Below are 72,089 nucleotides of genomic sequence, written 5' to 3'. Positions count from 1 at the left end.
TTCTGTAAGGTCGTCGGTTTCAAACCAGTCGGTACGGTTCCCCCTCCTTCCCAAACAGGGAAAATCCGAATATATCCGAAGTTAGAAGTCATCTAACGTGTCTCCACCAATGAAAGAAGGGTAAAAACAAGTGAAGACTCATTAGCACAGTTTGTTGTCATCGTTTTAAATGTTTTTATTATTTGCATAAATTACGACTTATTGTTAGACATTGGATAATTTGTAAAAAAGCTTATATAATGTGTTGTAGTAATGCTGTACCTACAGAATCGAATGAAACAATATTACAACATCACAATATAGTTTGTATGTGCTGGAGATTGTTGTTGCTGGAATGAATTATTGAAACTATCCTTGAGATCGTAGTTTCTTTTTTTATACATTGGTTCCGTATATTGATATTTATTCATGATTTGGTAATATATCTGTCATTAAGTAAGTTCCTTCTAATTGTTATCAACGGAAGGTTATGCCATTGGCACTGTAGCAGACGAAAATCACATACCATAGAACGTGAACGTAGGATTCAAAAGCATGTGTATATGTTACATTAGAGGAACAAGTAAGGAAATTGTTATAAAAATATGGAGCTGGGTGTAATTAAAAGAAAAAAAGACGAGGAAGTAAAGAAATTGTGATCGGGTGAAAACATATGTATAAGTTGCGCATTGCAAGTGAGAGAAATTGATAATATAGCGGCAAACCTCATACTTATTAAATATCTTCTTTTATCGTTAAGTGAATCTATGGCTGACGATAAAATGAATTATAGCTGCCTATTACAGATGAAAGAAACAGATACCCTTGCGGCAAACTTCATATTTAAATAAAAAGATCTTATTTCTATGTCGAGAGAAACGCCAAATGATGATTGAGAGAAATAATAGTTGCCTATTCAGCGTGAGATAAAGTGACAACATAGCGGAAAAACTCATATTTTTATCAAAATATCTTTTTATGTCAAAGGAGCAAATAAATGAAGATAGAGTGAAATAAATCCTATTACAAGCAAGGGAAAGTGGTAACATAAATGAGAGAAAATCATTATATGGTGGCAACCTCATGTTTATTAAACAATATTTTATATTTCTATCGAGGTAATTAATAAAGATTATGACACAGCGAATTATAGAGACGTATTCGGAGGGGCAGAAAAGATAACATCACAAAAAACTGCATTATTTACTCGGTGATGAGGTAAAAACAAAATAAAACGTACAATGCGCACCGGGGAGTTCATGAAACTCCCTAGTCGGTGGCCGTACCGACACCTTGTTGCTGTCGGCACAGCTACCGACGATCTCCCGACCTCAGGTCGGTGCCGCACCGATCGGCTTCGTACAGAATCGCACCACTGCTTGCCCGGAGTCGGTGTGACGTCGCACCCGAGGAATCGGTGCCGCACCGATCGGTATGGATTTACAGAATATGGCCCCAGAACGACGTCACATGGAGTTTTCCCGGCATTCATACTTAGCCGTCGCGTTTTCGCGCGCTTGAAAATTTTCACTTTTTATTTAATCGCGAAAAAAAGATATCGTCATTTGGAAATCTAGAAGCCTGAAATACGTACTCCAGGAGTAATAGTCTTTCGATTTAGGCAATAAAAAAATAATAGAAAACCACCCTATTTTCTTCGATTTGAGTTATATATTACCTCACTCTTATTACAACTATGATGAGGGGTTGGTACCGTGCAGTGTAAGGGTTTTGTAAAATAGACACATTGGATTGTCAATCTGTTAGGAAAAATTTAGTTGGAATTTTTTTTTTCTTGTTCGGGAAATGTAAATTTAGATTAGTGTAGAATAAGTGCTGACAAAAGATATCACTGGGATACATTTAGTAATACTATCAGGTATTGTACATGTTCCCCTTTGTTAGGTTGTCAAATAATGTTTTCTTTTTCTTACAATTAATTCCAACATTCCCCGTTAAAAAAAAATGGCAGTCTTAAAAAGCTTGGTACAGCACTGGGAACGATGCGTAAAAATTAAAAAAATATTGCAATTACCTACCTTTGATTTTGGTCATAGTAATAAATCCAATATTGGATGAGACCTCTATCGCGGACGTGGAAGAAGGAGGATTTGGCTGACTGGTTCGGCTCTGCGGGAGGGGCGATGTTGAAGTCAGGCTCTGACGGAGGGACGGTGTTATTAGTCTCTGGCGGTGCTCTTGGTGATAATTTTTGGAAACGAATTATCTGCATCTGGCGTGAAGGTGGACCATGGACAACCAATACATTTACGAGCGAAGAGTCAGAGGAGGAAGTGTCCAATGAAACGACGTCGCTGTCACTGTCTTCGAAAATTTTTATCGGGTTAATTGGTCTCCTGATATTGATTCTCTTCTTATTGTCCTTCCTTCTCTGGCCGGGCAGGGCCTTGCAGGACCCTAGGAAAGACAAAAAAAGACAATTAGCGTAGGAATGTGGACTTACGGGCAGACGAGCCGCCATGAATTTCAAAAAGACGCATTTCCCACAGCACGAATAGTATTTCATTTAATAGTAGTCGTAAGATTAAAGTCATGAAGTGATATGAATTTGTATCTTTCGGGGTACATCACGCGGAGATGACGATTTATTTTCCCTACCATGTCTTAAATTTTTTTCTTTATATTATCACAGTCAACTTTGTAAACCAACACTCATTAACTGAACTTTTCTTCCTTAAGTTTATATTCAGTTAGGTGAGTAGCCCTGAACGAGATAAAAAATACGCTCGCCCTGTGTCGATGCGGTTTTAACCTAATTAAAATAACCACTGCTAAAGGAGAATACTTTAGCAACCACTGAAAATGTATGAGTGGTCTCATAATGGTTCGTGAGCTTTTGCTACTTTCTATCGTAAAGTCTATCGGAGTCATCGGTAGTATCGAATTAGTACTTACAGCAACACCCCATGTTTAGCGCAGGAACCTTTGATATTCTGGTCTCCTCAACGTTTTTTCGCTGTCGCTATATATAGCTTATATTTTTATCGCTTGAATATATACGCGTCCAATCTCTTTCGGTCACTTTGTTCAAAGTATTAATTCCTTAGAGACGGTAGCCAAGAGTCGCCAATTGTTTATGCATTATTGGAAAAAAGATGTAATAGATCGATTTTCGATTGTTTGTCATCCTTTATAATGGAAGGGAATTGAATATGACTTGTTTGAATTTTATTTGTTTTTTTTTAATTTCCTATTTATAATTAGATTGATGAGTTTATCTGGGTGTAAATCGGGAAAACTCAGTTAATAAATGTGCCAGCAATATTCTCTCCAGATTTTCTAAATCTTCTTCTTTTTTGGCAAATGCCTGCATCAAAAACTAATTTCTGTATTAAATATTAAGATTTTATGGTTAACTCTGTGAAATGAGTCATATTCATGTCTTCTGGAGAATTTCATTGTTTCCTCCTCAAGTACTGACAATGAATTATAGGAATTATTCAGCCTTTTCGGTAGATTTTGAAGAAGGTCAACCTATTTAAGTCGTGACCTGTCGCATTGACTTCATTGCATATTGTACTCTCTATCACTTTTTGCTGTCAAATTAAATACCTTAATCTTCGCCCTTGACATCCTAACTTTCGCATGACAAACCAAGTTTATTAACGCCGTTCCAGTTCGTTATCAGATGAAGTTAATAGCAGCGATCGGTGAAAAGTTTTAGGAATTGGGGTTTAAAATCTCCTTTGGTTTATAGCGTAATTTTTTAAATAGGTTAACTTCTTTTATAATGTTTACATTTAGCTTTAAAAATTGTATTTGTTGAAAATCTTCCTGCTCTAATAAGTAATATCTATCGGTAAAACATACAGGTGATGCGGGCATAAATGCTTTCCGCAGGTTATCACGTAACGTTTTCTTTTATGAAAAAATAAAATTTATTAGCGTTTGAAAATATATGTGGCTCGAAATCTCCCTTTTCCTCTAGGACAAAAAGAAAGGGAATTTTTAATAGTGACCGCGATCAAGTGTGTTAATAACTTAGTGCTAGGCTATAGTACGTACTCATAGGTGTATACAAAAGCGTCGCAATACGCGTCTGCGATTAAGATAACACTCGTTAGCATTACATGCGATGTAATACTATCGAATGGTAAAGATTTTTTTGTCGGTGTCAAAATCAGAAAACCAGGTGCTTTCAATAAAATAACTGTTGATTAAAAATTGTTGTTATAAATTAGGTAATAATAGATATATATCCTTAACATACAGTATTTCTCCATACATGGTGAGCAGACTTGAAGATCTTAAACATTCAAACCATTTGTGAATGAATGCACGGGGATAAATTACATTTACTTCACATTCATTGCGATTTATTTTTTGGACATCAAAGAAAATTTCACCATAACGGCAATCTATCGCGTATGGATATAGCAATGTAGGCCATGAACAGCTGATATAGGACACATCTTAGGTCGACACATTTCATCCTTTGATTCATTGATTGCCATGAGCTCCTCATACTTACTTCTACACTATTTCATCCAACAGCTCAGATTCTCTTCCTTTTGTTATCATCAGTTTATTACTGAGTAAATGCTGGGGTCAGGGCTTGTTGATATCGAAATTCAGAAACGTTTAATAATTAAAATGATTTTTATTTTGGTTTATTTATACAGTCATGTTTTCAAGTTGTAAAATTCTGATGAATATATTTACTATGAAATTGACAAAATATTAATATTTGTTCCACCTGTAAGGCAACTTGGGACAACCACTTACAAATCCTTATCATAAATTGAAAAAGTAAATTTAGAGTGAACATTAAATGTCCATTACATACCTCAGGCTTCGCGTAGCGTCACATTAAAACTCAGTGGAAATATTGTAATGTCTAATTTTACTAACATTAAGACCTTTCACCATATCGTGTCTCATATGATACAAGATATAAAGGTGATGATTACATGTAAGACAGAGTCTTGTACAAGATGATGGATCTGTGAGCCGCAACGCGTCGAACGTCTTAAAATGTGCAAAATTGGTACCACCTTTTATTTTATAAAATTTGTATTCTTTTGCATATTTTTTTCGCATGTTGTTGTTCGCAAACCATTACGTTTTATATGTCCTGAAATAAGAAACTCAAAACCAAAAACTCCAACTATCATAAATTTGTCTCTACTTTTGCATCAAATTTTCAGCGTTGGACTGATTCTCAGGTAATATTTCCTTGCCTTATTAAATGGAGTGTAGAAAATTTCACAAAGTGGCTCAGTATCATGTCTTCCGACAAAATACTATCAGCGATATTATCTCTCAAATTTACCAATGTTCCAGTACCGCATTGCGGAAGGCTGTAGTGTCTCATTGTCAGCCACACAAATAGGATACATCCTAAAACGTGAATGGAAGAACTTCTAAATGAGCTTTTTTCACACAATTATAGAAACTATTGTGTACAGTGGCGTAGTCAGGAATTTCGTTTGGGGGGGGGGGGGGTCCAAAACCAGCTGGGAAATTTTTGAAAAACAGGATAGTAAGTATTGGGATTCAACTTATTCAAACACTTTTCATAATCGAAAAAACTTCAATAGTCAAAGTAATATTTTTTAAATTCATTATTTTTTAAATATTTGGATTTCTTTTATGAAGGAACATGATTGTGTTTTTATACTTCGGGGGGACGGAGGGTCCGAACCCTCCGGACCCCACCCCTGGCTACGCCACTGAATATGTATATTATTGTTTTCCTTAAGGAAATTTTAAAGATTAGTTGTGTAGCCCGCCTAACTTTGCTTTCAAAGACTGCTTACGTTCTTGTACGGAACTCAATACTCTTTAGCAGGTGAAAGTAGCTGAGGAGACACTTTCAGGATATGTTTTCCTCAGTTATAAATGCTAATTCCCAAGGAAGGGTAGACTAAGGATTTTTCTCTCCTTCCCTTACCCTTAATGGTGGGTAGAGGAAGTGTACACGGATGATAAGCGAAGGAGTTCCAAGGAAGGGTACACGAAGGATTTTTCTCTCCTTCCCTTACCCTTAATGGTGGGTAGAGGAAGGGTTGACGGATGGTAAGGGAAGGAGTTCCAAGGAAGGGTACACGAAGGATTTTTCTATCCTTCCCTTACCCTTAATGGTGGGTAGAGGAAGGGTACACGGAATGTAAGGGAAGGAGTTCCAAGGAAGGGTACACGAAGGATTTTTCTCTCCTTCCCTTACCCTTAATGGTGGGTAGGGCGTGGGTTGTGCAAGGGTAACTACCCACCATGAAGGATGCTACCCTTCCTGTACCCACCATGGTGGAGTTTATTTTTATCAGGGATCTCATCATGAAAAATTCATGAGTCTCGTCAGAAACTTATGTATGTTATCTGTGTGTATGAACCACCGTGAGTGAAAATATGCTTTTTTCTCTTACAATAGGTGCAATGAACCGTAATTTATCTGTGCCCGACTTTCATCATCTGAAATTATCTTATGGTCTAGTTTTAAATTTAAAAAATCGTTAAGGTATATAATGATCTCCTATCTATATAATATCTCCTACCTATATAATGATATCCTAATGATCTACTGGCCTAGTCATTAGATATGTATCTCATGCAGAAATGCCTAAAATTGGAAATGAAATAACTACGTAGTAATTTACATGGTATTTTCTTATTTATTAATTTTAATTGTGTGAGCTTCATTTCACAGCGAGTGAAATCAGAAAAGAGTCAGTGGCCTTGCGGGAGAAGATGGGGAAGATAATTCGTGCTGAATTAAAGGCGCCCAGATCGGAGGAATTTCCATTTCTTTACAGTTACCAAACTGTTATCTTGAAGATAGAATGACATAGTGGTTGAGGTGACATATAGGACTAAGGTGGATTTGTTTTTTATAAGTAGATGATGTGACAATGGGCATTCGTCGGAAAACTATTTAAGATGGTTATTGTGGCTTCTGCCAGTGCTATTTTATATAATTTTTGTTCAAAATAGAATACCAGTAATTGTTTCACCAAATTAGTTCATGGTAATAAGAGAAAATTTCAGGTATTATTTTGATTGACTAATGAAAATACAAAATAGTTGTATTTTATTTCTGTGTTTTTTTCTTTCGTGCCACCAAAATTCCTTGTGGTGATTACTTCATGCATGTTGAGTATGATCGGAGGTGTGATTTTAGAGATGTCGTGTTCTTTAGACAAATGTTTATGCCTAAGATTTGGCAGGATTAATAATTCAGTGTTTAAAAATGAAGAATTCACTCTTAATTAATAGATCCATTTGGGACATAGTGTGAACACATTTTACTCTGCCAGAAAGAAATTGTTTATCCAAGGAAAGTATATGGAATGCAACCAGGTTCAATCAAATACCTGATATCACCACTTAATGCTATCGACTTTCGAGACGCTTTTGTGCTGAAGACTAAATTCGCTTTGGATGCAAAGAGCCTTTTCTAGATCGTTATTTCAGATTTAAATCTTATTATTTAGTACTTCTAGTTCCTAATGAACAATTATGAATTATTTATAAATAGTTTTTTTCTGGAGAACGGCGAATTTATACTGTACGTGGATCAGACGCAATGATAACTAATAACTTCAGATTGAAAAATATTTTTGTTTCTGCGTGTCAGTATTTTCTCGGAACCCGCTGACTATTTTCTTATTGACTAAGTAAATTAGGTATCAATCATATTTTCACTACGGCGGCTGAACCACCGTCGCAGACAGCACAACGACTACTTGTGTTCTGCCATGCTCCGGCAGTAGCACTACAATGAGTGACGGCACACGCCTTAGAGAATGGGGAAAGAGTCAACCTCAAGGTATACCCTACGGCAGCGCCACGCACGGCTAATATTGGTCGGAACGACTCCCTGTGAACAGGCCCTCTCTCTATGTTGCTGTGTCCGGGGCCCCTGAAAACTCCCTCTCTCTCCTCTTGACTTTCGGACTGCAATGTTTGAAGTACATGAGACAGTGTACACTTATTCACAGCTGTACGTTGTAAAAATGTTTTCAGTAGGTAGTAAAGGGGAAAGCCAAGCAGACAGAAGAGGGAAGACGCCGCTCGTCAGGAGAGCAAGAAATCCCTATAGGACCCTGCCTTTTTTCTCTCACAGTCAGCCCGAGGCAAACGTCGTCTTTCCTCCCTTCGATGCTTGGGAGACTGACGGAGAGTTAGGAAGAGAGGACTGCGGGAAGGAAAGGGGACAGACGAGGGACAAGTAACGTCCTTGAAAGCTGAAAATCTCGCCTCTTGTTCGCCACTCCAGGGCCATCTATCAGCTCTTTGAGAATTAAGCCTGTCGATACGATTTCCGCCTATGCCGTGAGCCCTCTAGAATACTCTTACTCTATGGTATAAATCACATTAATCCATTCAGGATAAAAGTGCATTTCTTGATACTGTTATTTTATGAAACATAAAAAATTAGCCTGCAAGTTTGTCCCTTAAGGATATTAGAAAATAATTTATGACTGTGAATTAGGTCGTAATAAATAATTATTTGTAAAGCATAAGCTAGAAACTTTGATCATGCTTGGTGATTGTTGTGTTTGTTGTTCTCTCATTCAATGCTATCTGCAATCGAAAAGAGTGTTGTCTTGAGTGGCGTATTTTGACATAAAACTTCAGGTTTGAATGTTATACCACCATAAAAATTGCTGTTCTAGGCATCCTTTGAAATTAAAATTGTTAATTCCAACACAGAGAAGGTGAGGAAAAAGTCAGGAAATCTATAAGATAACTGCCAGTAGCCACCCTGAGTATCATTATTAACCATGATCACCTCAGATTACTGCAAAATCAGCTAACATACGTAAATGTTATTCCTTGTCATGCCAGGCATTTCATATTTATTTCTTCAGACCCATTCACAAGAACACAATGAGTTGGCTATGCTCTGAATTAATTAAATGGGCAGTTCTGCAGTCAATACAACAACCCAGACGGCACAGGAATTTTACGTATCTGAATACGAGGGTGGACCATAAAGATACAGGAAATCGCGCTTAAGAAGGTGCAAAAAAGTATTGTTTCTTTATTTCCTTTAATGACGAAAAAATATACAAGAGGACTGGCAAATTCATATGCATCGATAAAATTGTATCTCATCGATAAAACTGTATTCGGTTTTGGACTATTTTCTTTCGCGGGTGATGCCATTACTCCTAGGAAAAAGGCCCGATCAAAGCCTGAACAAGCTTTGGAGATCGCGATGTTTACGTGACGTCTCAACACATTTATGGATTTTTGTGGTTAATTTGGTGAATAATAGTGTCTGGTAATGGTGAAGTTTCCCTTATTTTTTAATTTCATTCACTGGGCTTCAGAAACGTGTTTGTGAGGAATTTTTTTTTGTTAAAAATGCCTTTCGTGCATGATAGTTTCTCTAGGTGGGTGTGGTATTGTCAGGGTGTAAAGGAAACTCCGGGACATGGTTCAAGTTTTAGCTTTCCAAAAGATCGGGAGTTGAAGAAGAAGTGCATTCGGGTGATAAGAAGAAAACATTTCACCCTTACGAAAAACAGTAAGGTGTGTACTCTTTCTCGCTGTAATTATTTGGATGTAATTTTAAGTTAGAAGTGACTTCGGGATGTTGATGCATAACTTCAGTACTGAAAATAGTGATTCAAAATTTTGTAGCAGCAATTCATTTGCAAATTCTTGCATTTTAGTTGTCTTTTTTGTATTAATTCATTCGTTAAACGTGTGGTTAAGGGAGAAAATAGAAATAAGCAGCCAAATTTATAGAATCGAATATTGTTTCATAGCTTGCCCAATGGTTTGTTATACGTCGGCTTTCATCATTTGAAATTATCTTATACTATAGTTTAAAATAAAAAATATACTGGTATACAATTATTTACTCTACTTAAGAGCCTAGTAATTTGATTTCTCATGCAGAAATACCAAAAATTGGAAATGATGTTGTTGGAATGTATTTTAGGTTGGCAATAACCTCAGTGGGATAATTTTGTAAAGTAGGGTTGGTAGCACTATTCTAGTGTGTGTTTTGTTTTACAATGTATAAATGTATATGAGTGCGTGTTTTCTAACTAAGTAAGTACATTAGTGAGTTGTTCTCTATAAGTGTTCCCTACCTTTATACAATAACTGTGATAATTAACAATAATACGACAGATGTGACCTAGTAAAATACATGGTATTTTTATTAATTATTAGTTTCAGGTGTGAGAGCTTCACATCACACCTTGTGATATCAGAAAATAATCTGTGGTCTTGGACTAGAAGACGGGGAGAAAATTCTAGTTGAATTGAAGGCGCCCAGATTGGAGGAAGGTGCCATTGCTTCGCTGTAATCTGTCGTCAAGAAGAAAGACGTCGTGGCAGTAGGGAAATATAGATCTAAAGTGGATGTGGATTTGTTTTGTGCAAATGGATGCTGTGATAGTGAACGTTCATCGGAGGAGGCATTGAAGATAGTTATTATGTATCGGCCAGTCCTCTTTTAAATAATTTTCATTTCGAAGAGAATAAGAGTAGGTAATTGTTTCGCCAAATTAGATGTGGGTTAGAAGAGAAAATTGGAAATATTATTGTGATTGACTAAAGAAAATAAATAATATCTGTAATGTATTTCTGTGGTTTTTTTCTTTCCTGCCTAGTAAAAGGGCCAAGGGTATATAAGGGCCATGGTAGGTAGTTATCCATTGTGCTGCGTTCGATACATTTTTCGATCGTGCCAGTTACGGTATATCTAATTTTCGACTTAAACGATTGAGATTAGCCTAAGCGCTGTGTTCCTGCGCGCTTCTTATCCTTTCGAACGCGCATCATAGCGGACATTCACATGCTACGTACGCGCTTCGTCGACAGGCCGTGAACGGAAATTATCCACAACGAAAAGCGACGAAGCGGCATAGTATCCCCGTAGTCAATGGATACTATGCACATACGAATTAGATACGGAGGTTTCTGTTTCGTCTGGGTGCACTTCCTCCAGCAAATGTACCTAACGTTCCATTTGCCAATCCAGCTTGGTGGGGTAACACTTGGACACATTATGGAGATAAGATATTACCTTCAAGTGTACTTTCAACGTGAAATGTAGAAATAAATAAAGTACAATTACTTTTTGTGTCATGCAAGTGCCACCTACTCACTAGCAACTTAAAAGGGGTAACATCACCTACTTTTATAACTGTTCAGGAATGCAATCACAATTACAGCACTTTACAGAACAGAATATGCACTGACCTCATCAAATAGGTTGATTCAGAAAAAGAATAAGGTAAAACTCAATTCAAGTAATGTTGTGAAATTTGTGTTGGATTTTCTTCACATATTATAACAAACTGATGAATAAAGGATTTGCTCACCAAAGAAAAAAATAAATGCCATCATTCTGAATTCCAGATTTACACTCAGAAAATTTGAAATGAACTTGTAGCCCATGATGGTTCACTTGTAATTTTATGACGTATAGGGTTGCTAATCCTCACCATCATGACTAACAAAGCAAGAGACTCTTATTTTAAAGATGTATACCTTCAGATACTCATGTGCTAAATCAGAAGAAAAATTGAAGAAAAGAGCATTTATGCAACAATAATGCATGAAATAACATGCTTAGTAAAATATTTTGTGAATATGCACTTGTTATCCACAGAATTTATCAGTCTTAATACAAAATTTTATCATCTGTGTTGTACTTTATTTCACTACGTTTAGCATTGAAGTTAAAGACACCATGCAATGGTATCTGAAATCAGGATATTAAAAGGCAAAATCTATTCTTGCAGAGAGCAAATTTTCTCTGTTGATATCTAAATTATGGAAAACACCCAAATTAAGAAAAGTTTATGATATGATCCCCTTCTGGGCCAGGTACACTCGTCCTTCTGATTTAGGACCCAACTCAACGGGGCCTGGCCACTTATTACTCGACTGTCGAACCCTTTCTCAGCGGGAGTCGGTGGTCAATTGTGTTACCAGTGTTTTTACAAATAATTATTGATTATGATTTCCAAGAATTTACATTCAGATAAAAATAACTTACATTGTTTGAAGCACTGTGGAATTTTAAATGGATTTATAGTGTTGATAATACCTAAGTTAGGACTTTTTTATTTTTACTTAAGGTTATATGTCACAATTTGCCCAACCTAAATGTTGCACGGAGCCAGTCTACAAGTGGGTAAATTTTGAAAAGTCGATCTCGTTGATCTGGGAGAGCATTGTCTGAGAAATGAAGCATTCGAAGTATCATTAAATACCTATCTCTGCTCATGCAATCACCAAATATAGGAGTTTTTGCCAGCATGTCCCTGGACCAGTATTCGTTCAGAGAAAGTTTCTTGGTTTGTGGCATCAGTAAATTAATTGCAAGAAAGGTATATATTTCTTCAATAGTTGTGTCTTTCCAATTTTTCAAGTGCGACACTACGATCTCTGGAGAATGCTCTATTGCATACTTAAAAACGATTGGTTTCTTCAGATATCACAGCAATCAACTCATTGGAGAAAAAAAATTCGAAAAGCAATCCAATTTAGGAATTCTCAGATAAAATCGGAAGATGTGGCATCAAACTCATGAATTATTGGAGAAATATCGCCGGAAAATCAATTCATACCTTTGGATAAAATCATTCTCCTTTTTGCGACAATACTTTCTCCTTCATCTGATGAATCTTCTAATGATGCACTCGATGGTTCCTCCTTACTCGATGACGCTACAGTCGAAGTCTCTGGCTCAGATTCTGATGCATCCTCTTCTGAATCGGGATAGAAATCTTCATCCTCGCTATCACTTTTGGTGAGCAACTCCAAAATGAAGTCCTCAAGTACAGACTTTTTTGACATAACTTGTCTAAAACAGATGCAATTAGTGCAGAAAAATGACCACAAGGGCACTACACAGGGAAACAAGAATGAGAATCATAAAATGCCTTTCTCCGAAGTAAAATTTTGGAGTACTGAGAGAACACTGCTTGCTTGGGAGACAAAGTGAAGTGGGAGTGAAATTAGAAAGGAGGGAATGCATTTTTTGTGAAAAAGTTTTCTCAGAAGTTGAGGAGGTATTCAGCAATAAAGGGAAAAGGGCAGGGAAAAAGGAATGCAAGCCTGAAAACCATTAAATGAACTAGGTAACTCCATTGTATATTAAGGAACGCTTTTCGAAGAATCCTAGTGGGCCACCAAAAAATTGGTCGAAAATGTCATTAGTACTCAACACCTGGACTGTATGAATGCACGAGCGACATCATTGTGGGAGTGGAAGGTTTGGTTTTTCAGAGTAGGTTACCCAAGACAACATCAGGCAGCTGAGCAATTGTTCCACCCAGAATGAGTAGCTAACAATAGGGCATACAACGTAGGTATGGAATTGGCTATACAAGTTACATTATCTTATAATACCGGCATATTAGTAATTACTTAGGGGAAAATGATTAAATCAGAAAATATAGAGTATGTAATGTAGGCAGGTATTCGGATTGTAACGTTCATGAACGATAATGACTACAAAATATATGTAGATATATTGCAAAATGTACATTCTCGGCTTCTCACTGAAGAAAGTGTAGAACAAACATTGTTATAAAAAATTGATGTAAATGAATTATAAACTCTACTTTAGTTGTTTTTTTTCATGTACGCACTTAAGCTTTGTCAGCATAGATAACCAAGGTAACACAAAATGAGCTACACTGTATGTAAAGCATAAATATTATTATTTTGGATGGTAGCCTCAAACAGGTTATCCTTCGCGGCTACCTAAAATTACTCAATTTTGTTATTGTCATGTAATTTGTGTGTGGAGTAATAAAATTATTTATTATTATTATTATTATTAAAAACGACAGCATTTCCCCATTACATATTTTTCATCCCATATGAAGGGACAAGGTATTAAGGCATTCACATGAGAAGTTCGTTAAAAATTGCACTAAAATTTCATTTAAAATTTGCCTACGCATGGAACAAAACGAAGAATTCATTCCAATGAATAAAAAATTTGAGTTTGCAAAAAATTATAATTTGCAAAAACCATTGCCATTTCAACCTTTTCACCACGAATTCCTGCTGTGGGTAGGTTCAAAAATGAGTGGTAGGGTCAGGCTTAATAGCCTAAGGGGTGGCACAAGGGTCTCGCTAAGCTGGGTCTTGGGCCGGGCCTATATACCATCGACCATTGCTACATCTACGGTCGCTTCCCATCCCCCGCGACAGCTCTATCCGACGTCTGGTCGCCTGCGTTGAAAAGTTCGCGACAGCTATGCCTGACACCAGGTGTTCTATGTATGAAAATGCCCGTCGGCTCCACCCGACGTCCGGTGCGAAAGGGTTAAGCCCAACTCTCCCACTCATTTGGTATCATCCTCACCACAGGAATCCGTTTCGAAGTGGTTATATTGACAATAGTGTATTCAATTATACAATTTGTTGCAAACTACAATTTTTTATACGATGAAATAAATTCCTCATTTTGTTCTGTGAATAAGCAATTTTCAACAAAATATTAGCATTAAAAATAACGGCCTTTTTACCTTTTATTTACCATTTTTTTGTTGTTAGCACTAGAAATCTGTTTAAAATTCCACAATGCTTAAAAAATGCCAGTGATTCTTATAGAAAAGTGAATAGGGTAGTTTCCTTCATCAAAGAAAATGAAAGGCATTGATTGCGATTCGTTACCCACCATTAGTGTATTCATTATATACAAATTATTTGGTTATAGAAATACCGGTTTAGACGAATGGCAATGGTCAATTTTATCCTCATTTGAGGAAGGCCAGATAGGCGCCCATGCGATGCCACTCCTCGGGACGTCACAGGGACCTAGTTTCTGTACGAGTTGATAGGACTTTTACATCGTCTGAGATTACCAATGCATGCGTGAGCACAGAGCTCAGGGAAACATGTCTTAATAATTACCTATTAAAACTGCCTAAGGTCGGAAAGTTTTCTTTGTTTGATAATGTATCAAACAAAGATGTATCAATAATCCTTATTTAAGCCATGCGCTACCTGCTAGCAGGGTACTCTGCTACCTGCTAGCATCATGCGTCGTATCAGCGCTCAAAGCCTCGCCCCAAGGTCACCTCACATGCAAAGCGGGAACCAGAACGACGCCACATGGAGTTTTCCCAGCATTCATACTTAGCCGTCGCGTTTTCGCGCGCTTGAAATTTTCAGTTTTCATTTAATCGCGAAAAAAAGATGTCGTCATTTAAAAGTCTAAAAGTGTGAAATGCGTACTTCAGGAGTAATAATTATTCGATTTAGGCAATAAAGAAATAAAGGGAAACCACCCTATTAATGAAAATAAATTGGAATATTTGGTTGAAAAATACACTGGTAATGCAATAATAGTTGACAGTAGATTCGTGTTATGATAGGGTCAGAGGCCGGGTAGACCAGTGGCCGGGTAATGGGACGGGCTGAGCTGAGTCCTAAATCCTAGAGATGATAATACCAGGGTAACTCCACCTCAAAAAAAGAGCTGCGTACAGAGACGTTTAAAAAATTCTCATGCTACTCGTAGCACGGAAACTCTTTCCAACTGTGAGAGCTGGTAGGAAAGAGTTAGACACCCAGCATTCATGCCTGCATGATGCACAATGACCACACAGATGTCTTAACATGCTGACATAATGAACTGGGGAAGCTGATGGTCAATCATAAAAGCGTAGATCGGAGGTAAAATAAGTGTGTTTAGGATTTTTTTGGGTGGGGGATGAGAGTGCCCAATTCCCATATAATTCTAATCTCTCATACATATATGAAGCAAATGTGCTAAGGAATCCATATGTAATAAATGTTTTAAGAATAAATGTTCCTGTCTCTTTCTGCAATTCAACTTGCCATGATAAATGAAAAAAATTAACCCTTTCGAGATGGCGGAGTTTTCGTCTTAGCATGACTGCTGTAGTGAGCCCCAAAAGACTCTTCTGTCTCGTGATACGAAGCATTTTTGGAGGACATTCATAGAGAAAGGACTCCTGAATAACCACACACTTTCAGCTCCAACCTTTTTCTTCAAGATCACCTCACGGATTAAATGGACTTACCATTCTTCTTACCAACCTTACTAGGCATTCTTTCCTCCAACTCGGTTCTAGAAATCCTCTCCCCTCTCCATACAAACCTATTTTCCTCTGAATCTACAGATATCATTCAGTTCTCTCCCGACGAACTAATGAGACGAATTCTTCTCGGGTTCCCAACCGGGCCAGAACTTGTGCTGCCGACGTTTCAATGGCTAACTCCGCCATCATCCTCAGGGCCGCATTGCTCAGTTTAATAATAAACGTAGAATAAAATATTACAAACATTAACAAAATAAATTATAACAAAAATATATACAATTAAACAGCTCCACGAATACATGTATTTTTATTTTTTATTATTATATATTCGCGCCTTTCCCTTGGGCTACAACCTTGTCGCGGTGGAAAGGCTTGCGCGCTCCTATGACCCCTTGAGCTGCACTGGCGGGATTAATTCAAAATTATTCCCGGTAGGGCCACCCATGCCAGATAGGTCGAAGGGTAGGAGCCAGACGAAAGGTAGTCCACGTGATGGTGTCACGTGAAAAACACTGTTGGAATGGAAGTGGGAAACCCTACCAACTATCTCTTCCCTGAACACATGGAGTACAACCAAATGAGCCTCGGAATCTCATCGCCCGGGACCCGTCCGCAAAGGGCGGGTGTCGGGCACGGCAGCGAGGTCGGCAAGGTCCTCGGGGTCGTCAACATGCGAAATCCTTGCAGAGACTTATCATCATCAACATCAATGGCAGCAGCAATGAAGAAAGAAGAAAAGAAGACCAAGAAGATGGAGAAGAAGAAGTCTGCTATAAATGTGGGGACGTGGAATGTGAGGACTATGATGAGGGCGGGAAAGTTAGAAAATATCAAAAAGGAAATGGATAAAGGGAGGATAGATATCTTAGGATTATGCGAGGTGAGGTGGAGGGATGGGGGGGACTATTGGAGTGATGGGTATAGGGTTATATATAGTGGAGGGGAAGAAAGCCAGCGAGGGGTAGCTTTAGTATTAAACGGGAAGATGGGTAAGCGTGTGGTAGGTATAGACCAGGTAAGCGATAGGATTCTGGTGGTAGAAATTGAGGCGCGGCCCACCAACCTTGTGGTGGTCCAGGTTTACATGCCCACTAGCAATCATAGGGAGGAAGAATTAGACGAGGTGTATGAACAGCTCGAGGAAATAATTAGAGACACACCGGGTAAGAAAAATCTGGTAGTGATGGGGGACTGGAACGCCTCAGTCGGGGAAGGGAGGGATGGAAACGAAATAGGAGCTTTTGGTCTAGGAATACGGAACGACAGGGGAGAGAAAGCAGCAGAATTTTGTAGGAGAAACAAATTATTCATCACAAACACGTGGTTCAATCATCATTAAGGGCGAAGGTACACGTGGAAAAGTCCAGGGGATGCGGGGAGATATCAAATAGACTACATTATGGTAAGACAGAGGTTTAGGAACAGTGTGAAAAACTCGCGCAGCTTCCCTGCAGCGGATGCGGATTCGGACCACAATCTAGTGCTCATGAAATGCAACGTAAGATTCAAAAGACTTATGAAAGTTAGGAAGGCGAAGAAATGGAACGTAGAAGCCCTGAAGGGGAGTAAGAGGAGAGAATATCAGGAGCTAGTGGACATTAGTATACGGGAGATTGAAAGTACCAAGACGGTAGAGGAAAGATGGGATAATTTAAAAACGGGAATAGTCAAAGCGGCGGAGAAGTCAATTGGTTACGTTGACAGTAGAAAGATAAAGAAGCCGTGGATAACTGAGGCAATGGTAAATGAAATGGAGGAGAGGAGGAAGTGGAAGAACGTGGACACAGAACAGGGCAAAAGAATGTATAGGGAATTGAATAATCGATTACGACGTGAAACTAAGAGGGCAAGGGAGGCTTGGTGGAAAAGACAGTGCGAGGAAATGGAAAAGTTCCAGAAGGATGGAGAAGTAGGCGCGTTGTACGCCAAAGTTAAGTCGCTATCGGGCGGCAAAAGAGGACAAGCCATGTCTAAAATTAAGGCTAAAGATGGGAGGATGCTAACCGAGCGAGAAGAGGTACAGGGTAGGTGGAAGGAATACGTGGAGGACCTGTATGACGGAACGAACAGACCAGAGAGATTGACTCTAGAGGAGGAAAGTGCAGTGGAGGAGGATAATCTTGGGCCGGAGATATTAGATTCAGAAATAGAGAGAGCACTCCGTGATATGAAGGCTAGGAAAGCAGTAGGCGTGGACAACATCCCGTGCGAGCTTCTGAAGAGTCTAGGGAAGGAAGGTAAGAAAAGGTTTTTCGAACTAGTGCGCAAGATCTATGAGGAGGGATGTTGGCCGGAGGATTTCGTGAAGACGGTTTTAATTCCGCTTCCGAAAAAGAAGAAAGCTGTGGAATGCGGAGATTATAGGACTATCAGCCTAATATCCCATGCGGCTAAAGTAGTGCTGAGGATATTGAACAGACGAATGGAGGCGAGGGCAAACGAGTATTTGGGCGAAGATCAGTTTGGTTTCAGAAAAGGGAAGTCAACTCGTGATGCAATAGCAATAATGAGGGCCCTCGTGGAGAGGAACGTAGAATATGAGCAGGACGTATATGTGTGTTTCGTGGATTTTGAAAAAGCGTTTGATAGGGTGAACTGGGTAAAGTTAATGGATATTCTCAAGAGAATAGGTGTAGACTGGAGGGATAGACGACTGATTTGTAATCTGTATATGGCCCAGACTGCGCAAGTGAGGATAGCGGACGGAGAATCTGGGTGGGCAAGCATTGGCCGAGGTGTGAGGCAAGGCTGTCCTCTATCGCCACTGCTCTTTAACGTGTATGCTGAAGAGATGGTAAGGGAAGCGTGGGATGAGTTAGAAGCTGGGATAAAAGTGGGAGGAATGATGTTCAAATCAGTGAGATTCGCGGATGACCAGGCGTTGATCAGTCAGTCAGCAAGGGGGCTTCAGGCCCTAGTGGATGCGTTATACGAACGTTGCGAGGAGTTTGGGATGAGGATTAATCACAAGAAAACTAAGGTAATGCGGTTTTGTAAAGCATCACGAGCGAGGAATGTGAGACTCAAGATAAAGGTGGGTGGTGAAAAACTTGAGCAGGTTGAGCAATTCAACTATTTAGGCAGTACGTTAGAGGAAAACGGATACAGTAGTAAGGACATCAGGAAGAGAATAGCATTAGCGAAGGAGGCGTTCATGAGCAGGAAGGAGCTTCTGAGAGGATCGTTGTGTAAGAGTTTAAAGAAAAGGTTAGTGAAGAGTTTGGTTTGGAGTGTAGCTCTCTACGGTGCGGAAACGTGGACTCTGAGGAAAGAAGACGAGAGAAGATTGGAGGCGTTCGAGATGTGGGTATGGAGAAGAATGGAGAGGGTGAAATGGACGGAGAGGAAAAGGAACGACGAAGTGCTGGATATGGTTGGCGAGGAGAGAAAGCTTTTAGATGAGATACGCAGGAGACAGAAGGTTTGGATGGAGTTAGTGCTTAGCGGTGAGGGGATGTTGAAAATGGTGTTGGAGGGTAGAATGTTGGGGAAACGAGGGAGGGGAAGGAAAAGAATAGGATTTTTAGATAGATTGAAAGAGAGTAGGCCTTACAGTGAATTAAAGAAGGCAGTGCTGGAAGGAAAGGGAGGCTCCCAGATCACCTCTTTAGTACTCCATGGAAACCTACCTTAATCGGTAGAATACTATAATAATATATATATATTCGCGGAGCTGTTACTTCTGGCGCCTCTTCAGCATAACTGGGGTTGAAGACTTACAAGGAAGTGGTATCGGCCCGCCATTCGCTCAAAGACGGCGGAAAACACGTAAATCTACCGTCAGGCCACAGTACAATAAACTATCTTCTATATTATTTCTACAGTATACATACCTTTTTCTCAACTTATACACAACGAAACTCTACAAATGAGATACCAAAATGCACAGAATTTATCAGAGAACATGTCACGGCATATCTTACTACTTAAATATTGCTATTGTTTCCTAAAATTGGTTTTTAAATAATTTAGAAAAAAAGACAAAAAAACAAAAACCGGTAAATATTCCTGACGTTAACTGCGCACAAACTGATACATTTGTTCATTTGCAACAACATCTCGCATTCTTTAAATAACTTTTATCAAAATGCGGCTGATTCCACATTCAAGTCTCCTGTTGATACGTAAGTATGAGTCATCATGTGCGTTTAACAGAGGATAGTGTAATTACTTCCAATGTTGTGTTTAAAGAGGTCCTCTGACCTCAATTTGTACATGAACATTCCAATTAAATTCGTACAATAGACCCTGCCTTTTTTTCTACGTTTTAAAATTAGAAACGCGCCTATCCCTCTGTGGACCTGCATTGAAAAGAGCGGAGGAAGCCCGCTGGGAGCGGGCGCAGCACGTTCGTATAAAATATTAATACACCAAGGATAGACAATTCATTTCGATAGTAACAATGCATAAAATTGAGAATATATATACAACAAGAATAGGGCGAATCTACTGAATACATACATGAATAGATAAGCAAATAAATTGATAAATAAATAGTCTTTCACTTTCCACCACCTCAGGGAGAGATCGCACGTGACGGTCATCGTCACGGGGGAGGGGAATCACTGGGTGAATCAACACTGTCATTGGTACTGTAGCATCCAGCAGCCATTGTTACGCGTGAGCCGGCACGTAGGCATGCTAGTCCAAAGTGCAAGTCTACGAGATGACCCGCTCGTGATTGGCGGATGTCGGTCCAGGGGTAGATAAGAGGGTTTTCTGGACCTTCCCTCGGGGAAGATTAAAAGGGTATGCCTAGGTTGGCTCGGGGCTGAGTTGTGGCGTGGCGACTGGCTGAGCTGGATCGGCCCAGGGGCTGGGGACATACTTGTTCATTCGTAAAGGGAATAAAGTCACTGCTTTTTTATTCAGAGTGACTCCTTTTATTTCCGGCACCAGATCCTTCCATTCGAGAGACGTTCGTACTGTCGCTAATATCTCGTTCGAAGACGAGCGGGATACGACAGTACTTCTATGTCCTGATGGTAAAGGTGGCCGTGATCACTGATGAATCGTGGAGGGGAGAAGATGTTCCTTTTCGTTGTCCTTGGAGATTCCGGCTTTCATTGGAAGCATGATGTCTGTAGAGAGCCATGGGTTGCGTTCTTTTATCCTCACGGTGGCGTTGCCCTGCGTGGCGGTTTAATCTGTGGAGGAGAGGCTCGATATTAGTAATGCTATAAACGTGCTTTCCTTTGATACGAGTGTGCAAGATGAAGATCTGACGTAAGATAAGCCTCTCGAATGAGGCGTATTTTCCTATGAATTGTGGTACGGCGCGCATTCTACAACGGGGGAGGACGCAATTGAAATTTCTTTAGTCAAAGTCAATGTTGCGAAAGCAAATAATTTCTTCAGAGCCATCAAAAGTTACTTCATCAAATGATCTACACGTACATAATACCCTGAGAGCCGCCGCAATGGTGTTTGGCAGGGGGTGAGCATACACCAACATACAGTATGCAATATACTAGATTTTCGTAATCACCGAAAAAAAGTCCATTAAAGTGTCTCAAAATTGCGCAGGTTATAAAAGAATTGAATTCCTCATTACTATGCGAAATTGTGCAAATGTACGAACGAAATAGGACTGGGGCTATTTTGCCATCTTTCACGTCCATGCATTCTCCCAAGCGTTCTAGCAATTAACCACTTTACACGACGTAATAGGGTATTTACCTTCATCAAAGGAAACAAAAGACATTGATAGTGATTCGTTACCAACCATTAGTGAATTCATAATACACAAATTATTTGGTTTTAGAATTCCCAGTTTTGACGAATGGCAATGGTCAATTTTATCTTCATTTGAAAAAGGACAGATTGGCGCCAACGCGATGCCACTCCACGTTACGTCACTGGGACCCAGATGCTATACGAGTAGTCGGGAGTTTTACATTGTCTGAGATTATCAATGCATGCATGAGGCACATAACACAGGGAAACATCTCTTAATAATCACCTATTAAAATTGTCCATGGTCGGAAAGTTTCCTTCTTTTGATAGGGTATTAATAATCCTTATTTATGCCAAGCGCTACCTGCTAGGCACTCTGCTACCAGCTAGCAGATTGCATCGTAGCGGCGATCATAGCCTCGCACCAAGGTGGCTTCACACCCTGGCAGCTGGAACCAAAATGGCGTCGTTCGGGCTTTTCCCAGCGTTCATACTTAGCCGTCGCGTTTTCGCGTGCAAGAAAATTTTCAGTTTTCATTTAATCGCCAAAAATAGATATCGTCATATAAAAATCTAAAAGCGTGATCTTTTGATTTCGGCAATAGGAAAAAAATAGGAAGCCACCCTATTTTGACCGCCTTCGTACACACGCCAGATTGTGCAATCATATGCCCCGTGTAAAGCGTCCTTAACACATGTACATTAGGGCGGATCGGAAAAATCGATTTTTTTCAAATTTATCTGGCCCAATGAAAAAGAGTTGTGGGACCGATCAAAAATAAGGCCTGAAAAATTTGAGACCTCTAGGTGAACCCCTGACCCTCGCTCAAATGCAATTTAGGGGGGGAAGGTCGAAATTCGAAAAATATAGTATTTTATGGTCATTTTCTTTAGATTTTGCCGAGTTACTGTCCTTCAGAACAAAAATTTCATGCATTTTGACGCATCTGCCACCGTTTAGCCACAAAATACCTAATTTGAGTCCGTGTCCGCGAAGAAAATATTCCAACGCTCACGCAGCGTCGCGGATACAAGAGCCTCAGGCCATGGCCAACTTTAATATTGTATGTATGTATTAAACATGTATTAAAGTTGGCCATGCTCAGGCCGATCCCCTCCCCTCCCCGCTCGCTTCTACCCTTCCCACGCCTCCAATACAGCAGAATTCATCCCGCGTATGCTGCTAGGAGGTCGTTTATCTTTGATAATATAAATCGGAAGATGGTAGAAGGTAATAAAGGAAGCTTAGGGACAAGTCAAAGACAACAAGGGACAAGTAACAAGGGACAAGTCCTAAAGAAACCCGACAACTGAGGAAAAAAAAGAGAATCGTCGGAGAGCTTTGAGTCGACATCGTCAATGGGGAACTTGCATGAATTTTTTTTATTTCACAGGTGGGCAGAAAATTATTTTCTGAATACAACAAAGAAAACCGCATGTAAATCTGAGTTTTCCTTCGCGAGATATTTAATGATAAATATAACGAATTTTAAAGCGCGGGAAAAACTCCCTCACCCCCCAAGCCACTGCCGACGAAGCCTCGATGACGTCAAAGGTGCCTAAACATCACGCGAAGCTATTGTTGTGATTGTTTGTAATAGTTGCCAGCAGTTGTGAGAGCTTCGTTTGTTAGACGTGTTGATTATTTTATATTTAAAGATAAATATCCGACGATAGAGGCTTGAAAGCCCTCATATTTTGCATTATTTATAATATTAATATCTGAGTAAGGGCATAAAATATAAAACTGGAGCAGTTAAACCAAAAATTTTATAATACCTAAATAACATCGTTGTAGGAGTCTGAGCCACGGCCATTGGAAGGGGGATACGTTAATTGTAAGTTGATGTTATCGACGGCATATAATTCATTTAAGTATGTAATTAGAACGATTTTGATGTTTACTAATGTCCGCTTAGCTTTTATATACAATAACTTCATCCGTTTATTCGTAGGTACCGGAGAATTCGTCGTTTAGGACTGTATGTGCTTGTATTATGAGGTGAATTCCAGTCAATGCAACTTTTGCTCGCTGATTGGAGACATCTAGGAACATTTTTGTGCCAAAATAGTGTTATTTTCAACGTGACATCTCCCGTTAAGCTACTACTAATAATCACAGTGCCAGTGGTTGTAATGCACAAAGTTTGACAAGGTTGAAAAATATCGGCCAAGAGTTATCAGTGTTCCATCGTGATTGAACTTTAAAAGTGCTATTACGCTATCGATAAATGTCTAACAGTAGTGTAAAAATTGTCAGTGGCGTGCTAATCTCCGTTGTTCATCGTAGATATGACATTTCACGATGACGCTATTGAAATAAAAACTGTGAGTGAAGTTTGTTATTCCATTATTTCAACGAATAGTAGTGAGAAAAGTCACCTGTGTCACTTGTGTGGGCAAATTTAAGGGTTTAAATCAGTGAATAAATAGTTGTTTTCATCATAACGAGTTCTGTTATTGTAAGTTGTACATGATGAATATAAGAATGTGACAGTGACATCCAGTTTTTGATGAGTATTTGCCTATTTCCCACTATATTTTTATGGTATATGCTAGTATATTGTTTATGGATTTACCTATATTATTGAAATAGGTTATAGCTTGTGTGTGTGTTGGCAGCGGAACCGATTCGCGATCTCACATGTGGATTGTGTGCAGACTGTTTTGCTGTGAATTCGTACCGTAGGACGGATAGGACTACCTTCTCCGTTAATTCGGTGTTGCCAAATTCAACAGCACAGCTTACTCTAATGTCAACAGCACAGCTTACGATCGTTATCCTCCAGTATTACACGTTTCTTTTACAACTCGATTTGCCGCCGACGTATAGCAATAATTTGTCTTAACAAATTCCATGAGGGTCGTGGCATCAATTTTTGGTGTCCTAAAAAAAGGCTGGTGTCCTAACACCCCATGCCACACGCCTTTTAGGCGGCTTGCGGGGTATTATGTAGATGTAGATGAATTTCAGGTGTACTATTCGAACGAGTGGCAACGTTATCACCCATTTTTCTTATCACTAAAACATACGAAGTGAAACGCTTGTACTTCATCATCCCGATGCCGCATTATTAATATCCCAAGTAATAATCTAGGCACAATAGCAATAGGAAAACTTGCCCAAGAATAACAGAACAAAATAAAGTGACGATGAGCGGCTAAATACTCCCTCAAAACAAATTTTACACCATGCGCTCAGCGTATTTCCCTACTCCCTACGGTTGTTTAGGCACCTATGACGTCACGCCTGGCCTCGGCAACGCTCGGGTGTCTTCGCGCAGTGGTCGGCTCAGAGAAATTTTTCTCGATTTTAAATGCAATTTTTTTATTTCTTTTGATGTTGAATGGAGAAACTGAAGGTATTTTCGCGAGCTTATGTATCCATTTGACTTATTCAAAATAGTTTTTAGGGCAATCTACGACCCATGCAAGTTCCTCATTCTTGTATGGGAAAATAGTATCAAAAATTTTCTTTCTCAATTCATCCGAAGAAAATTAAACTAAAGAGAAATCATCCGATTTTTATCTCTACGTTCCTCATCAAATAAAAATTCAGGACTAAACTCAAACTGGAACTTCTGCGTGGAAAATTCGTCTGCCAAATGTGATAGAGGTATGTTCAAGAACCAAGAAACAGCAATGGTCGTCCCCGCAACTTTAGCTGACGCAAAAATCATAACTTCGTGAGAAACATCCAAGGTAGTTTGCAAGAATTACTTACGTAGACAGAAAAAGATGCTAATTATTGTGAATACGAAAAGAGAGGCATCAAAGGGTGTCATCAAAGGGCTACATTTTTATGGAGTGAAAGACTATACTTTTGTCTGATGAAAAAAAGCAAGAGCACTTATCAATCCAAGTTTAGAGGGGAATGTGTGATGTTAGTTGAAGAAGCATTTGGGTTTGCCTCCCCCGTCGGAGGATTAGCAAAAGTTATAAAATCTGCGATTCTCGATTCCTTTCCGAGTGAAAATTAGATACACAAAAATACAATGAATACCGCCCAAAAAGGAGGCATCATCCCTATGCTACAAGCATAATTCCAACATCCCTTTTTATGTGAGTAAACTCTTCTCGGGATTCCCACCGCGTTAATTTTTCCATAATGGCAAACGTTTCAAGCTCCGACTCGGGGCTCATCATCAGGGATAAATTTCGTTGAATTCCGAGAAGGGTTTACCCACATCATTCGCCGGGAAAGCATCAAATCATATTTCATCCCTTACAGAGGTATATTTGCTAATTGCACTAAGTTGACTTAGATTTGCGACATAAACATTGGGAGGGCAATCTCAGGACCGAATTTGCGTTGTTGCAAGTATGCGTTTGGCGGCCGATCCGAGATTTTTTAAAGTGCTGGATTTTAATATCAACTTTAAGGACTACTCGCTGATGACATATTGGACAGAGACCACAGGCTACATCTGACATTAGTGCTGTGGATTTTCAAAAATCTATTGATGAACTTTCAAATTTGAACTTAAATATTTCTTTTTATTATAGATACGGACGCTAAGCTACGCTGGGTTTGGGAACTGCTTAGCAGTTATTTTTCTTGATCTTCAGCCGTTGCTGGTAATCGACGTTGTGGCGGTGTTTTTGAGAATCAGACGATACTGAAACATTAAATATTTAGACTAACGAAGTAAGACGCACTTGGTGTGAATTTTGGTGCATTTGGCGCGTGGGAGAAGCTTGCGGGGAGGGGACGCGAGCGGCTTTCGCCCAAAATCCATTTAATCACATCTGTCGGACAAAGCCGAAATTGGAGCGCATATCCGATGAAAAGCAGCTTCAGCAGCTATTTGTGTTTACAGGGATCCCATTCTGTATTTTGGCAGGGTGGAATAATATTATGGCATTATAAACTTTAATTTTTCTTAATTTAGTAAGTCTATGATTAGTAGCATCATAAACAATTGCAGTTTGAGTATGAAGAATTGAAATTAGAAACTCAATTCAATTATCAAAAACGAAAAAACATCAGTCCCATGGCTTGCTTTTACTGACTATGGAGAAAATTTTATTTTGCGGTGACGGACAAAAAATGTTTTTTTCGTTTTCAATTGAGATAATATGAATTCAATTTTGGTTGGTTCCGAGTTAGAAAAAAATCACAAAAAATAACGTATTAGCAAGTATGTCAAAGTGCTACATCTCCAAATTTTGTTGACAAAACTTCTGGTCTTGATTCATCGCTTCAAAAGCCAATTGGAGAAAAAGAAATCAAAGCTAATCCAGGCTGCTCAGTCAGCGGATAGAACTATAGAAGTACGTTAAGTACCTCTGTGACAGCAATCGAAGTTAATAGCATTCACATCCAAATACAACGGTATGAAATCTATTTGACCGAATTTAAGGTGATCTATTTTGACAGATTTCGCTCGTATTTTTCACTAGGTGTGTTACTAGGTGGGTGTCAATAAGTGTCGATCCTGGGTATGGGAAAAGCAAATCATCATGTCGCATGAGTAGGTTTTCAAAATGCAACAGAATATCTGAATAATAACAAGCAGCCTGCATTCTTGAATTCAAAGCCGTATCTCGATGTCTATGATGGTACTTTGTTTATCGGATACAATTTACGACTACCATGTTATCTACTTTTAAGTATACCGGGACTAGCCACGGTAATGACATTTACGGGAGTCATCCGGAATGCACAAATTGTGCGAAAAATCCGCAGCAAAAAATCATTCGCGTTGACCACTTGAAGGTTTAAGTTAAATGAAAGTAAGACCCAAGAGCTGTACTTTAGTTTAAGAAATACACCTGATGATATTGGTATGACTCACATTAAATTTTTAGGAGTATTAATAGATAGTAAACTCTCCTGGGAGTATCACATTGAGTTCTTGACTGGAAAACTCGTTTAGTGCCAAAATATCTCCAGCTTTATTAAGTGTTCCATTAAATTTAATTATCACGCTCCTTTTTTCTAACAGAGAAATAATCCCACCGTTATAAATTTCCTCTTTCTTTTCATCCGTAGATATCTTTGGCAACCAAGTTGGAGTTATTTTTTTAATTAAACAGTTAAAAAATCATGTCTCAGATCATTATGTTCGGACTGCTTATTTTGCATTCTTTCAAAGTATAATTACCTACGGAATTGTACTCTGGGGTAACTGTAGTCGCATTAATGATATCCTACTATTGCAGAAGAAAGTAATTCGCATAATGCTGAATGCTGGTAAATTAGCTCACTGTAAGCCATTGTTCATCAAACTTAAAATACTGACAGTTGTTAACTTATATACTTACTCCATTTTATTACACACAAAGAATAATTTACCTCATCTACTTCAGAGACAAAATATTCACTGTCACAACACAAGGAACAGAAACAAATTAAATTTACCATACTACAGGTTATCCACAACATTTAACAACTACAAGAGCATAGGGATAAGAATATACAATAAGTTACCTGGTAGTATAGTAGATATACCTGCTGTTAATTTCAAAAATAAATTAGTGGAATGGCTTGTTGCAAGACCATTTTATTCCTTGCAGGAATTTTTTGAATCAAAAATATAGTGATTGCTTGCAACTTGCAAGTTGTAAAAGAAATTGTATCTTGTATGATATTATTGTCTAAAATTTTATGAGGTTACAACGAATACTGTTTTAATGTCATTAATATGATAATTGTATTTAATATTCGTATATGTATATGTTTGACGTTGTCAATTGCCTAAATTGGCTTAACGACAATAAAATTATTATTATTATCATGAGAGCAGCTATTCCTTGCAACGGCTTCATAGAAAATCATAACTGAGAAGGATGATCTTTCTGATGATGTGGGGATATTCCGTTGCTCAAAGAATTTCAGACGCAATACAGAGAAACACTATGAAAATGCATTACTAAGATTGGAGACATTTCATGAGGAAATGGTATTTTGTAGCAACAAGCCACATACCGGTGGCGGCGACTGTAAACATAGAGCTGTATCAAGTTCTGTTCATTTGGCCCCTGGGAAACTTGATTCCAGGTTCAGGCATCGCGGGATTCAATGGCGACGGAAAGGTGGGTAATGCAATGTTATAAGCGCCTAATTGGAAATGCTTAGTGCCTAAATATCTCCAGCTTTATTAAGTGTTCCATTAAATTTAATTATCACGCTCCTTTTTTCTAACAGAGAAATAATCCCACCATTATAAATTTCCTCTTTCTTTTCATCCGTAGATATCTTTGACAACCAAGTTGGACTATCCATCTATTGAATTCTTTGTTGTCGGTTGATGACGCTTACTCACTTTTTTGTGTTTAATGAATAGGTACTCATGTTTAATTTATAGTTATTATAAACATGGAGTCTCTAATTTCTACCTCTAAATGTATGAATGTGAGAGTTGGAGGAGCGGGTGGCAACAATCCGTGACATTCGACGTTTATAATGACAGAATATTGTGGCATCCTTATCTTTTATTGCCTAAATCGAAAGATAATTACTCATGAAGTACGTATTTCACGCTTTTAGAGTTTTAAATGACGATATCTATTTTTCGCGATTAAATGAAAAGGGAAAATTTTCTTGCACGTGAAAATGCGACGGCTAAGTATGAATGCTGGGAAAAGCCCGTGTACATCATTCTGGTTCCGGCTGCATCTGTGTGAGGCCACATTGGTGCAAGGCTATGAGCGCCGCTATGATGCATGCTTCTAGCAGGTAGCAGAGTACCCTGAAATCAGGTAGTGCTTGCTTAAATAAGGATTATTAATACCCTATCAAACGAAGGAATCTTTCCGACCATAGGAAATTTTAATATGTGATTATTAAGGAATGATTCCCTGAGCTCTGTGCCTCATGCATGCATTGGTAATCTCAGACGATGTAAAACTGCTGACTACTCGTATAATATCTTGGTCCCTGTGACGTCACGTGGAGTGGCATTGTATGGTCGCCAATATGGCCTTTTTCAAATGAGGATAAAAATTGACTATTAACATTCGTATAAACTGGGATTACTTAAACCAAATAATTTGTATATTATGAATACACTAATGGTGGGTAAGGAATCGCAATCAATGCCTTTCGTTTTCTTTGATGAAGGAAATTACCATATTGATTATTCTTATTCACCGAAACCGATAGAGAGGCATAATAAAGGACTACGGAGGCTTAGAAGGAGCACAAGAGATTCAATAGCAATCAATTGACCCATTGGTTTCGAAGTTATCAGAGATTTACGTTGTTTACAACAAAACCATCAATTTTAATGGTATGGACAATTTGTTTTTGCAAACTGTGAAAACAAAATCTGTGTTTCTTACGTCAAAATTGCAAGCTATTGGCACGAAAATTACGGGAATACAGCAAAATACACACAAAAACGGGTACTTTTTTTAAATTAAGTAAAGGAAATGCTGTGGAGCTGAAGATTTTTTAAGTTAGTTAAAACGATTTTAGCACGTGATTAATTTTTTTAAAGATCAAAATGATGTAAATTATCAAAATAAAATGATATATTTTGTTAATTTTTAAGTTGACTCTAGTAAAAGATCCAACGTTGAAATATATTCTCTTTCGCATGGTTTCTGTTGCACTGAAATTAATTGATTATTTTAGACTATCGAGCTCCTCGAAGTCGGGTGTCTTGCTTTACTTTACAGACCGCAGATAATGATGCTTGACGGCAAACACTTGGTATGACAACTATCTCGAAATGTTCTGTAATGCATCAGTGCAACGGTCAAAAATGCATGATGTTCGCACAAGCTGGTGGTGGTGTGTCCATGCGTTTCGCCCTCCAGTTGCCCGAGCTAGACTGACCTTGCGGTTGACGCAGGACGGTTAGTTATGGTCGGCCGACTGATTCCATAGGCTCGCGCGCCGCGTAAACGAACGCCATTCAACTCCTGGAAGCAATACTATGCCCAGATATTAGTCATGGAACCTCTGAGCCCCGCGGTTGCGCGATTGTTATTGCAGCACAGTCCCTGAGAAAGTTCACCTACACCTCGATTATGTAAATGTGACAGCGACGACGGCGATAGATGACTATCACACGTTCTCCTATCACGTTCCGCTGTATCATGCGATCATGTAAGCCACCGTCATCGCGCGTATCATATAGGTACGAGCGCGCGAGGTTGGTATCATTGAGAAATCTGAAGAACCAATGAAATCCTTCGACACATTTCTGTCCGAGAATGCGTCTTTTGCGGAGTCTTTGAAACAACAATAACAAACAGCGAAAACATTAAATGGAGGCATTTCAAGGCTAAGTACTTCGCTTCGCCAATAGGTAATATTATGATAAAGTACTCGTATTATGGAAAAGTTACGGGGGAAAGTGTAGCATTACTTTTCAATGTATGAGATGCTGCAGTCATTATATTTGCTATATCGAAATTTATGGTCGAAAATTCGTGACCTTGGATTGAAACTAATTGATGTTGAAATGATGATGGAAGTGTAATCGCGCAAGCGATTTGAATGTAAGTAGTTAATAGTTGATTTATTATGATTAAAAAATCGAAAAGGAGTTTAACCATGCTGATATATGGGAGACTAACGTTCTTGGCAAATGTTGACAATTAAACTTCGATATAAAGTAATTGACGTTTAAACGACGGATGCACTTCAATTAGCAGTACTTTCCAATTTGCTGTGTGAAAATTAAGCTGCTCAATGGAATTCAGCACCATGCGCATATAACAATTAAACAACGTGTACAACTAATAAAGTCAAGACAGCACTCCAGTAGAAATAAATGAGAATTTTATTGGCTTTTACTCGATTATAGGGCATTTTTAAATTAAACAAACAACAATAATTTATTGCAAATATATGCATTTAGTGCTCGTTTTGCATATGCTTTTCACCATCGGCTTCGCTCGTGATAAGCCGATGACATTCGCAGCGTGATAAAGAGTGCGATCACGGTTTCATAATCGTCGTTGGAATCGCGTTGCCCCTGGCAACGATATCGCTCTCAGCCTTCTCACAGTTACATAATCAGGGTGCAGTTAGTACATGGCATCAGTTCACGACTTTTTAATGCCTCAAAAATGACAAAAAAACGACCGGTCGAACGGGGATGTTGCGTCTTGCCTACCGCACGTGTTTTCCTGAGTTCTAGGCATAGAGTTAACATTACTAGAGAGCGTAGAGTATTTATGGTTCTAAGAAAAGGAAGGTATGGGGGGGGGGGGGGATGAAGTGTTTTTTACGAAGAGAAAGGGTGAAGGGAGGATGAAGAGAGCGGTGAGTGCGGTCTGTGCAGTTTAATAGTAGGGAGGTATTTTCAACCGCAACGCAGATTTCGTATCGTCGCGACGCGTCGTATTAATGGGAGAAAACAGAAATTGATTTAATTATTTCAAAAATTAAATTAAAATTTAATTTAATGTTAATTTAAAACTTAATTTAAATAAAAAGCAATTAAATTAAATTATTTAATTAAATTTTTAATAAATATTTCAATTGATTAAATGCTCTCTAATATCTTCAACGACTATAGCTATAAAGAGAAAGATCGCGTACCCTGCCTTGCCTTATATTTATTCAACAACGGGAGGAGGGGATGGTGAAGCCGGATTAAGAGAAAGGTCGAAGGAGGGTTAAGGGGGGGGGAAAGTATAAATGTATAAGAAGGGTAGGGAAGCAGAGAGAAGGGGAGGCAGTGATGAGGTTTTGGGGGTGAGGGAGGAATAGCTAGGAAAAAGACTGATTTAAAAACAGTCGACAAGAATTAGGAATATTTAAATTCGGTTATGCCATTCAAAATTGTAAAGTTAAGTGCGAAAATAAGAAAGTAAAAATAAGAAAGTAGTTAGTAATTTCAAAAATTTCTAAAACAACAAGAGTCTCACTTTGGTCAAATTTATGTAAAAATTTAATGCTGAAATTATATTTCTATGAAAAGTTTAGATAAATGTGATTTGAAGTCTCAATCTTGCCACTAAATAATCCCATGTACCTAACATTACTATTTTAAATGGCTTGTTTAAAAGTTCCCAATTCCATTCCACTGTTTTAAAATCTGACTGTTTCCTTGCTAATCCTCTCTGCTCCCCCCTTTAGCCTCATCACCACCTGACCGTATCTCTGCTCCTCTTTACGCGTTGTCAGTAATATAGTGCCCTGTAATGTATGTGATCTGTGTGTTTATCTTGACAATGACGCTAAGCCATTGAAACTAGAGGACAGCGTTAAATTATTTGTGGAACAGGACTTCGTTTTTGCTTTGCTGTACCATGATGGTAACTATGTTCCACCAGGTAACGCCAAAATCAGTTGATTTGATTCGTATCGTCGTGTCATGGAGAGAAATCAGCTGATTAGGCTGCCGCTCCGTCACAATGCGAGGCTTGAGGGAATCAGGTTCCCACAGTCCGTTTTAAAAGGTGTTCCATATACACGTAAAAAGCGGCTTCTGCCGTGGCTCCAATTCGGCCTCAAGTAATGTCTGTGCAGAAGTGGAAGCAGGGGGGGCAATGGAATGATTAACTCCTGACGTCACGTGCTCCTTCTAAAAGTCCGCCGTCCTTACATTATGCCTCTCTGTCGATTTCCGAGAATAAGAATAAGCAATTCTGTCATTAGAAAAGTCAAATGTCACGGATAGTTGCCACTCGCTTCCCAACTTTCAAATTCCTATAGCTAGAGGTAAAAATTAGAGACTCCATGTTTAGCATAAACTATAAATTTAACATGAACATTTAACCAAGTACTTCTCTTAGTACTCTTCCCTACACAAAGTATTAAGGATTACTATTATCATTAAAGGGAGAAGAAAATGATATTTTTAATTGACATAATTATCGAAGGCGAAAGGGAAAATTACGCCACAGCACATGCGGTACAAGATTGCTTAGACGCGGCTTCTGCTCCGCAGTTGGAGGCTCGGGGCTGCACCGGCTCCGTGATACACAGGAAGCTTCCTAGAACTTGGGCCAACTCTTCTCGGGATTCCCACCGGGTTAAATTCTCCATATTAGCCAACGTTTCGAGTCCCGAGTCGGAGCTCTAAACTTTGTCTCATATGGTTAAATCAACTCCGTGGGAATCCCGAGAAGATTTTACCCACATTATTCGCCGGGAAAACATCAAATCATATTCCCATAACTTGATGATTCTGTATAACTTTTGTTTTATTTCTTCCGGGTTTTTTCTTACTACAAAAAACTTATTTCAGAGGGTATTATTTGTTCTTCAACACTTTCAGTGCGGGTGTAATTTTTGAGTTAATATTCAACGGCGAATCTAATATTTCGCTAATTTCATTTTAAAAAGACTGATTATCGTACCATCATGTCATATAATCATATTTCTGCGAAAAAAAACATTAAAAATTCTACAGGCATGCGCCGTACATTTTATTATATTATTTATATTTATATATTCGTCAAGAACAACTACTCCTTTAGGGAGGCCAGGGGTTCAATTGATGACGACGGTCCAAAAAGAGAACCCTACTCAGCGGTGACAGGCGCGACTGCTTAAGAAGTAATCCGCATGGAAAGTGTTAATAAAACTGATGTTTGAAAATGTTTCCACGTAGAGGAGACCCCAGTGTGTCTTGTAGACGTTATGTTCATAGTGTTACTTGGGTGTCATTGAAAACAGTTTTCAAAAACTGTATCCGAGAGATGAGGTCAGAGTGATCAATTTATTCCTATTATATTTGCAATAGATAATCTTCCATCAAGAGGGATAGCGCGGAAATGGAATGATTTTGATAGATTATCATTTCGAATATAAATTTCTGTTAACACCCCTAATACTATCTTATTTCCCCGTGAAATAGGGTAGTTTCCTTCATCAAAGAAAACGAAATGCATTGATTGCGATTCGTTACCCACCATTAGTGTATTCATAATGTACAAATTATTTAGTTTTAGAAATACCGGTTTAGACGAATGGCAATGGCCAATTTTAACCTCATTTGAAAAAGGTCAGATTGGCGCCATTGCGATTCCACTCCACGTGACGTCACATGGACCTAGTTTCTATACGAGTAGTTAAGAGTTTTACATCGTCTGAGATTACCAATGCATCCATGAGTCGCAGAGCTCAGGAAAACATGTCTTAATAATCACCTATTTAAACTGGCCAAGGTCGGAAAGTTTTCTTCGTTTGATAAGGTATTAATAATCCTTATTTAAGCCAAGCGTTACCCGCTAGCAGGGTACTGTGCTATCTGCTAGCAGCCTGCGTCGTATCAGCGCTCAAAGCTTCGCCCCAAGGTCACCTCACTTGCGGCAGCGGGAACCAGAACGACGTCACACGGAGTTTACCCAGCATTCATACATAGCCGTCGCGTTTTCGCGTGCTTGAAAATGTTCACTTTTCATTTAGGTAATCGCGAAAAATAGAATTCGTCATTTAAAAATCTAAGAGCGTGAAATACGTGCTACAGGAGAAATAATCTGTCGATCTAGGCGAAAAACATAAAAGGAAACTACCCTATTCGTATCGCTTTGCCTCTTTTGCAAAGGCGTTTAAATTCGCGGTGAGTAAAATTCGCGGATTGTAAAATTCTCTATTCTGTATAATTCGCGTCTCTTGAATTAGCATTTTTCCAAATCTTTCCTCTTTAAAATAAATATGCCGAGGTACTGCCCATGTGTAGTGCACAGTCCCCGTGGTAGGTACGTCTCGTGGGCACACAAATGCTCCAGCCGATGGCGAAATATGGCGATCTTTATAATATTATAATTATGGATTTATGACTCCCTACCTCACCTTACGCTTTTAATTTTTTGTCGAATCTATTGTATACCGCGGTGAGAGTTGGTCTCTTATCCCTCGCTTCATAATGAATCAGGCAATGCCCTCGAAGCGAAGAATGCCCATACGAATCCACCGTGAGTAATAACTAGAATTTGCACGTGAGGTAGACAAGGCGCATCACTGCCGTTAAACCGGTCGTACTTATGAAATTTTTTAGGGACTAACAATTTGTGGGGTCATGTACAGACTGGTTGAGTTGATCGTGGCTTTAGGCCTTCGGCATGACTCAATTTTGATTTGAAAGTGGAGAAAATTTCCGATCTGTGAGAAGCCACTCAGACTATAGTTCAGTTGCTCGAGAGCCGTGTGATGAGAATGTCGAATTTTTCCGAATGGCGTGCCTTTTCCGTCTTACGAAGTAATGATTCCATTTTTCAATAAATTTAAGGAAGTGATTTATGCATCTAAAAAACGATTACTGTTCGTTGCACATGGTGAACAAGTGCATTGGTCTAAGTGGAGTGGGATAAAATCGGAATTTGGAATTCGCTGAGTCAGCCCATGGCATAGTGATAATTGTGTTCGGTGGTGTGTCAGTGTGTGTGGAAGCACATGTGGTGATTGTATTACATTGTATTTAGCATTTTGTGATACAATGAGAGTTACAGAAGAGGAATAACACATCAAACGATACTCGGACCTTAAAACTTCATTCCTGTTGAAAGAGTCGAGGCTACAAATCCAAGGAAAAAAACAAGTAACAATGATTTTAACTTTTTTAAACTACTTATTACCTTCATCTAATAATGTCCCCATGAAATTCTGATCGCTCTCTTTTGTAAACCAGTTAAAATGCGTGGTGAGTGGTAACTGAACGGAGAATCCTATATTTAATAATATTATTGCCTCCTTCATTTGAAATTGTCACTCAGAATATAGTTCAATTTCTGGATAACCGTGTGATAGGTGTTGATTATATTACTCAGTAATGTGCCTATTACGCTTTGTGAGGTAATTATTACAAATTTTCCAATGATACGTAAAATTTCCACGTAAATTCAACTCCACTCATGTGAGCAAATTATTATGTCGGAAAATTTATAGTTATTAAATTTGAAATGATTTATCGCTCTTAGTATAGTTAGAATTCTCTACCTTAAAGGTGCAGCATTAGTATAGTCTCTGAGACAAAAATCATACCACCCACGAGCCGAAATATTTCTCTCGAGAATGAACGCCGAATTGGCGACGACGCTAAACCAACCTTTCGACATCGCAGAACAACAAACCCTCGTGAGTTTGAAGGGAGGGTCAATTTTTTGGACTCCAGGGCACCCAATCACAAAAATCACTCTGCTACTCAAATTCCCTTCCTCGATAACTAATCACTCCATTTCGACCTAACCGAAGAAAAGTCACTCCCTCCCAACTCAAGTGGGTTTGTTGTGCTCCCACGAGGAGGCGTGGTTCATCTTATGGTCTTATGGTTATCAAGTGAAATAGTTGTATCTAACAAAGAAAAACAATCGTAATGAACTAAAATCTTCTGATATTCATTTCAGGATTAATGCGCGATTTGTTCTGTGATTGAAAGATTAAGTCGTTTATTGTTCTGATCCACCATTAATCAAGTGATGAATTTATTTTTGAACAAGGCTTTGGCATTACTGTACAGTCACATACGTCGAAAATTCGGATTCATATTTAGCGCAAAATAAGTCGAGGTGAATATAATTTACTTACATGAACATAATGTTATGTCTGTTTGAAACCCTTCGGGATAAATTTATGGAAATTGATGCCTGTTTTGTACGCGCGCATGGACATTTCGTGTACAGAGTACCTGATATCCGTAAACACCCTTATAGTAACCTAATTAAAGGTCAGACCCACACTCAAAGAAATAATAAATTAGGTATCTACTATTCGAAGTGGTTAGAGTAAGTGTGAGGAATGAGTTTGGAGGTGGGGGCTCAAACGGTTCCTCAAAAATGTGATTAAAACTGAAGGTCGTGGAAGTAAGCAAATCGGTCCGATAGTCGCTTGTTGCCTCCAATGAATTTAATTTAAATTTCGATCTTTTCCTTCCATAATACACTAGAGGCGCGCAATTGTCATGATCTGAGACCAATGTGGAGATTCCAACCTTAGTATTAATTTGATAAATGGCGAAGGTTAACAAGGAAAATACTCGTAGTCACAAGTAGAATTTTTTCGAAGATAAATTTCCTTCCCAATAGCAAACTCTCTAAATGCATGTTCGTATAAAATTACTCTTTAACCCCGTCCTCACATCCACTGATCTATCCAGCGGTCCGGATGAATTTTAGGATCACCACCCAACAATGTGAATATTACTTAGGATGGCGTGGAGGGGCGCTTGTGAGAAAAAGTAGTCTTATTGAAATAAAAATTAAAGTTTACGGGGGTAGGAGGGAAGTCATCTGTTTAGGAATATTTGATCGTCAGGTTTGTGATGGTGAGCCGTGGAGGGAGTTGGCTTTCCTGTATAGATTGCAATATCACTTGCATGTAAATGAAAATTAATTTTTTCACTTACGATTATTCCGGTGTATTTCTGCTCCGCAAACATGCACGTAACAGGTGCCCAAACCAGATTTTCTTCTCACTTCATAGGCGTGACAGCAGTCCCGACGAACACCAGGATCAATTGGCAGGACAACTCGTAGTTCAGCAACTGCAAAATTACACAAAAGAGAACGACGTTAGAAATATTACTGGAAGTCGGGACAGTTAATAATCATCATAAATGAATGCTTTGAATAAACGCTAAGTATTATCTGTATCTGTAGCATTTCTCGGGAATGTATAGATAAAATGATTACATGAACCAATGGCACCAGAAAATGTAAATAATTAACCACAGTTTTTGTATGCTAATTAAATGTTGCTGAGAAACAGGAATGTAACTTGAGGAATTGAAAAATTTAACTATTATGGGACTGAAAATTGAAAAACAATGTCGATAATACATTAAAATCCACGCGATAAGTTTAGGGAATATTAATCATAAGTGCCAATTGAAGTGACGGTACTAAGTGCACGACTGAAAATTTGGGTTACCGGCGCAGAAGTTTAATTGAGTGGGCTCACAAAAAATATAACCAATGCCATCGCTCAATCAATTCCTCAAACCAAGTGATGGTTTGTATAGACGCAAATATGGAAATGATAGCTGAAAGGAGAATAGTATTGAGAGCTGCGTGAAACGGTTTTCCGAATTTCCGATCTAAGATGACGACACTTAATAGATAGGACTTGTACTTCAACACTCGCGTAATAATCACGATCACTCCATTGGATTTTGACTCCGCGCGCACGTCTCTACCTAATCTTCCCCTTCACTCCGTAACAATCAGTAAATCATATTCCCTGTACACAGTAAAGCAGGTACAATGCTAGACCATAGGATCATTGTCAAAACACACGCTAATGAAGAAGGTTGCTGATAAACGCACTTAAAAGAAGGACACACAGAAGTTTTTACCTGAGAATTTATCGGAGAATACCAAAGTTCGAAGGAATATCAGCTCTTACCTTTTATCACATCTCAAGGAGCTATTTAGAGTTTGCTTAATATTTGAATAGTATCATTCTATACAAAAAATCGAACTTATCTTTGTATTTTGATGGTGATTTGTCGAAAACCTTGGCACTAAGTGATGGACTGAAAATTATAATGGCAATTAAACTACACAACAAATTTGTACTCACTCGCTTAATCACGATGGATCGCGTGAATTTCGTCCAAATAAGCCGCTCTTTGCGCCGTCTTAATTTCTAACTGAAGCTTCACTTGCACACAATTTTCACTCCTTTTTAATTTATCCAGCGTGGTATGTATGCAATAAGCAGTCGTGTCGCTGCATCCGTGTATCCGTTGGTCGTCACATCGATGTAAATGGAGTAACTGACGGTGGTCTGTCGGAGTAGACACTGTTACGCTCAGAGTGCGGAAGTAGTTTGAAATTGCACGAGAGAATGAGTCATAGTCTGTAAAGGCTAAAAAAGATCGTTAATATAGGGTGGGGGAGGAAATATACCGCGAAAGTTAGTGGGTGTGGAGGTCAACAATGGAATATAGTGGGACATCATTGAATAGGGCATTGGGACCGTCGGAGAGTCAAAAGCGGCCACGCACCGAAACTAGAGAACTTATTGGGGAAGAGGTTAACGACGTCACATGAAAAAAAAGACAATCAATTTTCGCCATAGGCGAACAGCATGTGACGTAGCTCTCGATAAGAATTAAATTTCGGAAAAATTAACTATTTTACAACAATCGAATTAAATTTATACCTTTTAATATTTAATTCAAATAAATCATATTAATTCATATATTATAACAATCTATTTTATAGTTTTTTTACGAAAATATATTGGACTTTTTCGTGACGTCACATTCGTTATCCAATCAGGTAACTATTCTCTGGCGCTATTCATTCTGAAGCGCTTCGATTCTTCAGTTTGATGTTAGCCGGCTTGGAGTGAAGAGGTAAGTCAGCGAGTCATGCTTAAGTTATAGGTTCCTCGTTTCATATGTGTGTCATTACTGTTTCATGTTAGAGTTTATGATATCTTTATATTTGCTGCGATTAATGCCGATAAATATTTGTGATTACACTGCTTTATTTAGCCTACGATAATATTTTACAGTTAGCAAAGCACGACGATGCTTGAAGGGAGTACCTTTGTAATACTTAGTCGGTGATTTGTACTCTTTCATTGTTCCTGCCAATACGAGAATAGCGAGAATATTTTTCCAACCAATCCATTGTTATTGCCGCTTATTCTTTTTCACGGGTTTGACTGCTGTTGTGAGACAAGTTATCTCTGGATTATTCATCATTAAGTGCGATGCCTCGTAATGTAGGTTCGGTAATGTTGCTTTCATGTCACAGGTATCAGATAGTGTTAGATTGTCCAATGATTTTATTGTGATCATCTTGTCTTTTCGGTGGATTCTGATTAATTTTACCTGATTTATGTGTTTGTGGATCGCTAACGAAGGGCATTACCCAAGGTCTTTCGTGCGTGCTACTTGGTTATTTCTTAAGGATTTTGAGAACAGCCAAAATATAATGATTTGTCTCCCATCGTTGGCTAAACACTTTTGTGATCGAGTTTTCACTTAATTACGATTAGTGTCTTTTGAATGGGCTGGGGATTTCTGCAGATACTTTAGAAGTTCCAGCTTGACAAAGATCAGTATGATTAATACTATCTCTAGCAGGCTTATCGATACAAGTAAGGTTGTTCGTTCCAGATGGCATATTGTAATCATCAGTGGTATGATAAGTGGACTCATCGATAGCACTAGGAGTGAGTGTTGCAGATGACAGGTCCCCATCCACAATGCTTAGATTGTCTGGCTCATTAGTAGCACCAGATGCATTTAACAAATTACTTTCCAGTTCTAATTTTGTCTTCTGCCACAGTTCAAAGAGTGAAATATCTTTTTCCTCCAACTCTTTAATTGTATCCCTGTTACAAAATATTTTGAGCTTGCTTTCTGGAATACTCTCATTGAGAAATCGAAGTCCTTCTTTTAAAAATTGTCCACGTTCTTTGGCTTTTGTGACTTGATTATCACCTTCAATGTTTAATGGGAGAGTGATAGCTTCTGGGTTCCATGGAAACAATCCACATTTTCTAAAACCATTTTCCAGGATAGTCACTTGTAGCACATTGTCTATAACTTCTTTCAAAAGTTTTGGAAATTCTTTCTTCTTTAAGACTGGAGCCTCCAAATTGGATAACCTCCATTCATGTACTTTCTTCTTCCAGTGCTCTTTAAGAGTCCTGAAAACCGAAACATCCATCGGTTGCAAGAGATGCGTCGCATTTGGGTACAGTGCAATGAGAATGATGCCATTTTTTTCACAAAACTGGCTCACTTGCAAACTCAAATGAGATGAGTGCCCATCCGCAAAAAGAGCAACTGGCAAAGGAATATTTTCTTTCTTCAGCCATGGGTAGAAAATGTCAGCGACAAACTCGAAGAATGCCTCACAGGTCATCCAACCAGACTCTGTTCTTCCCAAGCCCCACGCTGGAGGGAAATTCTCTGCAATTTCCTGCGGGATCCTTTTATATTTGTACAAAACTGTTGGGGGAGGTACAGCACCACTTGCGCTACCTGTGATAAGGACAGTAAGGCATTCTTTCTCATCCGAATTTACTTGCTGATATACAGTCTTATCCCCTTTTTTTGCTAATACTTTACCACCCTTTGGGTTTAAAAAAAAGGCTGTCTCATCCGTATTAAAGATTCTTCTTGGATCTTGTAAAATCTCTTTTTGTTTATTTTCAACCAAGAATGTCTCTACTTCTTTAAACCAATTACAAAGGCTTTCCTTGGACACTGCAGCCCTCGTTGTGGTAAGGTTTTGAGACATACGAACAGCTATTCCAGGGTTTCTTCTCATAAATCCTTTCATCCATGATTTTCCTGGGCAGCTGTCTTTGAACGGGTTTGGCCTCTTTAACTCTTTTAAAAGGCGCTGCACACTGAAGATAACCTCCTGCATTGTAAAAGGAAATCCTGCACGGGCCATGCTGTAAATCCAATTACTGATAGTGGTTTCTTCACCTGTACTTAAAATAGCCGCTGGACCCATTTTCCTACACAAATAGAATAGAATAATTTTTTAATCCTTCAAGTATACAACACGCTATACAATTGAATATGTCAATACAATAAATTACATACTACACACTCAAAGTAATTGTCAAACATTCTGTTATTAAATTTAAAAAACTCTGAGAGAGAGTACAGAGGATTCTCAGTTAGAAACCTTTTCTGTCTTAGCCTGAACTGAGATATAGGCATGGTCCCAACCAATGACGGGAATTTATTAAAAAGTTTCAAAGACAACATAAGACAAATGCATAATCAGAATAAGTTAGATAAAGTAGGTAGCCACATACTATGTAAAGACTAGTTTCCTAAGTCTTGAGCATCCTAAACTAGCCAATTATTAATACAAATAACAAATAGATTTAAGTTAATAGAAATAACAAATTTATGTGTAGGGATAAAAATACAGCCCTGCTGTCTTATTGACACTATGCTTGGGATGTAGACTCTTAAGCTAGACATAAAAACATGTAGACCTGTGTTACCTGTCAATTGGGTGTTTTCCTTCAACCTTGTACTTCAAAGTGACCCTTGGAACATTACATTTTTTAGCTGCAGTTTTATATGGTGTTTTATGCAACTTTACATCTTCCACAGCTGCTTCCATTACCTCTTGAGTATAATTTCTAAAATTTCCCTTTGTTGGAGGCATCTGAAAATGAAAGAGGGAGTAATTCAGAAGTTGACACATTGTAACTCCAATAGTTGACACCCCCTGTCAACTATTGGATACAATACTTTGAAAATGTTTTAGAGGTTATAATACACAGTTCAACAATGTAAGCAGTTAAATAACACTCAAATAAAGCAGAATTATTAAATTATATTACTCCTGAGTAGTTGACACACGGTGTCAACCACTCAATACTATGTCATCTAAAGTTTCAGTAGTTGACATGATGCCAAACAGCCATTTTTTTTAATTTACAGGTTATTTTGAAAACTGTTTGTATACTTTAGAGTCTAAAACAAAGTATTAAACATCTCCTTAATCAAAATTATAATTGGTGTTTAAATTTTCAATGCTTACCTTTTAGCTTGTTCTTAGCAAACTCCACAACGAAATCACATTAATCAATTGAAAAACATGGGCTGTTGTCATCAGATGATTGTGGTTAGACTGCTGTTAAAGATGGCGGTACAGTAGTTCACATACACACCACTAGAGAGCTACACTACACAGACAGAAAAATATTAATCATCTGGCACCTTTATTCCTCTTGTTATTGTATTTTTTTATTATAAGTGTCAACTACTAGTGCAGTGTCAACTACTGGTGGTTTTACCTTAACCTTGATGTTGAATCACTAAGTTAGTGACTACTGTGATAAATGTTGTTTTAAATTGCCTATAAGTAGTTGTTATTTGTGCATTTCATAGGTAACCAATGAAATAATTATTTTTAAAATTTGTGTGCTGAGACTCATCTTGTTTAAGTTGAAGAATGTCATTTTACGCAATTGAGAGTATAGTTACTCATGTAATTTAGCGTTGAGAATCTGTTGTTGAATTTGAATAAGAGTTCTGCCCTCTATGTTGCGATAGCAGTATGTTGTTTATGCAAGTTCAAGGTGTAATTAAGTTTAAACCAAGTTATGTCATATTTGAGAGTGTGTTGTTTAGTGTGTACAAGATATATATTGTTTGGTGTGAAAGTTAGCAATGTTGTATGATATGAGCATGTTGTTTAGTGTGTATATGAGTTGATGTAATTTAGTATAATCTGAGTATGTAGTTTAGTTTGAATGTATGTTTTTTGTGTGATGTGAGTATCCTACCCTTATCCCATTAATCTGTAATGCAAAGAATTATCTCATAAGAAATGGTATGCATATTAATATTTTTCACTGTTGTGGTAGATCGCTGATGTATATCAATGAATAGCTCATAAGAGCTTTCATGCAATATGAATAGAGCATGGAATCACATAGGAAATGCGCAAAGAGATGCAACCAACCTGTTCAAGGTAATGACTAAGGCCAAGACCAAGTCTTTACCAGGCAGGGAAGGAGGGCAACCCATGACAAATATGAATCCTTAATCGGCAGTATCTATATGGTATGTATTCTTGTCAGTGCTGGATAATTTGCGAAGGAGACCAGAGACTTTTTTCTGCCGCAAGGAGCCAAACAGGTGAAAGACCCTTTAAAAATAAACCCTCACCACCCTATTCTCGTGGGTCCATGGGGAAAACCTTAACTACTTAGGAATGGGTTGGTGGAATTTCATATAATTTGGCTAAATATCTTAAAATTGACCAAAATCTACAGAGCAAAGCTCAATGACCTTTTCTCCCATTAGAATTCACAAATAGGAAAGAAAATTTGGCAACAGAGGGAGAGAAGTAATAAAAAAAAGCATTCATTGATAAAATGAGTAAAATAAAATGATGATCTTTGCTTTACATTACTTTAATAGAAATCAGAATAAATATAAGAGTCCAATCAGACATGGGTTTGTTGATGGTGCACTGCTGTTGTGGCTACCCTAACAACACATGGACATCCAACGGCTTCGCCGTTCCTCGTATGGAATCGGCATAGCCGCCCAGAGGGCAAGGGCATTTTGGAACTATTTCGCCGCCAGGGCGGCTTTGCCGCCCAGGGGTGGAGGGAGCCCACAGCGGCTGCGCCGCTTGAACATCAGGGCGGCTTCGCCGCCCGAGGGTTACTGAAGCTCCCCCTCGCCTACGCCAGTTACTCCTCGGAACGGCTTCGCCGTTCCTCGTTGTGGGGCGGCTTCGCTGCCTTGGGGATGAGGAGCACCCCCGCAGCTGCTCCGCTTATTCCTTATAAATGGTCTTCTCCACCGATAGGGGAGCCCAGGGGGATTCAGGGGTTTTAATGTGTTATACATGCGGTCACCAATCGTCCACAGTGATCATGTAGCGATGATTGCAAAGGGTAGTGCAATGCGGCGTAATAGTGGCGACAAGTACCCATAAAATAAGACTTAAAGGCAAGTTTTTCATTTTATTGCGGGGGGATCCAACGGTATACCGGGGGTTTTATACTTGTGTTAAACCAGTGGTCACAAATCGTTCCCATAAATTCCGTGCCGATAAGTCCTAGGGGTCCGGAACAGTGGTCTGATGATTCTTTTACCTTGAGAGGCGATTAATTAGAAATTTTTTGGGAGGTTTCACCGGGTTATCGGGGGTTTTAATAAGTAGTAGGGGCACTGGTTAAATTGTGACGAAAACTACTCGGAAAGGAGACTTTAATAATCTATTATTTTTTTTGGCGATGTTCCAGGAGGTGATCCGGGTTTTCTGGTATTTTTTCCCATATGGTTTATGGTGGCTTGCCCTCACCAAATATTCTGGATCTAAAGCTCAGAGGGGACGGGTAGTGCGACGTAATGTTTCCGAGAAGTTCCCAAATAGGAGACTAAATAGCACATTTTACATTTGGGGGGGATTTCAGGGGGATACCGGGGGTTTATATGTGTGTACTCCTGACGGTCACCATCCGTTTACATAAATTCCGTGGGGATGAGTCGTTGGGGGCGGTGGAATAGTCACGAAAAGTACCCAAAAAGTAGACTTATATGCAAAATTTTATTTTTGGGGGGGGGTGTATGTGGGTTTACCGGGGGTTTATAGGTCTGTACTGCCAGGGGTCATCAATCGTCCACATCCATTCCGTAGCGATGAGTGTTAAGGCTTGGAAAAGCGACGGATTTGTGACGAAAACTACCCAAAAAGTACTACTTATAAGCAAATTTTAATTTTTTAGGGAGTTTCAGGGGTTTCAGAGATGACGATGTTATATGATAACATTCCTTTTCTATCATATCTAAGAGAAGTTGCCACTATGACATCCATATTTCAAGAGTAATACAATAAAAGTAAATCTCTCCCCAAAAAAATTGTATTGCCCGCCATTTTTATATTTTCCTGAATATATCGTTTAAATCATTTATTAATTGTTTATCAGCTTTCAAAAAATGCATCAAGTATCCTTGTGTCACGCACGGTTCACGCGCGGTAAATTAAAAACCGGAAGAACGTCCCCGAAAAAAGCGCAATTTCGGCCATTTTGTCGTCCTAGTGACGACACGTGGCGGAAACTTCCGGTTTTCGGATTTTTTCTCCAAATTATTTCGGGTCCCACGCACGTGTGCCAAATTTCAGCTCTCCAGCATGTCTAGAAATGGTCTAGAATTTGTATCCATGAGTGAGTGAGTGAGGTACACATCCGGCTGTATATAGGTACGCTTGTGTACTTATTCTAACAATTAACTTTACCAAACTCCATTTAGGAAAAAATCACTTGTACCCCTTGGCTTCCAACCCACTCATATGAGATCTTCTCAATATGGCAGCCAAACGAGGGCCTTTAACTCCCTCATTTTAATGGAAATTATCTTTTTCCTTTTGATAATGGTGGCTGAGTGGTAAAAACGATGAATAAAATGTCTCAACTCGGTTGCCATACTGCTATGATCTCATTTATCCTATTCACTAGGAAAGCTACAAATAGTGCATCTCTCCTGATAGCAATTTCTTTAGCGATTCAATCGCTTGTTGCTCTTCATTTCAGCATAAAATTTTTTACTATTAACTGTGGAGAATTAATAAATGAGATTTAATATTGGAGAAGTTGCATTTGGTGCCAAAGCCATTGTTTGCTATGTACGGAGGATCTCTGCCTTCCAGCTGCTTTACTCAGTGGCGCCATGGGGCCTGAGGGGGCCCGAGCCCCCTCAAAAATTCGTTATGGGAATGAGGAAAAAATGTGTCAGCCTTGTCGATTTTCCTCGCAGTGTCCAGATAGCGAGGGCAAGTCAGAGCCAATATCACGACGAAAACAGATTACTGGAGGATTTTTACTAGAAGCGTCACTACTGTGTGGAGAAAAATTGTGTCATGATATTTTAATCTTGGATAGCTGATGTCAGTAGGATCCAAAAATGCTGATGATCAGTGGCGCCGACTCCATGGGGCCTGAGGGGGCACGAGCCCCCCCAAAAATTTGTCACAGATGTGAGGAAAAAATGTGTCAGGCTTGTTGATTTTCCTTGCAGTGCCCAGATATTGAGATTCGAGTTCTCAGGGTTCTAATGTTGATCATATAACTCTTCTACAATCCTTAAAAAACTTCATACTCACTAATTATAACATTTCCTGGGGCTAGATCCCCGGTTTGGGCCCCAAAATATTTTTTGTAAGTCGGCAACCCTGGTTTTACTGTGATAACAGAGTTTATTCAGTACTGGTCTCTCTGTAAGTTACAGCATATTGTTAGTTTTATTCAATTTTGTGAAAGAACAAATCATTCCAATTAAGAATCTGGAAAATATTGGCTTTATTGATTGTTTGACTCACTTATTTCACAATATCAGGAGTTTTCATTGAAGGAAAATGACTAGATCCAGCTTCTTCCTCCAGCTCTTTCACAATCACTGATGAACTTCTTCATTATTTGTTAAGCTTTTGATAGTTCTGAAGCTCAGTAGGCAGGTATGCATTTGTTTGTAGACTTCTACCCATATGATGTACAAAACATTCAATTGATTCCCACCACAGTGACTTTTCAGGAAAATAGAGCGATTTTGGAATGACTAGGTACATATAGCATCACTATAAACTTCTGTAACATACATTCAATATCTTAATTATTAGTGGGTGTAAATACCACATAATATTCAGGTACAGTGTGTTTTTTTAAATGGTCCATCATAAATACACAATTAGGTTTCTACACCCCACTTTCATCACTCATAAATAAACAGAATCAGAGATCATGATGTACGCTGCCACGATTGAATGTTTTTTGTGGAGTACACAATCAGCAGATAGTGTAAATAATTCAGTGAGAGGTTCTGCGTGCCCAACTCTAACTATGCTCAATGGACGGCTAAGGCGACGTGGTTCAACCACTGTAAAGAAGAGAAGGAGAGGCATCAGTTGCTTTCTGTCAATATATTTTTGCCATGAAAGTCAATTTATGATATCAAAAAAATCGTAGGAAACCTCACTTATTACTAACATAATAAAATAAGGAAAAAGAAGCTTAAGAATTTAAAAGCTATCATCTCTCAATAAAATGGAACAGGTAAAAATATGATAAATGAATGATTGTATGTCCTCGACTGAATCTTATGTGCGCTACAGTCAATATTTTTAATTAGTATCTGCTTTTTATGCCTTAAAAATTTCAATTATCACTGAAATTCACTTCATGTATAAAGATGTACAGCTTAAGAATTTCAACCACAATGCCTCCTTTCTCAGCATAATTAAATGGCATCAAAGCTAGTATTTATTTACTTACCACTGGGCCTGCACTTGTGGATGACAGCAAGTTCCTTTGAAGGGTTTGATGGCTCTGGATTTCCTCCCTCGTACATTCCCTTGAACCCCAGATAAGGCGTTATTGCCCTGGCCACCAACGTGTCCAATTTCAAACGTTCACTACTTGGTGGACAGCTTTCGTTGACTCCCTGTCAGAAGATAATGTTTTTTTTAAGAATGTAGTTTCTGGGTTCATTCATTCAATCGGTGATTCGGCTCAATGGCTGGTTTGGATAAAAGAGGGTAGGGTTCGCCCCAGCCATGGCCACAGGCTGTGAATATTACACATTCAGGGGAGGCAGTGGCGGATACAGATGGGGGGCGCAGGGGGCGCGCGCCCCCCCTTTGCGGGGCCACCCGTATTGCCAAACATAGCAGAACCATAATTTTAACTTTTTTATATCATAAGATGGCATTGTCTTGAATGTGTGTTAAATCACTTTAGTTAAAATTTCTGAAGCTCTGCATGCATGTGACTTGGTTATTTTTTATTGCGATAAAAGTAAAGGTAACTCAAGATGTCTTTTGCGCCCCCCCCTTGAATTTTCTCTGTATCCGCCACTGAGGGGAGGGGGACCAGCTGTTTTCCCTGGGCTACAAGGGCGTGCCCAGGATCAACACTAAGAGGGAGGGGGGGCAAGCCGTGGTTGTTCAAATTATAGGTAAGATTTAAGCATTGAAAAGGTGAATGAAACCAGCATTTTAAGGAGACTGTAACAGCTCTTTATTAGTTTTTAAGATTAATTGCTTGAAAAAACTTGCTTTGCCATGGCTAAGCCACTGTCTCTACCCCGACTGAGGCATTCCAGTTCCCCATCCCTGCTAGATTTTTTTATCCGCGGTTTCCCTGATAATTTCCTCAAGCTGTTCATACAGCACCTTTACTACCAAACTCCCCTTCCAACAGGAATTCTCATCACATGGTGACAATTGATAAATAACATTAGGATGTGTCACTCATTATTTTTAAGATATCATCATGCCCTGTCATGTAGCCAGGAATATGCTTCCGTGTGCTTTGGTGATATGCTTGTTGCCTGCGTGGCAATTCTTTGTCATTTCCCACACATCAGAAAACCATCAATTCAATTTAATTTCTTTAAATTTCAATTGCATAATGTTGGAATTTTATGTCATTGTTGGTTTTAAACCAAAATGGCCATGGTTATCATGGTTTGGTGTCCATATGCGTTTATTTCCATGATCTGCCTGAGTTCTTGAAAAATATTTGATCTTAAAGGCATTAGTGGTAGTTGTTAAAAATATTATTTGAATATGAGAATATTTATGATCTGAGACTCTGATCCAGGCCTGGAACTAGTGCAGGTCAGGGTAGGCATGTGCCCCAGGTGGAAAAATTTGAAAAGTTCAAATTGTTTTTTTTTTTAAGTAAGTTAAATACAGTGGAACCTCGTTAAAGCGAGTACGGGCTATAGCGACACCCCCGCTATTACGAGAGATAGCCGATGCACCGTCAATTGACCCTATAATAAGCGTGTTAAAAAATTCGTTTTTACGAGACCCTTTCGGTGTTGGCTCTCGCCATAGCGAGGGTTTCACCGCCGGAAGACTTTCATTAAGACTCCTTAACCTCTGTAATTGCTGGCGATCTGTTAGAAATGAAGTTAATGGAGTGCTCAGTCTCAAATTTATGTGGTAAACTGTCATTCGATAAATATAATGATGACGAAACAATGCTTTGCATGATTTTTATTCAGTGCGGCGCTTATAAATTGTTTGAATAGTTAGTCGTTATTTGAGTAAGGAAATTTAGTGATGCAAAAAAACATCGCCTTTCGTCTGGATTTATGCTTACGTTTATCGGATAATGTTTATCTGTCGCCGCACCACTCCTGTTCCTGTATATCTGTTCGCAACAGGTATATTGGCTATCATTTGCTCCACCTCCGGTAAAGCGACAATTCGCTATAGCGAGTGTTTATTAGTGCACCGTGGGGTGTCGTTATATCGAGGTTTCACTGTACATAGTTTCTCTGATTGAATTATTTTAAAATAATTATTGCATCATAAATTATTAAAAAGTTATGTAAATAAACTCCTCAATAGCAAACATTTGGCATGTAATTTCAACTACCGCATCTAAAAAAAATCACTCAGGGATGTATTAGTTATATTTCAGTGGTGGGGAAGGCAAGGAAGGGAGTGAGATGGGATCAGGGAAGGTGGGCGGCAAACTGAACTTTGCTCCCAATTATGACTTAATAGAGCCGATAGACAAAACTCATAGTTCTGGCCCTGCCCTGGTCTCACTCCAAACCTTTAATAAGTTCAAGTTGAGTCAGGGGACAAGTTTCCTAGATTTAGCTGTCTCATAACCCTTTCCTGCCCGCACCTACAATTGGAAAACGTTTTCCGTGAAATGAGTAGTGTAAGAATACTTTAAACCTCTCTGTACAGAGCTCTTTCTTTTGGTTTCTAGCTTTAATAACTAAAAAGTTGGTAAATAGAAGGTAATACGGTTGTAAGTCCGAAAGTCCATTATTTTTAATGCTAAAATTTAGTTTAAAAATCACTGATGCACCAAACAAAATGAAGAATTCATTTCAATCTATAAAAAAAATGTATAATGCAACAAATAATATATGAAATATGACCTCTTCACAATTCAGGATTCCTGCGGTGAGGAATATCACAAATGAGTGGGAGGGTCAGGCTTAATTGCTGAGGAGTGGCCCTGGGGACTTGCTAATCTGGGTCTTATGCCGGGCCTGAATGCAACCGACAATTGCTACCTCAGCGGTCACTTCCCTTCCCTTGCGTCGGCCAGAGCTGACATCTTGTTGTTTGCATTGAAAACTCTGCGACAGCTGTACCTGACCTCAAGTCGTCTGCATATGAAAATGCCTGTTAGCTCCACCCGACGTCTGGTGCGAAAGGATTAATGGGATGGTTTGTGGTAAGTGGCTACAAGGGAAAAACATTTTGGGGGAGAGGGAGGTGGAGGGTTGACAGTGACCGAAGCAACAAGGCCCTTCCCTCCTCCTCCTTGGCCAGGGGCGGATCCAGGATTTCTTTCTGGGGGGGGCACAAGCAAGGCCGTGTCCAGGATTTTGTTCAGGGGGGGCACAATGATATCTCGTAATACAAAACAAACGCAATGATAATGGTATTAAAAATTATAATAATGATAAAGTATTAAAAATCTTGCATATATTTGAGGGTCTGGGAGGGGCACGTGCCCCCGTGCCCCCCCCCTGGATCCGCCTATGTCCTTGGCTATGGACAATGAGATAATGGCGTAAAATACCAAAGGTGTAAAATTACAAGCATATTGCATTAAATACCATACCTGTAAAATTATTAGCATCTGCTTGATAACAGGAGGCACTTCGTTTTTTGAGCCTTTATATGTTTCTCCAGCTGGATACATCCATCTAGTAGCATCTCAAGTTGAGCTTTCATTGGAAGAACAATGTGATCCCTGAAGATCAGCAATCCAGCCTGACGAATGCCTAAGTTTCTTGACTAATAAAGAAAAGAAAATGAGACTCAGAGTGTGGTTATTTATAATTAAGTATCTTATATTGGCTTGCATTTCTTATAAACTCAAATCACTTGTATGGCTAAAAATTTATACTTATTAAATAACTGAATATTTTTTCGCTTTGTGATGCATTCAATTTAATAGCAGAAAATAAATTTTAAATGAAATTCATACAAATTTTTTATGATGTCTTATATCCTTTGACGAAGAATTTCTGGAATTAATATCGAGTGGAAAGAAAGAAATTCTTTTCCTGAAAATTTTTAAGAAATTGAATTTGTCTATTCAACATTAGATCCTGGGGCTTGAAAATTATATTGAGTGAGACTCAAAAAAAATGTGTATTTTTGTCATTTTGAATATTCTATTTTAAATGGAACCAATTTCAAACCCTTTGTATCTCAATTACGATTATTGTTACAAATTTTCATACTTGATGATCATGAAAAATTATTACTATACATAATAACCTCCTTGATTCTGATATTGATGGAATACCAATTTCAGTGTCCATGATTAAAGGTGGAAGTGGATCATGGTCAAGGGAAAAATATAGTGAATGATATTTTTGTCATAAATGGAAAAATAAACTTAATTTGCATTTTCTACTTCTAATTCATTATTATTTCTTTATTAAGGGATCAATTGATAAATTTCCTTGTATAGTCATTTCCTTATTACTGCATAAATTTAGGTGGAGGGGGAGTATGGTGGTCAGTGTGTACTTTTCTCGGTTTGGAGGACATTCCTCAGATGGCATTTCGGCTCCTAAGACCTGTCTCCCATCTGTATGTGCCAATCCCTTGTTTATCCAGCTAACAATATTCAGACAACAGACATGATATCGTTGAGGTAATTACTTTTGCTTGCTTGGGGGCTCTGCCCTCCTCGACTCCCCTGGAAAAGGCCTGGGGCCAGTTTTTACAAATTTTGTCTGCCCTTTATTCTTTAAGGGTTGTTTTTTTTTGGTGTTCTAACTGATTAAAATTAATGCATGCCATGATCAAGTAGCTTGATTAAAAATGTATTTTACTGTCGAATTAGGACTAAAAGAAAACAAGAATATAAGAGTGTAGCAAAAAAAAAGAACGCCTCCAGGTTGGGTCGACACCACGAACCTTTCGGTGAATAGTCGGACGCACTTGCATATTGCAACATGGAGCGCGTCAAAGAGGCTTCCAATAATCTAAAGAACCTTTTTTTTGGTGATGCCTAACGTTAACTTGATCCAAAATAGAGGGAAAATTTAGTGTTTTGACAAGTTTTCCTGTGGAAGGGTGAATTGGTGTGTGCAGACACAAGTTCATGCTACAGCCTAAGGGCTTTAGTGTTATTTTGCATTCACATACTGCCCAGCAAGACACCTCAAGAGGTGTGTGGTAGGGTGTGTTGGGACATCAGTCATCGATAAATATTAAAGAAATGTGCATATGAAGTTCTTAGCACTTATTAAAGTCCTATTGTTCAAAGGGAAAAAAATCCTACACCTATTCGTCAGGGAATTCTCTCTTAATTTATCATCTCTGCAGATGTGCAAATAAAGAGAGGTTTTAAGGTGATTCTTTCCTTAACACTCTAAAAAAAAATATGTTCATAATTGTTCACGTTTTCTAAGCCTAGCGCATAGCCTCCGACTCTACAGTAGCTCCCAGCCTAATTCCTTTTACTCCTGTATAACGCTTTATATAAGTATGTTGCTCTTTTTGGTGAATTGTGATGCTTTCCTTTGTATTTTATTGTGATCACAAATTACAGTAAAACCTCTGTACATTGTAGTGGAGAGGACCAACATTTGTGCAATTTGATGATTTGATGTATGAATTCACTGTTGAGAGGTTTTAGTGTTTTAGAGGCACCATTTTTTCAAATCCTTCTGAAATGAAAGGCAGTACTGTCTTTTAAACCATTACCTATATTTATGTGTTTGAATAAACATGCATGCATTAGTGAACATATATTTATTATTTAATAATCAGACAAAGCAAGTGCTATCGTGTGATTTTTACCATGGTTCAAGAGAAAATGATGTGATCTTTCTTAGTAGGGTGGTTTTCTATTATTTTTTTATTGCCTAAATCGAAAGATTATTACTCCTGGAGTAGGTATTTCATGCTTTTAGGTTTTTAAAGGATGATATCTATTTTTCGCGATTAAATAAAAAGTGAAATTTTTCAAGCACGCGAAAACACGATGGCTAAGTAGGAATGATGGGAAAACTCTGATTGACGTCGTTCTGGTTCCCGCAGCCACAAGTGAGGTGACCTTGGGGCAAGGCTCTGGGCGCTGATATGAAGCAGGATGCTAGCAGGTAGCAGAGTACCATGCCAGCTGGTAGCGCTTGGCTTAAATAAGGATTATTAATACCTTATCAAACGAAGAAAACTTTCCGACCTAAGGCAGTTTTAATAGGTGATTATTAAGACATGTTTCCCTGAGCTCTGTGCCTCATTCATGCATTGATAATCTCAGATGATGTAAAACTCCTATCAACTCGTATAGAAACTAGGTCCCTATGACGTCACGTGGAGTTGCATTGCATGGGCGCCAATCTGGCCTTTTTCAAATGTGGTTAAAATTGACCATTGCCATTCGTGGCCAAACTGGGATTTCTAAAACCAAATAATTTGTATATTATGAATACACTAATGGTGAGTAATGAATGGCAATCAACAGCTTTCGTTTACTTTGATGAAGGAAACTACCCTATTCAACAGTCCCTTAAAATGATTTGGATAGTTGGATATGTTTTGTCTTATTTACTGTTAGGTTTGCTCTCATATGGAACAAAATGGCCATAACTAATGGTTAACGTGAAAATTACAGCATATTAAAGATGTAAAAGAAAAAAATAAGAGTGAAACGTTTATTGCTGAAAATGTTATTCCATGTACGTATTCACGGCTGCAAAAATGGTCTCTAGTTGCCTCGGTATAATTTGCAGAGGTAGTTATGCTGTCATGGGGGTATTTCCTTGGTATGACGAGTGGAGGTTTTATGAGATAAAGAGGTTCACTACAAAGAGGCTTGCCTATAAATTTATACGTAAATCTGACAGGACCGTAGGGGTGGTATGGAGGTTTATAATGTGAAGAGGTTCACTACTTTTTGTGAAGAGGTTTTATTGTAAGTTTTTCTGCGCCCCATTCTATATGCTTGCTGCATATTTAAGGAGTGACCAGATGATTGAAAAATTTTCCCCTCTCTCTTATAGAATTTTCATCCGAACATCTTCCCACGACTCTCTTGATGAATCCCAGCTTCTTCAGGGCTCTGCGAAAAATAATTCTTTTTTGTGTTCCCCACTAAAGGTTCAAAGTTGTTGAAACTTCCAGATACTTTACTTCATCTGCCACTTTTACACTAACCCCTCCTTAAGGATGTTACACCACACAGCCAATTGGCTGTGTGGTGTAACTCAATTACCCCAAATTATGTATATGTTGTATAAACTTTTCATTTTTTTACTTTGTCCCTTTGATATTTCTTTTATTCGAGCTCAACCACTTTTTCATTAGGCGACGATGAAATTTTTATATTTAAATTGTTTTTGAAAACTTCAATTTTCATTGGTGGGATAATTGAGTTATCCCGAACAGCTGTTGATGGGAAGAAAAAAACTTGTTTTTGTTACATGAGTGCGGGGATAAAAGTTGAATGCAATAAATTTTATTAAATTATAATTTCAATAAAGCCAATATTCTACATGTGGCACCTTTTGCACTCATTTTTTCACAGACCATCCACAACATATAGGTACATGTAAATAATATGACGACCTATGCAAGAAATGTACTGCTGTGCATTTTCTCTCATTTAGTTTTAGAGGTACATATATATGTACCCGTCCTTTTTTCATTGAACATTTCAAAAGCTCTCAAAGTTATCTGCCTAAGGGTTATATTCATGGCTATGGACTTTTAACTCCAAATAATTGACCTCAAAAGAGAAATAATTCTTAGAATATGTGTTCATTGGTCCACTAATCTTCTGTTGACCAAGTTATCTCATAATGCTAGTGGTACTAGAAAGGCAGTAAAAGTGGATAGATAAGAGATATTTATGGATACAGTGTTGAATATATAAGTTGGGATTGGAAGTAAATGGTCATGGCAGATTCATATTCTTTCCTAATTTATTGCTTATGGTTCCTTTGCTCTTCTTGCCAGATTGATTAATATACTTTCAGTGTGTTCTGACATACATATTATTGTAATAGCTTCGTTAGGGTGCTCAGACAATTTTTACTGGTCTTATTTGGATGCAATTGCTAGCAGTTTTCTTTTCATGATCAAATGAAAGTCATAGACCACTTATCACCACTTAGAATGAGATATTTCATTTGAATTTGTAAAGTTCATGATGAAATCCTTGAATGAATCAGAGAGCATATTGTGGTGTTCTGACCAGTGAGTAGCCAGGAATTTTGTTCAATGGGGCCCAAAATCAAGGGGGAAAATGAATGGAAAACAGGTTACTAAGTTCATGGTTTTAAACTAATTTAAACACTTTTCATAATTGAAAAACTTCATTTTTCAAAAAAATATTATGTGAATTCATGATTTTTCAATATTTTGTTATATTTTCTGAAGCAAAGAAATTATGTTTTCATTTTTTTTTGGTGGGGGTCCGGACCCTCTGTCCAGACCGAGCTAATTTTCAAGTCTTTATTATGAGCGTTAGGATTTTTTTATTTACTGTAGGAGGATTAACAGGACTTGTTCTAGCAAATTCATCCATTGATATTGCTATACACGGTACTTACTATGTAGTAGCTCAATTTCATTATGTTCTATCGATAGGGGCAGTATTTGATAATATAGGAGGACTAATTCGTTGATTCCCACTGTCTACAGGACCTACTATAAATAGTCAAATACTAAAGGTACAATTCTTAACAATATTTATTGGACTAAACTTAACATTCTTTCCTCAACATTTCCTAGTATTAGCTGGAATGCCATGGCGATATTCAGGGATTATCCTAGTTCATACACAGCGTGAAATATTGTATCTACTTTGGGTAGATCAATTTCCATAATAGGAGTTATCATTTCAATCATTTGAGCCGCCACATCATCATTTGAAGTAAAAAGTTCAAAGATTTGTTTGACTCAGCTCTCCCCTTCACTCTCCTATCTGTTGACGTTTTCATCACACCCTTATTCTCTTTAAAATGTTTGAAATTATATTATGTAACTCATTCTGGGCCACCCTTTGCCTTTTTTCACCGTGTTTGGGAAATACATGAAGGAATCGTGGCATTCTGAGCAACACTGCAGGTAAAAGATCTTTGTAATTCCCTTGCATACCTTTTGTTGGGGTTCATTGCGATTCGGAGTGACTCTACGAGTCCAGAGTTTGTTGTGCCCTGGTGGCTGAGAGCGCAGGTTAGAAGAGATGGTTGAATGCACCAGTGGCACAGCGAGGGGGAGGGTTTGGGGGTTAAACCCCACCCAGAGCTCAGAGAAATTTTTATGTTTAATCCAATTTGCTTAATTGGATTGCAATCAATGCATTTCATTTTCTTTGATGAAGGAAACTACCCTATTGTAACTTTTCTGTACCATAAGATGCCATTGTCTTGTGTAAGTGTATAATCAGTTTAAATAAAATATGCATGCGACTTATTTTTCATTACGGTAAAATTAAAGGCAGCTCAAGATATATTTTGCGCCCCCTCCTTGAGTTTTTTCTGTATCCGCCACTGGTAATGTATTAGGTAATCAGGGAAATCACGCAGCGGCAAATCACACATTGGAAAATTTGGAACTAGCACCGCAGCACACTTTGCTTAATTTCTTGAACTAAAGTTTAATATCAGGCGTGTTCATTTCCATCTTCTGGCAGGCGCGTAGCCAGAAATTATCCTCGACGCGAATTATGGTTGTATGAGGGTTGCCTACACTGATATTTTATAGTCAAATTGCACGCATCGTAAAAAATACAGTTCATTTAATCACCCGTAACATTTAGTTTGCATAATGACGAGAGTTGTTCCTGCCATTGGCGCAGGGAGGGGGGGGTTTGGGGAATAAAACCCCCCCAGAGCGCAGAGAAATTTGTAAGTTTATCCATTTTACTTAATTGGAGATTGATATTACTAATAGAGTAGTATAAGGATTAATAAAACATCCCTCAGAGAGCCGTAAAACTCAGCATTTATCTTTAAAATTCCGCAATTTATTAATCTCGCACCTACTGCTTATCCTGGTGGGTATTCTATACTCCCACACACCCCTATGTCAGTTGCACCTACACCCCCCTCAGCCTTAATTCCTATCTGCGCCCATGGAATGCACAAGTACAATTTTCCTGCAGTTGCTGGTACACAAGTACTCACACAATCTGTGCAGCTGAAGTGTCAACTAAGGTGCAACCTCACCTTGACCTGGTAGATTATAGCCTCCAACAATGTCAGGGAATGGGAGTAGAAGTGTTCCCAAGTTGCTGACAGCTCTGAGCACAGTTTCCGAGGGTCTACGGCTCCCTTTGCCTCATCAGCTGGGTCCACAGCACTCCGCTTTCGTGTCTCTTCAAGCACTTTGGCTGCCGTCACTGGCAACAGTTTGGCCTTCAAGTACTCAAAAATGAAAGCCCCAGCCTCCGTCCAGAGGAGAACCCTCAAGTCCGAATGCAGTGCAGAAAGTTCACCATCAGCCAGTGGGCTAACTCCTCCACCCCCTGTGCAGTGGCCTGATTTGGAACACAAAAGTCAGGGAACAACGGTCAGAGTTTTGCTATTTTTTGAAAGCAGTCTATTGGGTATATTTTACCTGGGAAAATTTAATCATGTTTGATGTCATTAATGTGCGGAGTAGCTGTGGCCAATGGATGTACCCGGAATCAAAACTGGAAGCGGGGGAATCCAGCTGTGGTCGTTCAAGCTGTAACTTTTTTCCATAGAAAAGGTTAATGAAACCAAAATTTTAAGGAAATCATGACAGCAATTTATTAGTTTTTATAATTATTTGCTTGAAAAAAAATAATGATTTTTGAATTTAGTTCCATGTCTTACACAAATATCATTTTTCTTCAAAAGAAAAATTTGTTCATAACTTTTGTTTTGAACTAACTTTATTTTCGTTTCTAGGGGGTGCATTTCCCCCCCCCCCTTTCACCCAGGCTGTGGCCACTCAAATACAGGTGCTGCAGATGGATGGTGAAGGAAAATGGATCAACCGGGTAAGTAACCGAGAAGTGCAAAAAGGAGTGGGAGAAATATGTAAGCCTGCTATAAAACCTAATAAATTGACATGACATCTCGATGGGCCACAACAATAGGACAGTGGCATATCCAGGGGGTGGGTGGGTAAAATGTAAAAACACAATTATTTTCCTTCAAAAATATTTCTTAAAAAAATGAAGTTTTTGATTATGAAAAGTGTTCACATTAGTTTAAAACTAGTGATGGGTCGATTCCAAAATTTTATCGATTCCGATCCCGATTCCGATTCTGACATTTCGATTCCGATTCTACCGATACCGATTCCATCGATTCTGACACCATAGGCTCCAAGAAAAATATCACTTAATTTCAGGCAACAAGACAACCACTTAATAAAATATTACTCTGTGAAAGAATCAGTTGACAAAAGCATCTTTCATATCATCACTATGTAATTAAAATATAATAGCTAAATTTCAAAACAGAACATGCCTGAAAAGTGTTACCTCATAGGTATTACTTTAGAATATTAGCACTCATGTTTAAATTTAAAATAAAAGTATCTCCTTTTATATCTATCTTTAATGAAAATATGTTATCATTATCAATAATGTCTCACAAATTTAGTCTCCTTTTACAGACTTTACATTTTTTGCTCAGAAAGCAAAGCATCTTCACTCTGTCAGGATAAAGCCTGTTTCGTTTTACATCACATATTTTTCCTGCCGAACTAAAAAGTCTTTCACTGAACACAGTGGATGGCGGTATGGCAAGAAACCTCTTCGCTAATACTTTCAACCTTGGATAGGAGATAAAAGTCTCCCAGTATTACCCAAGGAAGGAATTTGGTGGTGCATTCATCTCTGATAACTACGCTTCCACTTCAGCTTCAACAGTGTTTGCTATGGTGACTTTGGGTACTTTTCCAAATGTATCACTGTATCTTGACCATATACCTGTCACAGGCTCCCTAGTCTGAATTTGCTCCTTCGAAATATAATAGGGATGTGCAAGTAGCACTTTTTGATCCCGAGTCGAGTTGAAAATTACTCGCGAGTATTGAGTCGAGTATGATAATTTCTGAACCAGGCAATACAGCAATGCATACTACAATATATTCTACTCTAATTTTCTATGATGAATGTCTAGCCTAGTAATGTAAGAAGGAAAATATAATGAGGATCGTTGATGGTTATTGTCAGAAGTAAGCGGTGAATGAAAATTAATGTCTCTTCAATAGTGCCATTAATGTTAATTTGATCATTTTGAGCTAAAATCATCTCCATTAGGTGGTTAAAGTTGTTTTTTAAGCATTTGTTGCATTGGTGTTAGAACAGGAGGGGTGTCACCCTCAGGTGACGTTGGGCAATAGCCTTCTAATTTTGAATGAATAAAATATAAGAGAGGATTTTCAAGATTTATGTTAATTTTATTTACACACATTTTTAGAACAAGAAATCATGAAAGCTACATAATTTTTAAAATGTATTCTGTGCAACACACATGAAATGCGTGGATAAAAATAAAAAAGGCACTTTTGAACCTAAAAACTGAATTTCCCTGAATTTATTTTCTACCATGGAAATCATACCATATATATATATATATATGTCTCTGTAGAGAAGTACATACCATTCGCCCCACTGTGCGCCGGTTTCCCCCGGCAGAACTGCTGCACCACCCTGTCGACGGCGTCTCGGATGTTGGCCCAATGCGCCCCGCACCGTCCCTCGCCGGGACCGGCTTGGTTCCTCGCCTCCGCGGACCCGCCCTCTTCCTCCGGCAGCCTGGTCAGGGAGTATCGGAACATTGGATCGAAGGACCTCAGACCCAGCACTTCCTTCCTCAGCAGCGTTGCGAACGTGGGGGTCCGCTTGAGAGCCAGCGGCTCCTTGGGCCGCGTCTCCACGACATCCGAAGAGGGCCCCTCTCCTCCCTTGCGGGAAAGCCGAAAGTTCAGCGGCATTGTTGGCGTATAGCGGGGTGACCGCGTGGGTGTTTGTGGTCGAACGGAGGAAAAACCCTCGCGAGTAGTCACGGGTTGTTCAGCCCACTTCCTATCTCCAAGTAAATGAACTCCTCAAGGAAGCAGCCGCGTCCAGAAGCTGGTTAACACACTCCGGCAACGCCAATCTTTTTCTCCAGGGCTCCGAAAGTTTTTCTCATCTCGGTAACCGATGACACTCAGATTTCTGCCTACCCTTACATAGGATCCCTTCGTCAGAAAAAATCACTTGTCTGACATTTATTTATAGGTCTTCACTGGAGTTTAAACACGAGGGAAATCCTCAAAGAAACTTACTTTTGGTCCTACATACTGTGATCTGTTCCACTGAACAGAGTTCATCCTCTCCCGGGGTCGAAGTACCTTCTCATTCGTTGGTCGTGGATATGCAGACGTTGAATATCTGCCAGTACTTCTTTATATCACTTGGCCAGATAAAGACCTTGTCCGATATCTATTCTAAGGCTGTCCTGGGCGCAAGTTGAAGGGAAAGCACTAAGTATATTCACAAGGAAATTATTCCTCAAGTGAGACATGAACCATCCACTCACTAATGGGTCAGTCACTCGCCGGGACGATGATTCCTCTCATTCGGTGGCGTATGGAACTGAGACCGCGTCTAGCGTCTGTCTGCGCTTGTTTAGGAACACTTGGTCAGTTTAAACCCACCTCTGATATCATTCTTTGTCAGTGTTGGAGTTTAGGAAAATACACAAGGGAACTTCTTGGCCCAAAACACTGCTACGAAGTCCCCCTCACCACTACGTCAATTTCCATTACACAATGGTGCGTTATCATCCCCGGGGTTGAAGTATCCTCTCAATCGGCGGTCGATAACCCGCGGAAGTTGGGCGTCTTCTTGTATGCATTAGTGTAGCATCACTTGTTCAGATAAAGACCTAGTCTGACATCTATTCTCAAGCCTCTAATGGTTGCAACTTGAGGGGTAAGTAAAGGGGAATGAATATCCATTCACAGTTGAACTTTAGCTCTGGTGTATTTTGCTCTTTGATTTGCCCCTTGACTAGAGTTTGTGTCTCTTATGGGGAAGAAGATTTTTCTCGTTCGGGGGTCGATGACACGCGGGCGTATTCGTTAACGCGCTAGCTCAGAATAACTTGGTCGATTAATGCCCTCTTTTTTTCTGCATCTCCACCGCTCTGCTGGGTGCAGCTTGAAGGCGAGGAAAGTCCACAAGGTAACTTCATCTTGGTCCAAAACACGATGGTACGTTCCCCTCAGGAAGAAGACGACTTTAGGTAACACGTCTGGGGTTTTGTTAGTAAGTCATCTTTCTCCCTTTTCCAGCCTTCCGTGGTAGTGCGCAGGGAAAAATGGCGAAAATTCCGTCGAGAGAGAAAGCTTTCGCCTTTTCCTAAATCACCTCAGCATCACCAAGGTGGCTAGCCGCGCGCGTGCACAAGCAAAAGCGATGACACTCATCCCCACCCTGTTTCACGCCGACTAATTTGCAATGGTGACTTCGCCCTGCTCCGATAATCGCCGTCTCTGGCGCAATGTTTTGGCTCGGAATTCCTCAAGAAGGTCGACTCGACTCGATATTGACGAATACCCTAGGCCATTCTTGCTCTCCTGCCATGGCTCATGCGCCTGTTCCGACATCAGCGATCGCCAATGTTATTGTATCCCCATCGCTCCGTCGGTATTTGACAAACACTGTCGCTTTCTTATCGCTTTTTATTTCCGCGACGTTCCTCTCCGGTCGGAGGCACCGAAACCGTCCGGTCTCCCGCTAAGAGGACTCCGCGGTGAAATGGCTCGGAAGTTCTCACTCTTGGTCCTCCGCGCTATCTCGGTTCGGTCTTCGTCGTCCCGATGGGTTGGTGTGCGTGAGCCTCTTCGTTTTTTTTTCGGGAGGGTTCGCTATTCTCTCCCTCTTCTCCTCCTCTACCGTGTGCGAGCTATCTGTTTCAGTTGCGCAGTGTGGGAGTCGGTTGATCATGCGGCCAGTGGGTGACGAAGGATACAAAAGGGAGAAGCACAAAGAGACGGCTGATAGCGACGGAATGCCGTGTCTCCGAATCTCATCTTTACCTCCCCTCCGCGCACTCCTCAACTTCTGATTCAGCAAGTGGCGTCACAGGGGATAGCTCTAACTCATGGGAAAGATATCAATGAAATTCACAGTGGGAGTTTACCGCTGAAAAAGTAAACTAATCGAAGTAAAAAGTTAATTTTCTGGGATTAATATAAATGCTTAGAGTTACTATCGAATAATAGCGTCTTTTTCATTTATAGTGACCCTTTCGGTTACTTTCAGGTAGGTATTCCAAAGAATTCAATTGATTCGGCTTTTACTTAGTGAAAATCCATGTTGAAATGAAAATACACAACCCTGGCCACTTTTCACTGGAAAAATTATTTATTGGTGCGACGCGTTTCGACGCTGTGGCGTCATTACAAGTCCTTGAGAATGACGACTCAGCGCCTTGACGACGCGACGTCACGCGGAGTTTTTCCTGGCATTCATACTTACCCGTCGCGTTTTCGCGCTCTTGAAAATTTTCACTTTTCATTTAATCGCGAAAAATAGATATCGTCATATAAAAGTCTAAAAGCGTGAAGTACGTACTCCAGGAGTAATATTCTCTCGATTTAGGCAATAAAAAAGTATTAGGAAACCACCCAATTGTAAAGTCAATTGGACAGTTTTTTTGGAACGATCTTGAAAAAAATTTAAAGTTATGGGAGCTTATACCGAATATTTAAGAAAACTTATATTTCGCTCATTGTGTTTAATTGGATAATAACTCTCCATGTTTGTTTTTTAAAAGAATGATATTGACTCTTACAGCCGTTTTCTTTATTACGCTTTGGATTAAACCTATCATTAACACAGTGGTATCATTTAAAATTAGGAGAAACCTGTTTTTTGGGGGGTGTCATCAAGTTGAAAGAACTTGGTAACCTTGATTCCTATGTCACTTATCCATTTATTTTCCATAGGAGTACAGGGAATTTGTTTTATTTAAGTAGATACTCGGAGTAAGTATGAAGATGCCGTGGAGTGCATTTTATACAGTTTTTGGGAAAAGTGTGTTTTTTTAATATTTCTTATTTTATTTTCATTTTATAGTTTTTAGTATAGTATCGTGAAATCGATTATACCGGAGTTGTTAAATAAATTTCTGCCCACAAGTGTAGCTAATACCATCCGATGAGTAAATTCAAAACTATATTTTTACATATGCAAATTCAATTAATTACTAAGAGCACAACGAAACATAATTTTGAGTGTCTGATTATTTAAAACTGTGTTGTCATCAGAAGCAAGCATTTGTGCAACATTTAAAGCCGATCCGACACTGAGATGTGGGGTAAAAATCGATTACAACAGTCCACCGATGAAACCGACGAAGCAACTTAAGAGAAAAACTAGCAAATAAAAAAATCATCTGAGAATATGTTGAGGTAGAATATTCATGCTTGAGATAAAAGAAGGCTGTCTAAAGGCCGTTTTACACGGTACACGGAATTGCGCAGGTTAGAGCTGCATTAATTTATAAAATGGCGCGGAATTGCGCGAATGCATGAACGAAATTAGAACAGGGGCTATTTTGCCGTCTCGCGTCCACGCATTCTCGCATGTGTCCTAGCAATTCACCGCTTAACACGATGAAATTTTGATTGCGCCTTCGCACGTACGTCAGATTGCGCAATTCCGTATACCGTGTAAAACGGCCTTAAAACGACCTTAACACTTCGTCGTTTCTTCTCCTCACCGTCCACTTCACCTTTTCCATACTCCTCCATATCCCATTTAGTTCGTAGTAGGCTAACACATCAATTAGATGGAGCCTGTGGAGCGATTGTCTATCACGGCGGAATCTCCTGCCGCGCACCGTCTTTTTATGATAAGTTATTCACCACCGGTACATACTATAATGATATACTGATACTCAAAAATTTATATTGACAATAATTTTTATCAAAATACTAGTGATTTCAAACTATTATTTTGTATAAAAACTTACAATTAAAGAGAACAAGTTAAAATTGCAAAGAAATAGTCATTTTACAAACTCGTTTTAGAGACTGTACTTGATCTCAAGAAAGGAATAAAAGTGCAAGTGAGATAAATACGAGCATTTTAAATTTATTCTGTGGACGTATATGTAAATTTTCTTTCGGCAGCGGAGAAAAAGGTTGAGTCGTCGGTACCGCACCGATCGGTTTCCCTTTCAAGCCCACCGACTGGACATCATTTCGTACCGACAACGGCTTCCGTACCGACGACGGCACTTTCAGCGATTCTGTAAGGTCGTCGGTTTCAAACCAGTCGGTACGGTTCCCCCTCCTTCCCAAACAGGGAAAATCCGAATATATCCGAAGTTAGAAGTCATCTAACGTGTCTCCACCAATGAAAGAAGGGTAAAAACAAGTGAAGACTCATTAGCACAGTTTGTTGTCATCGTTTTAAATGTTTTTATTATTTGCATAAATTACGACTTATTGTTAGACATTGGATAATTTGTAAAAAAGCTTATATAATGTGTTGTAGTAATGTTGTACCTACAGAATCGAATGAAACAATATTACAACATCACAATATAGTTTGTATGTGCTGGAGATTGTTGTTGCTGGAATGAATTATTGAAACTATCCTTGAGATCGTAGTTTCTTTTTTTATACATTGGTTCCGTATATTGATATTTATTCATGATTTGGTAATATATCTGTCATTAAGTAAGTTCCGTGTAATTGTTATCAACGGAAGGTTGGCACTGTAGCAGACGAAAATCACATACCATGGAACGTGAACGTAGGATTCAAAAGCATGTGTATATGTTACATTAGAGGAACAAGTAAGGAAATTGTTATAAAAATATGGAGCTGGGTGTAATTAAAAGAAAAAAAGACGAGGAAGTAAAGAAATTGTGATCGGGTGAAAACATATGTATAAGTTGCGCATTCCAAGTGAGAGAAATTGATAATATAGCGGCAAACCTCATACTTATTAAATATCTTCTTTTATCGTTAAGTGAATCTATGGCTGACGATAAAATGAATTATAGCTGCCTATAACAGATGAAAGAAACAGATACCCTTGCGGCAAACTTCATATTTAAATGAAAAGATCTTATTTCTATGTCGAGAGAAACGCCAAATGATGATTGAGAGAAATAATAGTTGCCTATTCAGCGTGAGATAAAGTGACAACATAGCGGAAAAACTCATATTTTTATCAAAATATCTTTTTATGTCAAAGGAGCAAATAAATGAAGATAGAGTGAAATAAATCCTATTACAAGCAAGGGAAAGTGGTAACATAAATGAGAGAAAATCATTATATGGTGGCAACCTCATGTTTATTAAACAATATTTTATATTTCTATCGAGGTAATTAATAAAGATTATGACACAACGAATTATAGAGACGTATTCGGAGGGGCAGAAAAGATAACATCACAAAAAACCGCATTATTTACTCGGTGATGAGGTAAAAACAAAATAAAACGTACAATGCGCACCGGGGAGTTCATGAAACTCCCTAGTCGGTGGCCGTACCGACACCTTGTTGCTGTCGGCACAGCTACCGACGATCTCCCGACCTCAGGTCGGTGCCGCACCGATCGGCTTCGTACAGAATCGCACCACTGCTTGCCCGGAGTCGGTGTGACGTCGCACCCGAGGAATCGTTGCCGCACCGATCGGTTTGGATTTACAGAATATGGCCCCAGAACGACGTCACATGGAGTTTTCCCGGCATTCATACTTAGCCGTCGCGTTTTCGCGCGCTTGAAAATTTTCACTTTTTATTTAATCGCGAAAAAAAGATATCGTCATTTGGAAATCTAGAAGCCTGAAATACGTACTCCAGGAGTAATAGTCTTTCGATTCAGGCAATAAAAAAATAATAGAAAACCACCCTATTTTCTTCGATTTGAGTTATATATTACCTCCTCACTCTTATTACAACTATGATGAGGGGTTGGTACCGTGCAGTGTAAGGGTTTTGTAAAATTGCCACATTGGATTGTCAATCTGTTAGGAAAAATTTAGTTGGAATTAATTTTTTTCTTGTTCGGGAAATGTAAATTTAGATTAGTGTAGAATAAGTGCTGACAAAAGATATCACTGGGATACATTTAGTAATACTATCAGGTATTGTACATGTACCCCTTTGTTAGGTTGTCAAATTATGTTTTCTTTTTCTTACAATTAATTCCAACATTCCCCGTTAAAAAAAAATGGCAGTCTTAAAAAGCTTGGTACAGCACTGGGAACGATGCGCAAAAATTAAAAAAATATTGCAATTACCTACCTTTGATTTTGGTCATAGTAATAAATCCAATATTGGATGAGACCTCTATCGCGTACGTGGAAGAAGGAGGATTTGGCTGACTGGTTCGGCTCTGCGGGTGGGGCGATGTTGAAGTCAGGCTCTGACGGAGGGACGGTGTTATTAGTCTCTGGCGGTGCTCTTGGTGATAATTTTTGGAAACGAATTATCTGCATCTGGCGTGAAGGTGGACCATGGACAACCAATACATTTACGAGCGAAGAGTCAGAGGAGGAAGTGTCCAATGAAACGACGTCGCTGTCACTGTCTTCGAAAATTTTTATCGGGTTAATTGGTCTCCTGATATTGATTCTCTTCTTATTGTCCTTCCTTCTCTGGCCGGGCAGGGCCTTGCAGGACCCTAGGAAAGACAAAAAAAGACAATTAGCGTAGGAATGTGGACTTACGGGCAGACGAGCCGCCATGAATTTCAAAAAGACGCATTTCCCACAGCACGAATAGTATTTCATTTAATAGTAGTCGTAAGATTAAAGTCATGAAGTGATATGAATTTGTATCTTTCGGGGTACATCACGCGGAGATGACGATTTATTTTCCCTACCATGTCTTAAATTTTTTTCTTTATATTATCACAGTCAACTTTGTAAACCAACACTCATTAACTGAACTTTTCTTCCTTAAGTTTATATTCAGTTAGGTGAGTAGCCCTGAACGAGATAAAAAATACGCTCGCCCTGTGTCGATGGGGTTTTAACCTAATTAAAATAACCACTGCTAAAGGAGAATACTTTAGCAACCACTGAAAATGTATGAGTGGTCTCATAATGGTTCGTGAGCTTTTGCTACTTTCTATCGTAAAGTCTATCGGAGTCATCGGTAGTATCGAATTAGTACTTACAGCAACACCCCATGTTTAGCGCAGGAACCTTCGATATTCTGGTCTCCTCAACGTTTTTTCGCTGTCGCTATATATAGCTTATATTTTTATCGCTTGAATGTATACGCGTCCAATCTCTTTCGGTCACTTTGTTCAAAGTATTAATTCCTTAGAGACGGTAGCCAAGAGTCGCCAATTCTTAATGCATTATTGGAAAAAAGATGTAATAGATCGATTTTCAATTGTTTGTCATCCTTTATAATGGAAGGGAATTGAATATGACTTGTTTGAATTTTATTTGTTTTTTTTTTAAATTTCCTTTTTATAATTAGATTGATGAGTTTATCTGGGTGTAAATCGGGAAAACTCAGTTAATAAATGTGCCAGCAATATTCTCTCCAGATTTTCTAAATCTTCTTCTTTTTTGGCAAATGCCTGCATCAAAAACTAATTTCTGTATTAAATATTAAGATTTTATGGTTAACTCTGTGAAATGAGTCATATTCATGTCTTCTGGAGAATTTAATTGTTTCCTCCTCAAGTACTGACAATGAATTATAGGAATTATTCAGCCTTTTCGGTAGATTTTGAAGAAGGTCAACCTATTTAAGTCGTGACCTGTCGCATTGACTTCATTGCATATTGTACTCTCTATCACTTTTTGCTGTCAAATTAAATACCTTAATCTTCGCCCTTGACATACTCACTTTCGCATGACAAACCAAGTTTATTAACGCCGTTCCAGTTCGTTATCAGATGAAGTCAATAGCAGCGATCGGTGAAAAGTTTTAGGAATTGGGGTTTAAAATCTCCTTTGGTTTATAGCGTAATTTTTAAAATAGGTTAATTACTTTTACAATGTTTACATTTAGCTTTAAAAATTATATTTGTTGAAAATCTTCCTGCTCTAATAAGTAATATCTATCGGTAAAATATACAGGTGATGCGGGCCTAAATGCTTTCCGCAGGTTATCACGTAACGTTTTCTTTTATGAAAAAATAAAATTTATTAGCGTTTGAAAATATATGTGACTCGAAATCTCCCTTTTCCTCTAGGACAAAAAGAAAGGGAATTTTTAATAGTGACCGCGATCAAGTGTGTTAATAACTTATTGCTAGGCTATAGTACGTACTCATAGGTGTATACAAAAGCGTCGCAATACGCGTCTGCGATTAAGATAACACTCGTTAGCATTACATGCGATGTAATACTATCGAATGGTAAAGATTTTTTTGTCGGTGTCAAAATCAGAAAACCAGGTGCCTTCAATAAAATAACTGTTGATTAAAAATTGTTGTTATAAATTAGGTAATAATAGATATATATCCTTTACATACAGTATTTCTCCATACATGGTGAGCAGACTTGAAGATCTTAAACATTCAAACCATTTGTGAATGAATGCACGGGGATAAATTACATTTACTTCACATTCATTGCGATTTATTTTTTGGACATCAAAGAAAATTTCACCATAACGGCAATCTATCGCGTATGGATATAGCAATGTAGGCCATGAACAGCTGAAATAGGACACATCTTAGGTCGACACATTTCATCCTTTGATTCATTGATTGCTATGAGCTCCTCATACTTACTTCTACACTATTTCATCCAACAGCTCAGATTCTCTTCCTTTTGTTATCATCAGTTTATTACTGAGTAAATGCTGGGGTGAGGGCTTGTTTATATCGAAATTCAGAAACGTTTAATAATTAAAATGATTTTTATTTTGGTTTATTTATACAGTCATGTTTTCAAGTTATAAGATTCTGATGAATATATTTACTATGAAATTGACAAAATATTAATATTTGTTCCACCTGTAAGGCAACTGGGGACAACCACTTACAAATCCTTATCATAAATTGAAAAAGTAAATTTAGAGTGAACATTAAATGTCCATTACATACCTCAGGCTTCGCGTAGCGTCACATTAAAACTCAGTGGAAATATTGTAATGTCTAATTTTACTAACATTAAGACCTTCAACCATATCGTATCTCATATGATACAAGATATAAAGGTGATGGTTAAATGTAAGACAGAGTCTTGTACAAGATGATGGAATATTGAGCCGAAACGCGTCGAACGTGTTAAAATGTGCAAAATTGGTACCACCTTTTATTTTATAAAATTTGTATTATTTTGCATATTTTTTCGCATGTTGTTGGTCGCAAACCGTTTCGTTTTATATGTCCTGAAATAAGAAACTCAAAACCTAAAACTCCAACTATCATAAATTTGTCTCTACTTTTGCATCAAATTTTCAGCGTTGGACTTATTCTCGGGTAATATTTCCTTGCCTTATTAAATGGAGTGTAGAAAATTTCACAAAGTGGCTCAGTATCATGTCTTCCGACAAAATACTATCAGCGATATTATCTCTCAAATTTACCAATGTTCCAGTACCGCATTGCGGAAGGCTGTAGTATGTCTCATTGTCAGCCACACAAATAGGATACATCCTAAAACGTGAATGGAAGAACTTCTAAGTCTGTAGTATGTCTCATTGTCAGCCACACAAATAGGATACATCCTAAAACGTGAATGGAAGAACTTCTAAATGAGCTTTTTTCACACAATTATAGAAACTATTGTGTACAGTGGCGTAGTCAGGAATTTCGTTTGGGGGGGGGGGGTCCAAAACCAGGTGGGATATTTTTGAAAAACAGGATAGTAAGTATTGGGATTCAACTTATTCAAACACTTTTCATAATCGAATAAACTTCAATAGTCAAAGTAATATTTTTTAAATTCATTATTTTTTAAATATTTGGATTTCTTTTATGAAGGAACATGATTGTGTTTTTATACTTCGGGGGGACGGAGGGTCCGAACCCTCCGGACCCCACCCCTGGCTACGCCACTGAATATGTATATTATTGTTTTCCTCAAGGAAATTTTAAAGATTAGTTGTGTAGCCCGCCTAACTTTGCTTTCAAAGACTGCTTACGTTCTTGTACGGAACTCAATACTCTATAGCAGGTGAAAGTAGATGAGGAGACACTTTCAGGATATGTTTTCCTCAGTTATAAATGCTAATTCCCAAGGAAGGGTAGACTAAGGATTTTTCTCTCCTTCCCTTACCTTTAATGGTGGGTAGAGGAAGTGTACACGGATGGTAAGCGAAGGAGTTCCAAGGAAGGGTACACGAAGGATTTTTCTATCCTTCCCTTACCCTTAATGGTGGGTAGAGGAAGGGTACACGGATTGTAAGGGAAGGAGTTCCAAGGAAGGGTACACGAAGGATTTTTCTCTCCTTCCCTTACCCTTAATGGTGGGTAGGGCGTGGGTTGTGCAAGGGTAACTACCCACCATGAAGGATGCTACCCTTCCTGTACCCACCATGGTGGAGTTTATTTTTATCAGGGATCTCATCATGAAAAATTCATGAGTCGCGTCAGAAACTTATGTATGTTATCTGTGTGTATGAACCACCGTGAGTGAAAATATGCTTTTTTCTCTTACAATAGGTGCAATGAACCGTAATTTATCTGTGCCCGACTTTCATCATCTGAAATTATCTTATGGTCTAGTTTTAAATTAAAAAAATCGTTAAGGTATATAATGATCTCCTATATTTACTGGCCTAGTCATTAGATATGTATCTCATGCAGAAATGCCTAAAATTGGAAATGAAATAACTACGTAGTAATTTACATGGTATTTTCTTATTTATTAATTTTAATTGTGTGAGCTTCATTTCACAGCGAGTGAAATCAGAAAAGAGTCAGTGGCCTTGCGGGAGAAGATGGGGAAGATAATTCGTGCTGAATTAAAGGCGCCCAGATCGGAGGAATTTCCATTTCTTTACAGTTACCAAACTGTTATCTTGAAGACAGAATGACATAGTGGTCGAGGTGACATATAGGACTAAGGTGGATTTGTTTTTTATAAGTAGATGATGTGACAATGGGCATTCGTCGGAAAACTATTTAAGATAGT

At 38.7% G+C, this 72,089-nt stretch overlaps 2 protein-coding genes and 1 long non-coding RNA gene across 3 annotated transcripts; all 3 read right to left on the bottom strand.

Moving 5' to 3' along the window:
- Positions 1-20,744: 20,744 nt before the first annotated feature.
- On the bottom strand, positions 20,745-39,336 carry LOC124162782. The gene is made up of 3 exons (XR_006865676.1): positions 39,100-39,336; positions 37,925-38,062; positions 20,745-21,142 (listed from the first exon to the last, which is right to left on the bottom strand). It is a non-coding gene; the product is annotated as an uncharacterized LOC124162782 (long non-coding RNA).
- Positions 39,337-40,526: 1,190 nt separating this feature from the next.
- On the bottom strand, positions 40,527-43,312 carry LOC124163054. The gene is made up of 3 exons (XM_046539837.1): positions 43,056-43,312; positions 42,511-42,677; positions 40,527-42,009 (listed from the first exon to the last, which is right to left on the bottom strand). Exons 2-3 carry the CDS (start codon positions 42,675-42,677, stop codon positions 40,527-40,529), a joined length of 1,650 nt encoding a protein of 549 aa, XP_046395793.1. The 5' UTR covers positions 43,056-43,312.
- Positions 43,313-47,319: 4,007 nt separating this feature from the next.
- On the bottom strand, positions 47,320-63,025 carry LOC124162233 (proline-rich protein 5-like). Its single transcript, XM_046538694.1, has 5 exons — positions 60,626-63,025; positions 58,211-58,521; positions 51,634-51,809; positions 48,304-48,472; positions 47,320-47,908 (listed from the first exon to the last, which is right to left on the bottom strand). The coding sequence occupies exons 1-3, from the start codon at positions 60,957-60,959 to the stop codon at positions 51,645-51,647; spliced, it is 810 nt and encodes a 269-aa protein (XP_046394650.1). The 5' UTR covers positions 60,960-63,025; the 3' UTR covers positions 47,320-47,908; positions 48,304-48,472; positions 51,634-51,644.
- Between the last annotated feature and the right edge of the window lie 9,064 nt (positions 63,026-72,089).

The sequence above is a fragment of the Ischnura elegans genome, chromosome 7 (assembly GCF_921293095.1).
Source record: "Ischnura elegans chromosome 7, ioIscEleg1.1, whole genome shotgun sequence".
NCBI classification, from domain to species: Eukaryota; Metazoa; Arthropoda; class Insecta; order Odonata; family Coenagrionidae; genus Ischnura; species Ischnura elegans.
This window is presented reverse-complemented; position numbering and strand designations above follow the sequence as displayed.

Bases quoted from the DNA above. Each gene is read 5' to 3' on its own strand.
- LOC124163054 (XM_046539837.1), bottom strand. From the start codon at position 42,677: ATGCCTCCAACAAAGGGAAATTTTAGAAATTATACTCAAGAGGTAATG. The intron at 42,010-42,510 runs GTAACACAGGTC...CTATTTGTGTAG, and splicing joins GGAAAACACCCAATTGACAG to GAAAATGGGTCCAGCGGCTA.
- LOC124162233 (XM_046538694.1), bottom strand. From the start codon at position 60,959: ATGCCGCTGAACTTTCGGCTTTCCCGCAAGGGAGGAGAGGGGCCCTCT. The intron at 58,522-60,625 runs GTATGTACTTCT...GTTCCAAATCAG, and splicing joins GGCGCACAGTGGGGCGAATG to GCCACTGCACAGGGGGTGGA. The intron at 51,810-58,210 runs GTGAGGTTGCAC...TTTCTTTATTAG, and splicing joins CTATAATCTACCAGGTCAAG to TCAAGAAACTTAGGCATTCG.